This window comes from Pongo abelii, chromosome 18, assembly GCF_028885655.2.
Source record: "Pongo abelii isolate AG06213 chromosome 18, NHGRI_mPonAbe1-v2.0_pri, whole genome shotgun sequence".
NCBI classification, from domain to species: domain Eukaryota; kingdom Metazoa; phylum Chordata; class Mammalia; order Primates; family Hominidae; genus Pongo; species Pongo abelii.
This window is the reverse complement of record NC_072003.2, coordinates 74980181-75052269: the sequence shown is the minus strand read 5'-3', so window position 1 is coordinate 75052269 and position 72089 is coordinate 74980181. Positions and strand designations below refer to the sequence as shown.

The 72089-nt window shown below is 41.8% G+C and overlaps 2 protein-coding genes and 1 pseudogene across 2 annotated transcripts; all 3 read left to right on the top strand.

The window, feature by feature from the left end:
* Positions 1-31587: 31587 nt before the first annotated feature.
* Positions 31588-43527, top strand: CPHXL (cytoplasmic polyadenylated homeobox like). Its single transcript, XM_024233792.2, has 3 exons — positions 31588-31698; positions 39191-39384; positions 42406-43527. Exons 1-3 carry the CDS (start codon positions 31674-31676, stop codon positions 43387-43389), a joined length of 1203 nt encoding a protein of 400 aa, XP_024089560.1. The 5' UTR covers positions 31588-31673; the 3' UTR covers positions 43390-43527.
* Positions 43528-47711: 4184 nt separating this feature from the next.
* Positions 47712-48746, top strand: LOC100441625 (ATP synthase F(0) complex subunit B1, mitochondrial-like; annotated as a pseudogene).
* An 8853-nt stretch (positions 48747-57599) lies between these two features.
* DUXB (double homeobox B) lies at positions 57600-63817 on the top strand (the record flags this gene model as incomplete). Its single annotated transcript, XM_024233789.2, has 4 exons — positions 57600-57743; positions 60793-60898; positions 61629-61783; positions 63221-63817. Coding segments are annotated over 4 exons (1002 nt in total), but the record flags the coding sequence as incomplete, so codon positions are not given.
* Between the last annotated feature and the right edge of the window lie 8272 nt (positions 63818-72089).

Here is a 72089-nt window from a genome sequence, read left to right as displayed (position 1 = left end):
TTTTTAAATAATTTTATTTGTTTCTCTATTGGTTTTATTGCCATAATTTAATGTATTAATAATTACACATCTCGAATGAAGACCTGATAGGATTACAATGTTTAGGATTGCAGTTTTAAAATGTGCATGATGTAAATGCGAATCATATTTAACCCTGAGAGCACAAGCTTCCTTCGCACCCCAAACTCCCTCGGGGTGTCCACTGGGAAGCCACCTTAACCTTGAATCTGAAGGGTGTCTCAGGTGGGTTTACAGGTCAAACCCAACACTCTTCAGTGAGGACCAGCCCCAGACAAAATTATGTGAATGCTTTTTGAGGATCCCTGATTCTCTTCCCTGTTCTGTGTCCTCTCTGCCCCATCACAAGCCTGGACTGACAGTTGGAAGGACCACAAAGGCTAAGCAATCAACCCTTTCCCTATCTCCTCCCTGAACTGTCTCACCTTTACAACTGTGAGGCCAATGTCAGCATTTAAAAACCACAAATAAGACCATGGGCCAAGCTGCTCAAAGCCCTCCAGTGCCTCCAACTTACATTGAGACTCAAATCTATGCTCTCCTGGCCCATGAGGTTGTCCAGGCCCTGGTCCTTGCAAGTGTATACCTACCCAAGCACCTCCTGTGACTCCGTTGACCATGCTTTTGTCCAATTAGCATGGCAGGCTCACGAAGTCAGAGTTTTGCACTGAACATTTCCTCTGCTGAGAATACCTTTACCCCACATATGCGGTGGCTGCCTCCTTCATTTAGATACCAACTCTAATCGTGTCTTCTTCAAGTGTCCTTTACTGACCACTGTAGCTTACTGATGGTGCTTCCTCATCTCTCTCTGATATGGTTAGGCTCTGTGACCCCACCCAAATCTCATCGTGAATCCCCCTTATAATCCCCATAACCCCATATGTCAAGGGAGAGAGCAGGTGGAGGTCATTAAATCATGGGGGCAGTCTCCCCCATACTGTTCTCATGATAGTAAGTGAGTTCTCACGAGATCTGATGGTTTTATAGTGTTTGGTAGTTCTTCCTGTATTCACTATCCCTCCTGCCACCTTGTGAAGAAGGTGCCTTGCTTCCCGTTCACCTTCCGCCGTGATTGTAAGTTTCCTGAGGTCTTCCCAGCCATGCAGAACTCAGAGTCAATTAAACCTCTTTCTTTTATAAATTACTCAGTCTTGAGCAGTTCTTTATAGCAGTGTGAGAACGAACTAACACATTCTCTATTCCTCTGGCCCTATTTATTACCTCATAGCACTCATCCTTTCTGAATCATCTTATTTCTGTGTTTATTCCTTGTGTGTTTTCTGCATCATCCTCTGCACTGTATGGGCTGGTGCGGCAGAGAGATTATCTTACTCCCTTTGTGTAGCACAAGACAGCCACTCATTAATGCAGTTTATATAGAAGGCAGGGGAGGCTCAAGTTTGTGGGAAAAGAGGAAAGAGGTGTTAAGGAAAAAGACGTGGTAGGATAGCCACTGGCCTCCTGCACCACAGTGTTGAGCAGGGAAGAGCTTGGGTGTTTTGTGTTAATGAAAAAGCTACTGGTCCTCAGAGGCTGAGATTATTTCACTGACTTGGATTGTCCTTAACAATACAAAGGACCTGCAAGTGCCTAACAATCAGCTCTTCCCTGGGTGTCATTGATAATATTCCTGAGGCCCACAACTCACAAAACACAAGATTCCTCTCCCCATCCCATTTATAAACCTGAACTAGGGGTTGGAAAGGACCTCAGACACCAAGCTGCCAGCCTTCCTGCATTGCCCCCTCTGATATGGTTTGGCTTTGTGTCCCCACCCAGATCTCATCTCAAATTGTAATCCCCTTGTGTTGAGGGAGGTAAGTGATTGGATTATGGGGGCAGTTTTCCCCATGCTGTTCTTGTGATAGTGAATGGATTCTCACTAGATCTAATGGTTTTATAAATGGTAGTTTTTCCTACACTCATACATACTCTCTCGCCTGCCACCACGTAAGACGTGCCTGCTTCCCCTTCCACCATGATTGTAAGTTTCCTGAGACCTTCCCAGACATGCAGAACTGTAAGTCAATTACACCTCTTTCCTTTATGAATTACCCAGTCTCAAGTATGTCTTTATAGCAGCATAAGAACAGACTAATACACCCTTCTTCCTTCTGGATGACACCACCCAGTCAATCCACTAACAGATGGGTCTGATGACCATGGACTGACTAGACTGACTTCCTTCAGGGCAGGGCCAATATAGTTGGCCCAGAGGCACAGACCAGAGTTTAGGCCCAATTTCCCATGATTGACCCTATGAAACTGAGTTATGTTACCACTGCTGCATAACAGGGCTTCCATGAGACTTAAACACAGTGTTGGGTTTTCCAGGTGCCTTCAATTCAGATTCTGCAGCTGGAAATGAGCCAGACTTTCAAGAATCTGAGAGTTTTCAGGCAGAGACTCTCGCTCCTTCCTGTTCCCTCTCCTCATCAAGTGACACACTTGTCCCACTAGTATCGGTCAGGGTTTATTTTTCCCCATCCCAAACTACCTCCCCGCCCCATCTCACCTACATAACCATGCATCCAGCATAATTTTTCAATAAAATACATGAGATCATGAGACCACGGTTCTCAAAGCCCTCCCATACCTCCAACTTGACTGAAACTCAGATCTGTGCTCCTAACTCTCCTCAACGATACCTTACATGCCCTAGTTCTTGAGTGTGTCTGCCCAAGCCCATCCTATCTGACCACTGATCTTACCTCTGTTTCCCTAACATACCAAACTCCTTTTCATCTAAGGACCCTGCACTCACTATTTCCTCTGCCAAGAACACCTTTCCCAAATAGGCGAGTGGCTGCCTCTTTCATTTAGACACGAGCTCTGCTCCTATTTTCTGAAGTGCCCTTTCCTGGCAACCACAGACTAGTGATGTGCTTACTGTATCCCTCTTTATTCCCTCACCCTATTTATGCCTCGTAGTGCTCATCCTCTCTAAAATCATTTTGTTTCCATGGTTTTCCCTCATGTATTGTCTGCATTGCCCTCTCAACTGTAAAGGTTGTTAAGGCAGAAGGTTTATCTCAGTCACCACTGAGTCCTCTCTCCTGCCTTGCACATGGGAGGCACTCATTAAGGCTTTGGGAAAGTGAGCAAGAAATGGACAAGTGAATCCAGTGAGAAGACCTCTGAGATCTCAGACCTGCCCACACATCAGAGTAAGGCTGTTCTGGGCCTCCCAGGGCAGGACCCATACACCTGGGGGTACCTCCTTGGCACCTACCTAGGCTCCCAATTGCCTGAACATTCCCTGAGACACCCTGGCTTTTCCAGTCTGTACCACCCTCATATGTGGGTTTCTCACTGGCTCCTTTGTGTCCAGCCCCTGCCAGTTAGTCTTAAGATTCTATGTCAATGGGGATCACGGGGATGAATGGTAAGGCCAGTTGCAGGTAAAAGAGGAAGAAGATGCTTAAGAAAAGATAGATGGTTGGGTAGCAAATTGCTTACTGAACCACAGTTGAGCAGCAAAGAGCTTAAGGGTTTTTGTGTTTAAGAAAAGGCCTCTGAACCCCAGGGATCCAGGCCATTTGACTGGCTTGGGTAATTCCTAATGAGGAGGCCGCCATGCAGAGGCATTTATCAGCTCTTGCCCGATTGCGTTTGCAAATATTTGTGAGGCACCCAATGCCTGAAGCACAGAGTGTCATATAAATTTATGCAATGTTTTGTTTATCCCAGTTAACTTCCCATATGGCCAATCTCTACTACAGGAATTACATTCAAACATGAGGAAGCTGGCTTTCAAACAAGCTCCGAATCACACAACTTGGAGAAGTGGTTCACAGCTCAGGTGCAGAGCCAGATGCCTGGGAACTAGTCTTATTCTGCACCTTCCCTGCTGTGTACCTTGGACCTGCTACTTAATTAACATTTGGGTTCCTTGATTTTCTCATCTCTAAAATAAATGAAAGTTGTACAGGCTAAATAAAATGAATTAATTTTAAACTCTTAGCACATGTTAAACCCTGTGTGATTTGCTGTTTTTAGCATCATATTCTTTTTTATTGATTGATTGATACGGAGTTTCACTCTTGTTGCCCAGGTGAGAGTGCAATGGCGCAATCTCGGCTCACTGCAACCTTTGGCTCACTGCAACCTCCACCTCCCGGGTTCAAGCGATTCTCCTGCCTCAGCCTCCCAAGTAGCTGGAATTACAGGCATGCACCACCACACCTGGCTAATTTTGTATTTTTTTAGTGGAGACAGGGTTTCTCCAGGTTGGTCAGGCTGGTCTTGAACTCCCGACCTCAGGTGATCCTTCCACCTCGGCCTCCCAAAGTGTTGGGATTACAGGCATCAGCCACCGCGCCCAGCCAGCATCATATTCTAAGGTGATGATAAAGGTCATTGAATCCAGGACCTCTGCTCCCACATCTTTTTTACTTTCCATGATCTGAAAAATTGCTGTTCTTTAAGCTGTGTTCACCTGGTACACTGTTTGGAAGCATGGAGAGTATGAGGGCCTTTCATGGTGAGAAATTGTAAATATCATTCGCTTGAAGAATGGTCCCTAGTGATTGTGAATATGCATCTGCTTTGACCAGTTTTGTGCAGGTTGGAAGCATGGACCACACCTTTCAAGGGGCAGATCCAAGCCCCAGTGGGCACAGGGGAAGGGAAGGGCTCAGCAGGAAATCTTGAATACCAGATGGCAAAAACAACCCCCAGGGCTCTGGAAAATTAAGGGTAAAGGGACTTTTCGGGCTCACTGTGAGTGATAAAGAAATGCAGGCAAAGTCACTAATTCATACAACCCCAATTAGAACACCAAGGGCATACTTTCTGGGTATTGGCAAAACGTGGAGCTCACTGTCAGAATAAATGGGAGGGTATAATTAAGGGAAGTTGGAAGTAAAGAAACATTCAGGGCTTCTCTGGAATAACAGCTGAAACCCAGTGAGTGCTCAATTCCAGTAACTCATGTCACCACCGTCTGAGTATCATATAATGCCATCATTTGACTCTGAGCCTCTTTTAGTGTTCAGAATGGAGTGATTTTTCTGCCTCACAACTGGCCATTGGAATGCTGCAGAACTTTACAGAGACCACTCACTGCTCGGTGTGGGAACTTGATAGGATTATAATTTTCAGATGATGCTCTGTAACTGTAGATTATTTCGATGTGACTTATTTGTGCTTCCATATTATTACATTCGTAGAGAGTAGCAGAGTGACAGTATTTTGTGGTTGCTAGCAAGTCCATGAAAAGAGTCCAGAAACAGAATTTTATTTTGTCTTTCTTCTAAAATGATTTAGACTTTCTTCCCTCTTCTGCTATGTATCATGGCTAGTATTTCAGTAGGGATGGGATTTTGGTTGACTCCCTTTAACAAGGCCCTATAATAAGAACCTTAGAAAGAATTTTACATGAGTAGTTTCACAACTAGAAAGAATTGGAATGCATGGCTCTGTTCATTCATTGCAATTCACCTCAGGATTGAGGTGAAATTAGCACCTAGATTACAGTGGGATTGGAAGTCAAGAAAGGAAGCTTGTTCAGTGAAAACTACATACTATTGTAGCCATTCCTGGTGCATTTGGCTGCAATTCGAGGCTACGCAGCTGCAGCCTAGAGGTCACCTTGAACTTGCGCATAGCAGTGCTGAATCTGCAACTGCCCCAGTGTGTCCCGCCTGCACACACACGGTGCTCCTATGGACCTTACTCAGCAGTGGCTCTTGATCAGCATGTTATGGATCCATGCCCCACACACCATGAACACACCCCACAGTGCCATGTTTCCCATCTGGTTGGCCCTGAGGAGGGCTGCAGCCCCTGTTGTAGTTTGGAAAGGATCTTCCTTCTTGATGGTCCTCTAGTCAGTGTTGAAGTCCTCCAAGCTGCAGCTCCTAAGGGACAAGAGTGTAGATGAGCCATGTAGACACCTCTGAATGTTGAAACTCGGTGTATTAGTCAGGGTTCTTCAGAGAGACTGAACCAGTAGGGTGGATGGATGGATGCATTGATTGAGGAGAGAAAGGATATTTGTTAGGGCAATTGGGTAATATGATTATGGAGGCTGAGAAATCCCATGACAGGTCGTCTGTAAGCTGGGGACCCTGGGATACTCCAGGAAGCTCAGTCCAAGCCCAAAGGCCTCAGAACCAGGGAAGCCAATTGTGTAGCTCTCAGTCCAAAGCCAAAGACCTGAGAACCCAGGGCATCACTGGCATAAGTCCTGGAGTTCAAAGGCTGGGGAGCCTGGAGTTCAGATATCTGAGGCAGGAAAAGAAATAAAATAAGTGGAGAGAGAGATCAACTCTTCTTTTCTCTGTTTTTGGTCTATTGGGGTCCCCATCTTATTGGATGGTGCCTGCCTACACTGAGGGCAAGTCTTCCCCCACTTAATTCACTCAGACACATATGCTAATCTCTTCTGGAAACACCCTTACTTTAGGTATTCCTTCATCCAGTCAAGTTGACACCTAAAATTAACCATCACACACTAGGGATGGAGGACATGGCTTTGCAGCCTCACAGCCTTTTTTCTAAGGAGGCCTGGTCCCTTCTATTGGGAAATGAACTTTAGAAACCAAGATGTGAGTACCAGCTGTGCTCATTACTACTGAGGTGTCATTGTTTCCAGAACTTTTTAATAGACAAAGCTATTAAATAAACACCCACAGACACACACACACACACACACACACACACACATATACACACATTATGAATTCATACTAATAACCCTAATTCCAGTCAATACCCTGGAACTGGTCCTCTCTTCCCTCTTTCATATCTGTATCCTCTTTTTCCAATAATGGGGCCCTATTTCCCAACAACTGGAATATACTTAATCATGCACTAAGTTATATAATACATATAAAAGACACTTCAGTGGCTCACATCTGTAATACCAGTACTTTGGGAGGCCCAGGTGGGCAGATCACAAGGTCAGGAGTTTGAGACCAGCCCGGCCAACATGGTGAAACCCCGTCTCTACTAAAAATACAAAAATTAGCCAGGCATGGTGGCAGGCACCTGTAATCCCAGCTATTTGGGAGGCTGATGCAGGAGAATCGCTTGAACCCAAGAGGTGGAGGTTGCAGTGAGCCGAGATCGTGCCATTGTACTCCAGCCTGAGCAACAAGAGTAAGACTTCATCTCAAAAAACAAAAACAAAACAAAAAAAACACTTCAGAATTGCTACACTCATACCCCTTCAAAAAACACACCTATCAAGTGTCCTTAAGAATTCTTAAGGTTTTTTTTTTTTCATTCAAGAACATTAATGATTACCAAGAACCAGGCACTGTAAGAGGTGTTTGCACCTGTTTTATCTCATGACACTCAGGTAAACACTGAGGTCATTATTTTTATTGCACAGATAGGAAAGCAGGCTGGGAGAGGTGAAATTAAGTCCTGTGGCCCTGAGTAGGCAGTAACAGCGTTCATAGCGTCAGACTCAGGTCTCCTAACTGTAAATAGCATCCTCACCTCTCTTCCCTGGCTGCCCTCTCTGTTAGCTTCCCAGCAGTGGCTTCAGAAAGCTGAAGGAAAGCAGCCTCAAATTGGACTTCATAAAAGGCTGCATTGTGATGGTTTTCTTACAAGCCAGGGTTTGGCTTTACAGTGTTAGAAATTCAAAATACCTGACCATTCCACTTGTCCGGGGTGACCAAATGCTAGAAACAGTCATTCTTCCTCTGTTGTAGCCAGGTGCACGCCTATCAAAGATTAGGCACCAGAAAATGAACATTAATTACCAAAGTGTGGCTTGCAGGGCACAAGACAAGAACAAAAAAAGGTTGGTTGATCTTGAGGAATGTGGGATCTGGACTATTCTGGAGCCTGTTGGTTGATTCCTATTACCCAAGAAAAACCCTTTCCAATAACTTTTTAATACCTAGACACTTAAAGTGGTCAGGTTTCATCTCTGCCTGCCTGAGACAGCTCCAAAGGACACACCACATCAAATTCTGTTCTTTCTCTACTCCTCCTTTTATTACCAAGGCAGCCCTGGAGATATAGCTGAGAAAGCTTATTATTTTCTTAAACAATAGATAGCTAAGAAAGCTCATTATTTTTTCTTAAACATGTTTTTTTTTTTCTATTCTCTTTATTTATAGGTGTGTTTGCTTAAAAGAACTCCAGATGCCCCAGGGGGCTGCAGGAGCTTCAGGACCCTTCCCCAGTTACCAAAGGACAATAAATCAGCTGAAGGCTGGGGCAAACTGGAACCAGCAACTGCTTGTTACCTTTAGATCATTAACATGTCCTCATACTACTAAACTCCCCACCCATAGGAGAAAATCACCATCATTTTCTGAATGTACCTGGTATGAAAAGGCATGTTTATGAGCTGCACCTTCATGTCTGGGGTTCTTCTCTTCACATGATTACATACCTCCCCACCCCACATCTAACTCCTCACAATTCCCCAGCTTCCCATCTCTAGTGGAGAAGCTGTTTTTATTTTATTTATTTATTTATTTATTTATTTATTTATTTATTGAGACGGAGTCCCACTCTGTCACCTGGACTGGAGTATAGTGGCACACCTCAGCTCACTGCAACCTCCACCTCCCAGGTTCAAGCGATTCTCATGCCTCAGCCTCCCGAGTAGCTGGGATTACAGCTACCCGCCACCACACCTGGCTTGTTTTTCTTTATTTTTGGCAGAGACCGGGTTTTGCCATGTTGGCCAGGCTGGTCTCGAACTCCTGACCTCAGGTGATCCGCTCGCCTTGGCCTCCCAAAGTGCTTGGATTACAAGTGTGAGCCACTGCACCCAGCCGGAGAAGCTGTCTTTAGAGCAAAAGCTCTCTCCTTCTCCATTCTCCAGTAGGAATAAAATCTACTTGCCTTTACCCAACCTCTCCCGCAATTGAATGTTCTTTCTTTGCAACAGATGCTGAGTAGGGAAAGAACTCAGTTTATCAATGACACTTTCCCTTCCTCTTTTTCCTTTTTGGCCCTGCTTCCTCCTTCTCTTTCCTTTTTTTCCTCTTCCTCATTCTTTTTAGATTCCATGGTGGCTATGTCACTTCTGTTTGTATTTGTGCCTTCAGGATTTTTTAAAACATACTTTTTCCTAATCTTAAATTCTGGAGAGGCTCATTAACATACACTGACTTGTGACACCTGAGAAACATTCTAATTTATGTTAGTGATGAGCAGGGATTTCAAGAGAAGAGAGTGTAACTGCCCAACGGGTTCACCTTGCCTGCTGCCTAGACAGAGCCAATTTATCAAGACAGGGAAATTGCAATAGAGAACGAGTAATTCATGCACAACTGGCTGTGTGGGAGACTGGAGTTTTATTATTACTCAAATCAGTCTCTCTGAGCTTTGGGGATCAAAGTTTTTAAGGATAATTTGGTGGGGAGCGGGGCACCAGTGAGCTAGGAGTGCTGATTGGTCAGGTCAGAGATGGAATCATAGGAAGTCAAAGCTGTCTTGCACTGAATCAGTTCCTGGGTGGCGGCCACAAAATCAGATGAGCCTGTTTATCAATCTGGGTGATGCCAGCTGATCCATCAAGCACAGGGTCTGCAAAATATCTCAAGCACTGTTCTTGGCTGTACGATAGTGATGTTATTTCCAAAAGCAACTTGGGGAGGGTCAGAATCTTGTAGCCTCCAGGTGCATGACTCCTAAACCATAATTTCTAATATTGTGGCTGATTCGTTAGTCCTACAAAGGCAGTCTAGTCCTCAGGCAAGACAGAGATTTGTTTTGGGAAAGGACTGTTATCTTCTTTGTTTTAAACTAAGTTTCTCCCAACGTTAGTTTGGCCTATGCCCAGGAATGAACAAGGACAGCTTGGAGGTTACAAGCAAGATGGAGTTGGTTAGGTCACATGTCTTTCGCTGTCTTAGTTATAATTTTGCAATGGCTGTGTCAAGAGTAGTGTCTCTTGATTGGGTGTCCTCTACTTTTTCTGATCCATATTTCTTATCTTCAGTTAAATGATATCTTTTGTTATTCTTGAAGGATATATAATAATTTCTCAGGGAATTCAGGTAGGAGGGGTGAAATTGGTCACCTGTAATTAGAAGTAGTAGTGGGAGAAACAAGATTGACAGTGGAAGAGGCATGGTACAAATATCTCCTAAATTAGCTCTTGTGAATGGAGAAGGGAATATTTAAAATTTCTAGTAAGAGTGTAGCTGAACCCAGTTTTGGCCACCCGCTGCTGGAAAATTCAGATAACAAGCACCAGGGTGGTAAAAAGAATGTGACTTTTATTCCAAAGCCTAGCTGAACGGAAGCAGTACAGACTCCTGCCTTAAGGGAACAGCTTCAGCTTTCTGGACAGGAAGCAGGGGCTTTAAAGGGGGATTTGGTGTGAATAGCATGCAGCGTAGGGGACAAGGAGATGCGGGGTCTACATGACTTGCTTTAATGTCTTATCTATCAGATGGTCTGGCTGGTGCCATCGCGGGCAGAGCTAGGTTGTAAATTGACCATTGTCTCGAGGCAATCTGCTGGGGGCAGGGGAGAGTCACAGAGAGTGTCTGGTTTGGTTCAACATTTGGTCCTTAGAATTTCTAAGCAAACATATAGTTAGATAAACGTGCCATGCAGGGAGTGCCTGTTAGAGAGAAGGTAAAGGTTATAATTGCATCCCTAAAGAACTGACAGGTGAACACACAGGGAAAACGAGAAAACATAAAAATAATTTTTGGGAAAATGGAGGCCGGGCACAGTGGCTCACACCTGTAATCCCAGTACTTTGGGAGGCTGAGGTGGGGAAATCACCTGAGGTCAGGAGTTCGAAACCAGCCTCGCTAACATGACAAAACCCTGTCTCTACTAAAATACAAAAATTAGCCAGGCGTGGTGGCGGGTGCCTGTAATCCCAGCTACTTGAGAGGCTGAGGCAGGAGAATCGCTTGAACCTGGGAGGCAGAGGTTGCAGTGAGCCGAGATCACACCATTCCACTCCCGCCTGGATAACAGAGTGAGACTCTGTCTTAAAAAAAAAAAAAAAAAAAAAGAAAGAAAAGAAAAAAAAAACAGAAAAAGAAAAAGAAAGAAAGAAAAATGGGGTACTCGGTTACAACTCCTCACTGTCAAATTCCATTCAATTGCTATGGGATTTGGGTGTCATACTCATTTTGGCTACTTTCTGCTGAAAGGGGGCATAGCTATAGGCCATCGAAATGGAATCTGCTTGCCTGGAGTTGGAAATATTCTCTAGTTTACAGCAGAATCTTGCTGAAGCATTATGGTGAGGGGACCCAAGGGTTTCTATGGACTTTTGTCCTGCATCCCCATACAGAGTGTATGACAGCAATAAAAGCCACAGAAGCTGGAGAGGTCACTGTGCAGAATATAAATTATATAATAGATATGTCTTCCTTGCACTAGGAAACTGACTACATCATAGGGTCCTGATAGGGGGCATCTATAACAGAAATATAGAAATCTATTGCATGCATAGCTTGAGTTATAATGTGAGAATAATATGGTATTATCTATAATACTCAGCCTTAATTAATGCACAAGTACTGCCCTGGGTGGCAGTCAGGCTATCTAAAGCCCTATGACTTAACAACATTATGGGATTAGACATAGCATTAGTTTGCTTGCGCATGTCTTGTAGGACTGAGGATACGCTTCTGGAGTCATCTGGGAAGCACACACAGCATTTAGCCTTAATTATAGTGCACGGTCCCAACTGTAAATTGTACCCTGAGTTCCTGGGGGGATATGACAACAGGTTGATTAAATATACATATTTAACATGTTATAGGACGAGTTATAAATATTCATGAAGGTGGTCCTGACACATGTGTATTGAACAAATATAACATATGACTCATGTTTATTTTGGGATTGAGACTTACTATTTAAACATATTTCTATTAGGCCTTTTATGTCAAAAAGACTTTTCAGGACATAAAGGCATGCAGGTGTGACTTTTCTGTAAACTAGACAGAACTGGTCCGTGGTCTGTGGTCTTTTATCAGGAGAAAGTTACTGACATTAGTTCCTTGTCTAATTAAAGCTGTACTTATGACTGGAGGAACAGGGACTGAGAATTAGTTAGTCATCTTATTTTGAGGCCAGTACTTATTTGACTGCTAGAGAAGAGAAAGTTTGTGGCAACTGTAAACATAATTTACTTTTTTAAGGGTAGGAGTGTGTGACTTCCCCTTGCCTGACATGGTCTTAGGTCTTGTTTATAATGTGGTATTTTATTGTTATAAAGAGTCTATTTTGCAGCCTTATAGTTTTTATTTCAATATTAATGCTAATCAGCTGTGCCTGAATTCAAAAAAAGTGGGAGAAGGTTTAGCAAGGGGTGTCTGACCATCCCCCACACCACCATCACTTCTCATCATGGCCTGAACTAGTTTTTCAAGTTTTTTAGGTGGGGAGGGTCCCCTTTGGCCAAGAGGGAGTTAACGCAAACTAAAAATGGCCTGAGAAGGACTCCATACTTCTATATTTGAGTCCTTGTGAAGGAACTGTAACCTAACTTAATAGTTAGACAAGATTGAAAACCTAACTTAGGAGTATGCATCTGTAACAGTAGCTGAGTCTTGGCCAATCCCGGCAGCCATACTTCAACCACTCATACACTGCTGAGTGTTTAAACTGTGTTCAAATAGGGCAAATACCAACCTGTAACCAATCCAGCTGTTTCTGTATCTCACTTCCAATTTCTGTGTGTCACTTCCCTTTTTTTGTCTGTAAATTTGTTCTGACCATAAGGCATCCCTGGAGTCTCTCAGAATTTGCTATAATTGTAGGGCTGCCTGATTCACAAATCATTCATTGCTCAATTAAACTCCTTTAAATTTAAATCAGCTGAAGTTTTTCTTTTAACAAGGGAAAGTCCATTCAGTCAGCGGGAGTTTCAGATTTTTGTTTTGTTTTGTTTTGAGACAGGGTATCACTCTGTCATCCAGGCTGGAGTGTAGTGGCATGATCATGACTCACTGCAGCCTTGATCTCCTCAGCTCAAGCAATCCTCACATCTCAGTCTCCTGAGTAGCTGGGACCACAGGTGCACACCACTATGGCCAGCTCGTTTTTTTTTTTTTTTTTTTTTTTGGCAGAGACAGAGTCTCACTATGTGGCCTAGGCTGGTCTTGAACTCCTGGGTTCAAGTGATCCTCCTACCTCAGCCTCCCAAAGTGCTGAGATTACAGGCATAAGCCACCACACCCAGCCCAGCCCGAATTTTTTTTTCAGTTTATATTCCCCTCTTTTGTCAAGATATGCCAGAGGCAGTATCAATGGCCAAGCTTTTATTTTGTTTCATATTGATGCTGCAGTGGTGTGCTACCTTCCCTGGGTAGCATATCATGTCCCTCAGTGGGACCCCTGTGGCCAAGAGACTTAAGAGTCAAAAGACTTATCACCAGTTAAATGTTCTAGGCCAGATGGGAATGGAGGTGGGAAGGCACTCATTAACCTTAAAACCCCTTTTATGCAATGTAAGAGCCAAAAACTAAAAGCAAAAAGGCCAGGTTATAAAATTGACTTATCTGTGAATTTTATGCGTTGAAGTATTGTAATCTTGGCTTGTAACAAGTAGCTGTACAAAACATAAGTATTTTTGTTTAGCTATTTAGGTATCTGTGTGCCCATTCTTGATTTGGAGGGTTTGAATTAATTTTTTCCCTCAAGACCAGCCCTTACAATCTCACACATCCACCTTTTCCACAATACTCCCTGGGCTTGGAAGGATTGAATAGTTTCACATTTTGGAGGTAAGATAAAACCTTTAAAAAATTACGAACATTTTAAACAAAAAGGTCATAAATCTTGCCTAGTTCCAAGAATGACAGGAAAGGAAGCCCACAAGTAGCTAAATATTTAAATTATATTATTTCAGATACAGGCAAAATTATTAAGCAAATCTTAACGTTTTTGGATACAGACCTTTCCCTACATCTCATGAAAGCAGTTTACTTTGTCACCTTTGCCCAGGTTTAAAGACGAGGCTTAAGTTAACTTGAGTTTGGTGTCAGATACTGGCAGGAGTTGGTGCCTTCTTTAGAAATGATATGTGTATCCAGAAGTCAAAGCCTTTTAACTTAACAGCACAAGGATTAGCTGATAGCACCTGATGAGGACTTTCTCAAGGGGTTGGAGGTGGTGATACTGGAGTTCATGACCTTACTGGAAGCTGTAAAAATATTTTATAACCTTGCAGTGATTCATTGGTATAACTTTGCTAAACCCCAGCAATAAGTCAGAAATTTAATTTAGGATTCAATTTTGAAGACGTCTGTCAAAGATGTTAAAAAGCTTAAAACATGGATCAAAACAGAACCACAGGTTCTTGTAAAAAAATAGTTATTCATTTATCCGAAGTGATAATTAAAAGACTTTAAAGACAATACAGAAGGTTACATGGCTATAAAAACTAATTCTTTCAAATCTCAGGGGATTTTTAAGCAATTAAAAACTTAAAGACAACATATGAGGCCAGGCGTGGTGGCTCATGCCTGTAATCCCAGCACTTTGGGAGGCCAAGGCAGGTGTATTACGAGGTCAGGAGATCAAGACCATCCTGGCTAACACGGTGAAACCCCATCTCTACTAAAACTACAAAAAATTAGCCAGGCGTGTTGGCACATGCCTGTAGTCCCAGCTACTCAAGAGGCTGAGGAGAATCACTTGAACTCAGGAGGGAGAGGTTGCAGTGAGCTGAGATCACAACACTGCACTCCAGCCTGGGTGACAGAGTGAGACTCTGTCTCAAAAAAAAAAAAAAAAAAGACCATGTGAACTATCTTGATAAAATGTAAAATCTTGTTTTTAAGCTGGTTACCAAAAAGGCAAATAAAAACCTTCTTTAGTGTGACTGCTTCTCCTCATGGGAAGCCAGTTTAGATAATCTGGAAGACAAACTTGATTTAAAAAGTACTTGGATTTAATTGGACACAGAAAGAATGTGTTCGAGTTTATGAATATAGCAGGGAAATACATGACTCTTAGTAATTGCATGGGGAGTTTCCTGATTATATTGAAAATTGAGACACATCAAGAAAAGCCAAGTGTATAGAATCAAGTTATACTAGAGGAAAACATTGATTTTATGGACCTCTAAGATAAAAATATTTCAGCATCAGGCCACAACAACAGTTGGAACCAGAGGAGAAAATTTACAGGAGCTGATGAAAAAGCTGAAGGAGACAGTTATCAACTCAGACCATTTTAAGGGGCAAAAAAAGCTGAAAGCAGTGAAACAACAGTTGAACTTTTAAGATACTAATCTGAGAAGTTTTTTAAAAAAAAATAGGTTATAGAATAGAAACACAAAATTTCTCGTAATCTTATTAAAGGCAAATCAATGTCTCAAGAAAATGTTGTTTTAACATAGGGAACCATTCTTTAGAAAGATTATTATAAATAATTCCCTGTTAATTAGAGCTAAATTAATCACATGCAAAATTCCTTTTATAAACTCCCCTTCATGAACTTTATCACAACTTACACAGACCATCTATGACATGCTTGGACTTTCTGACTTGCCCTGTGCTACCTCTTTCTTAAATAACCAGTCATTTTACTTTAGGACAAGAATTTACCATACAAGATTATTTCTCAGATAAAAGTACTCTTTTTTCTTTATAATCTTCCTTATCAAAAAGACATCTTCATATCCATATCTTTCTTCACATCTCTCTCCCCTACTTACTGGTAACTTTCTACCTTGTTTCATAAATAACCTTTTCAAATCCATAATTCAAATCAACTCTTAAATAAGTTTTAAATTAGACAAAATTATTCTTTTTCTCAATAAGAACACAATAGCACCTACGAATGAAGAGAATTAATGCAGAATGAGCCTGCATTGTGGCATGGAAAGCACACTGGACTAGAAGTCAAGAGTCATAGTAGGCACAGTCCATTGGTTATTCAAGAGCTTCTGTACACCTTGGACTCTGGAGCCAGACTGCCTTGGTTAGAATCCCAGCTTCATCATTTCCTGTGTTAAGTGGCTGGAATTTTACAAGTTACATGAAATTTAAAGTTACTTGAACATTCCATGTCTTGGTTCCTCTCTCTGTAAAATGACAACGATAATCGTCCTTAATTCATAGGGTTGTTGTGAAGATTAAATGAGTTTAGTAAATGTGAAACACTTAGAATAGTGTATAACATATTGTTTGCACTCAATAAAGATTTGCTTTTATCATTATAAAAAAAAGAACACATCTTCTTTGACATATTTTACATAAATCTAGGAGGCAAGAAACCCTGAACTCCCTATTGGATATTAACATATTCTAGATGAGAACTTTTTCACATATAATAACCCTTTCTTAATTGGAAATGACCCAGATATCCAATAAGCATCCTAAATGCTTTTAAGATTTTAAACTATATAAAAAGTTCATTTACAAGCATTTATCTAATTCACATATACTCAATTCTTCCATTTTTAATAGCATATCTAGATTACTTCTGAAAACTGAGCTATTACACAAAGGTAATTATATTCATATGTTCTCTTGTTGTAAAGAAATACCTGAGACTGGGTAATTTCTAAAGAAAAGAGATTGAATTGGCTCATGGCTCTGCAGGCTGTACAGGAAGCATGATGCTGGCATCTGCTTGGCTTCTAGGGAGGCCTCAGGAAATTTATAATCATGGCAGAAGGGCAAAGGGGGAGCAGGCACATTACATGGCCAGAGCAGAAGCAAGAGAGAGAGCGAGGAGAAGCCACACACTTTTAAATGACCAGATCTCATGAGAACTAACTGTCATAAGGACAGAACAAAGCAGATGGTGCTAAACCATTTATGAGAAACCTACCCCCATGATCAAATCACCTCTTACCCAGCTCTACCTCCAATACTGGGGATTACATTTCAACATGAGATTTGGGTGGGGACACATATCCAAACTATATCAGTAGTCATTATTTAAAGTTGTTTCTCTGTTCACCATTTTTAAAGCCTGTGAACATAAGATGTTTATCTAAGAACAATAAGTTAAACATTCAGGCATTTTGTCAATAACTAAGAAGATTTAACTGTTTTCATTGAACAAATAATACTAAATTAGTCTTATTCATCAAAAAAATCACATAAAGATTATTCTGGTTTTGGCTGGGTTTATAGTCTTATAACATTTATATATCAAACCCTGACATCTTAATATATGACAATACAAAACAATTTGGTCAATAAAATCAGACAAAAATATGTGTTGACAATTATGAAGACATATCTATTTTTATCTCACCAATATTCTTAAAACTAAGTTTTATTTATCAAGGATTACTAAATTCACATGAACTTGAAAAGCATTTGGACTTAATTTATGAGTACCCACTCACTTATAAGCCAATTTAGTAGCATGCTAAACACAAAATATAATATATGTACATACACATAAATATATCTAAACACATATATACACACACAAAGGTTCAATACCTTTTATTTTGGAATTCTAGCTAAAAATACAAACTCGCCATTTTATAAAAGATAGCTAGATCCACATTTCTCTTTGATAAAATTGAAACCTGTTTACATGGCTGAACTTTGTTTGCCACAATATATAATCCAATGAAAACTGTGAACCAGGGGGTGGAGCCAAGATGGCCAAATAGGAACAGCTCCAGTCTACAGCTCCCAGCGTGAGCAATGCAGAAGATGAATGATTTCTGCATTTCCAACTGAGGCACCGGGTGCATCTCACTGGGGATTGTTGGACAGTGGGTGCAGGAGAGTGGTTGCAGTGCACCGAGCCTGAGCCAAAGCAGGGCAAGGCATTGCCTCACCCGAGAAGCACAAGGTGTCAGGGAATTCCCTTTCCTAGGGGTGACGGACGGCACCTGGAAAATCGAGTCACTCCCACCCTAATACTGCGCTTTGCCAATGGTCTTAGCAAATGGCACACCAGGAGATTATATCCCGCGCCTGGCCCACGGAGCCTCGCTCATTGCTAGCACAGCAGTCTGAGATCAAACTGCATGGTGGCAGTGAGGCTGGGTGAGGGGAACACGCCATTGCTGAGGCTTCAGTAGGTAAACAAAGCAGCCAGGAAGCTCCAAGTAGGTGGAGCCCACCGCAGCTCAAGGAGGCCTGCCTGACTCTCTAGACTCCACCTCTGGGGGCAGGGCATAGCCAAACAAAAGTCAGCAGAAACCTCTGCAGGCTTAAACGTCCCTGTCTGACAGCTTTGAAGAGAGTAGTGGTTCTCCCAGCATGCAGCTGGAGATCTGAGAACGGACAGACTGCCTCCTCAAGTGGGTCCCTGATCCCTGAGTAGCCTAACTGGGAGACACCCCCCAGTAGGGGCAGAATGACACCTCACACGGCCAGGTACTCCTCCGAGACAAAACTTCCAGAGGAATGATCAGGCAGCAACATTTGCTGCTCACCAATATCCGCTGTTCTGCAGCCACCGCTGCTGATACCCAAGCAAACAGAGTCTGGAGTGGACCTCCAGCAAACTCCAACAGACCTGCAGCTGAGGGTCCTGACTGGTAGAAGGAAAACAAACAAACAGAAAGGACATCCACACCAAAACCCCATCTGTACGTCACCATCATCAAAGACCAAAGGTAGATAAAACCACAAAGATGGGGAAAAAACAGAGCAGAAAAACTGGAAGATCTAAAAATCAGAGCACCTTTCCTCTTCCAAAGGAACGCAGCTCCTCACTAGCAGTGGAACAAAGCTGCATGGAGAACGACTTTGACAAGTTGAGAGAAGAAGGCTTCAGATGATCAAACTACTCCAAGCTAAAGGAGGAAGTTCGAACCCATGGCAAAGAAGCTAAAAACCTTGAAAAAAGATTAGATGAATGGCTAATTAGAATAACGAATGCAGAGGAGTCCTTAAAGGACCTGATGGAGCTGAAAACCAAGGCATGAGAACTACGTGACGAATGCACAAGCCTCAGTACCGATTCGATCAACTGGAAGAAAGGGCATCAGTGATGGAAGATCAAACGAATGAAATGAAGCAAGAAGAGAAGTTTAGAGAAAAAAGAATAAAAAGAAATGAACAAAGCCTCCAAGAAATATGGGACTATGTGGAAAGACCAAATCTACGTCGGATTGGTGTATCTGAAAGTGACAGGGAGAATGGAACCAAGTTGGAAAACACTCTGCAGGATATTATCCAGGAGAACTTCCCCAATCTAGCAAGGCAGGCCAACATTCAAATCCAGGAAATACAGAGAACGCCACAAAGATAATCCTCGAGAAGAGCAACACCAAGACACATAATTGTCAGATTCACCAAAGTTGAAATGAAGGAAAAAAATGTTAAGGGCAGCCAGAGAGAAAGGTCGGGTTACCCACAAAGGGAAGCCCATCAGACTAACAGCTGATCTCTCGGCGGATACTCTACAAGCCAGAAGAGACTGGGGGCCAATATTCAACATTCTTAAAGAAAAGAATTTTCAACCCAGAATTTCATATCCAGCCAAACTAAGCTTCATAAGTGAAGGAGAAATAAAATCCTTTACAGACAAGCAAATGCTGAGAGATTTTGTCACCACCAGGCCTGCCCTAAAAGAGCTCTTGAAGGGAGCGCTAAACATGGAAAGGAACAACTGCTACCAGCCACTGCAAAAACATGCCAAATTGTAAAGACCATTGAGGCTAGGAAGAAACTGCATCAACTAACATCATAATGACAGGATCAAATTCACACATAACAATATTAACCTCAAATGTAAATGGGCTAAATGCTGCAATTAAAAAACACACACTGGCAAATTGGATAAAGAGTCAAGACCCATCAGTGTGCTGTATTCAGGAAACACATCTCACATGCAAAGACACACATAGTCTCAAAATAAAGGGATGGAGGAAGATCTACCAAGCAAATGGAAAACAAAAAAAGGCAGGGGTTGCAATCCTGGTCTCTGATAAAACAGACTTTAAACCAACAAAGATCAAAAGAGACAAAGAAGGCCATTACATAATGGTAAAGGGATCAATTCAACAAGAAGAGCTAACTATCCTAAATATATATGCACCCAATACAGGAGCACCCAGATTCATAAAGCAAGTACTTAGTGACCTACAAAGAGATTTAGACTCCCACACAATAATAATGGGAGATTTTAACACCCCACTGTCAACATTAGACAGAACGAGACTGAAAGTTAACAAGGATATCCAGGAATTGAACTCAGCTCTTCATCAAGCGGACCTAATAGACATCTACAGAACTCTCCACCCCAAATCAACAGAATATACATTCTTCTCAGCACCACACCTATTCCAAAATTGACCACATAGTTGGAAGTAAAGCACTCCTCAGCAAATGTAAAAGAACAGAAATTATAACAAACTGTCTCTCAGACCACAGTGCAATCAAACTAGAACTCAGGATTAAGAAACTCACTCAAAACCGCTCAACTACATGGAAACTGAACAACCTGCTCCTGAATGACTACTGGGTACATAACAAAATAAAGGCAGAAATGAAGATGTTCTTTGAAACCAATGAAAACAAAGACACAACATACCAGAATCTCTGGGACACATTCAAAGCAGTGTGTAGAGGGAAATTTATAGCACTAAATGCCCACAAGAGAAAGCAGGAAAGATCTAAAATTGACACCCTAACATCACAATGAAGAGAACTAGAGAAGCAAGAGCAAACACATTCAAAAGCTAGCAGAAGGCAAGAAATAACTAAGATCAGAGCAGAACTGAAGGAAATAGAGACACAAAAAACCCTTCAAAAAAATCAATGAAACCAGGAGCTGGTTTTTTGAAAAGATCAACAAAATTGATAGACCACTAGCAAGACTAATAAAGAAGAAAAGAGAGAAGAATCAAATAGATGCAATAAAAAATGATAACGGGGATATCACCACCGATCCCACAGAAATACAAACTACCATCAGAGAATACTATAAACACCTCTATGCAAATAAACTAGAAAATCTAGAAGAAATGGATAAATTCCTGGACACATACACCCTCCAAAGACTAAACCAGGAAGAAGTTGCATCTCTGAATAAACCAATAACAGGCTCTGAAATTGAGGCAATAATTAATAGCTTACCAACCAAAAAAAGTCCAGGACCAGACAGATTCACAGCCAAATTCTACCAGAGGTACAAGGAGGAGCTGGTACCATTGCTTCTGAAACCATTCCAATCAATAGAAAAAGAGGGAATCCTCCCTAACTCATTTTATGAGGCCAGCATCATCCTGATTCCAAAGCCTGGCAGAGACACAACAACAAAAAAAAAAGTATTTTAGACCAATATCCCTGATGAACATCGATGCAAAAATCCTCAGTAAAATACTGGCAAACCGAATCCAGCAGCACATCAAAAAGCTCCTCCACCACGATCAAGTGGCCTTCATCCCTGGGATGCAAGGCTGGTTCAACATACACAAATCAATAAACATAATCCAGCATATAAACAGAATCAATGACAAAAACCATGTGACTATCTCAATAGATGCAGAAAAGGCCTTTGACAAACTTCAACAGCCCTTCATGCTAAAAACTCTCAATAAATTAGGTATTGATGGAACGTATCTCAAAATAATAAGAGCTATTTATGACAAACCCACAGCCAATATCATACTGAATGGGCAAAAACTGGAAGCATTCCCTTTGAAAACTGGCACAAGACAGGGATGCCCTCTCTCACCACTCCTATTCAACATAGTGTTGGAAGTTCTGGCCAGGGCAATCAGGCAGGAGAACGAAATAAAGGGTATTCAATTAGGAAAAGAGGAAGTCAAACTGTCCCTGTTTGCAGATGACATGATTGTATATCTAGAAAACCCCATCGTCTCAGCCCAAAATCTCCTTAAGCTGATAAGCAACTTCAGCAAAGTCTCAGGATACAAAATCAGTGTGCAAAAATCACAAGCATTCTTATACACCAATAACAGACAAACAGAGAGCCAAATCATGAGTGAACTCCCATCCACAATTGCTTCAAAGAAAATAAAATACCTAGAAATCCAACTTACAAGGTATGTGAAAGACCTCTTCAAGGAGAACTACAAACAACTGCTCAATGAAATAAAAGAGGATACAAACAAATGGAAGAACATTCCATGCTCATGGGTAGGAAGAATCAATATGGTGAAAACGACCATACTGCCCAAGGTAATTTATAGATTCAATGCCATCCCCATCAAGCTACCAATGACTTTCCACACAGAATTGGAAAAAACTACTTTAAAGTTCATATGGAACCAAAAAAGAGCCCGCATTGCCAAGTCAATCCTAAACCAAAAGAACAAAGCTGGAGGCATCACGCTACCTGACTTCAAACTATACTACAAGGTTACAGTAACCAAAACAGCATGGTACTGGTACCAAAACAGAGGTATAGACCAATGGAACAGAACAGAGCCCTCAGAAATAATGCCACATATCTACAACCATCTAATCTTTGACAAACTTGACAAAAACAAGAAATGGGGAAAGGATTCCCTATTTAATAAATGGTGCTGGGAAAACTGGCTAGCCATATATAGAAAGCTGAAACTGGATCCCTTCCTTACACCTTATACAAAAATTAATTCAAGATGGATTAAAGATTGAAATGATAGACCTAAAACCATAAAAACCCTAGAAGAAAACCTAGGCAATACCATTCAGGACATAGGCATGGGCAAGGACTTCATGTCTAAAACAACAAAAGCCAAAATTGACAAATGGGATCTAATTAAACTAAGGAGCTTCTGCACACCAAAAGAAACTACCATCAGAGTGAACAGGCAACCTACAGAATGGGAGAAAATTTTTGCAATCTATCCGTCTGACAAACGGCTAATATCCAGAATCTACAATGAACTCAAACAAATTTACAAGAAAAAAACAAACAACCCCATCAACAAGTGGGCGAAGGATATGAACAGACACTTCTCAAAAGAAGACATTTATGCAGCCAAAAGACACATGAAAAAATGCTCATCATCACTGGCCATCATAGAAATGCAAATCAAAACCACAATGAGATACCATCTCACACCAGTTAGAATGGCAATCATTAAAAAGTCAGGAAACAATAGGTTCTGGAGAGGATGTGGAGAAATAGGAACACTTTTACACTGTTGGTGGGACTGTAAACTAGTTCAACCATTGTGGAAGTCAGTGTGGCGATTCCTCAGGGATCTAGAACTAGAAATACCATTTGACCCAGCCATCCCGTTACTGGGTATATACCCAAAGGACTATAAATCATGCTGCTATAAATACACATGCACACATATGTTTATTGCAGCACTATTCACAATAGCAAAGACTTGGAACCAAGCCAGATGTCCAACGATGATAGACTGGATTAAGAAAATGTGGCACATATACACCATGGAATACTGTGCAGCCATAAAAAATGATGAGTTCATGTCCTTTGTAGGGACACGGATGAAGCTGGAAACCATCATTCTCAGCAAACTATCGCAAGGACAAAAAACCAAACACCGCATGTTCTCACTCATAGGTGGGAATTGAACAATGAGAACACATGGACACAGGAAAGGGAACATCACACACCGGGGCCTGTTGTAGGGTGGGGGGAGGGGGAGGGATAGCATTAGGAGATATACCTAATGTTAAATGACGAGTTAATGGGTGCAGCACACCAACATGGCACATGTATATATATGTAACAAACCTGCACGTTGTGCACATGTACCCTAAAACTTAAAGTATAATTAAAAAAAAAAAAAGAAAACTGTGAACCAAAATTTGGGTAAGGCCAAGGCAGGAGGATTACTTGAGACAGGAGTTCAAGACTGGCCTGAGCAACACAGCAAGAACCCCATCTCTACGAACAATTTTTTAAAAGTAGCTGAGCATGGTGGCACACATCTGTAGTCCTAGCTACTTGGAGGGTTGAGGCAGAAGGACTGCTTGAGCCCAGGAGATGGAGGCTGGAGTGAGCTATGGCCATGCCACTGCACTCTAGCCTGGGCAATGAAGTGATACCCTGTCTCAATAAATAAATAAATAAATAAAACAAAATTTGAGTAAAGCAGTCTCTATGGCAGTTTTTTTTTTTTTTTTGGTCTCTTTTATTCTTTTATTTTTCCTTCCATTTAAAACAAATTTCCCATGTTTACATTCCATTTAGAGCACAAATAATGAGATAAGGCTCATTATTTGTGCTCTAAATGTTATCTCAGCACCAGCAACTCAGTAACAGCAGATTCAAAGCAGACAGGAAAGAAAAGAGAGGTAGAGAGCTTTAGAAGACTCTGTTTAACTCTACAGTTAGTTGCGGGCTAACCATTTGAGCTCTGAATTTTTCTTGCTATAATTTGCCCATAAATCGGTCATAATATGTAACTAGCTGGAATCCCAAAGAGGATGAAAGTTATGAAGTTCCTGGCAGGCCTCAGCAAAGGAGTCAGGCTTTAAAGGAAGGGAAAAGAAGAGAAAGAAAGAAAAGGAGATTTATGAGCCTTAAAGCCACTACGTGGTGTGTGGTCGGTACCTTCACCACTCCCATTTACCTCCCATCAGGAAAAGCCACAGTACCCTAGACCTGCACGGTGTGGGATGAATCCCTCCCGCCTCCGTAAATCACTGGTCAAGGTAAACAGAGCTAACGGTGCCTTTGGCCAAGAAGATTAAGGCTGTAGGTGGCTCTCTGAGATAATCAGGAAGATGAAGTTAAAAGTGAAAAGGAAAGGAAGCAATCAGGGCCTATACACAAAGGTGATACACTCACACGAACAAATGGAGTGCTTCCAAACAGATCCCCAGTTAAGAGGCTGGGTTTAGTCCTAAATCTCCTGCCTCAGTTCCAAATAGCTCTTCCAGATGACTGAGTCCAAACCAAGCAATGCCTCAAGGGTGCTGCAAATACAAACACAAATGCATAAAAAGCTCAAATGTTGTTTCTGGCAGCCAAATCTAAATAGAACAGAGCCGCAGCAACACTCCAAAACAGGCAGGGGGTGGTCAGGTACACTCCAGCTTGCTCACCCAGTTCCAAAGGTTGTCTTCTTCAGAGTTCATTTTCTTTGTACCAACGAAGCATTGAAAGTCACAGGCATCATGCCAGGAAGTGAAAGACAGTTTCCCAAAAACAAAAGCATCTTGGCAGCTTCAGAGAAATTCCTAATGTTCCAGCCATGGGGTCAGCTAGCCATAAGCAGCTGGTGTTCACAGGCAGCCATATGCCCTCTCCAGTAGAAACCAGACCAACAAGCTCAGGCCCCTGGAACACACAACAGTCCCTGTATGGGCCACCAAAATTGTAACTAAATGCACGTTCAGCCTCTTGCAAATTTAGATAACAAGCATGCGGTGGTAAAAGAAAGTGACTTCTATTCCAGAGCTTAGCTGAGGGGAAACAGTACAGGCTCCTCCCTTAAGGAAACCACTTCAACTTTTGGGGCAAAAAGCAGGGGCTTTAAAGGGGGACATGTCATGAATGGCATGCAGAGGAGGGGCACGAGGAGGTGCAGGGTCTATGTGACTTGCTTCTATTCTTAGCTAGGGGATGGTCTGCCTGGCACCATCTGGCCAGAACTAGGTTGTAAATTGACCATTGTCTCTAGGCATTCTCCTGGTTGGGAGGAGTTCCAGAGGGTGCCTGGTTCGGTTCAACATTTGGTCATTAGAATTTCTAAGCAAACATTTAGTAAGATAAACTTGCCATGCAGGAAGTGCCTGGTGGAGAGAAGGTAAAAGTTATAATTGCATCCCTAAGGAGCTTAAGTAAGAGGTGAACACACAGGAAAAAAAGAAATGGTAAAGGTATTTTTTTAAGAAAGTAGGGTACTTGGTTACAAGAGTAAAACATATATATGAGTAAATAGTTGAACTCAATGAAAATATCTTCCTACATCTAAAAATCTTTTATCCATGGAGGCCCTTTAAGAACAAAGATTCCACGTTGTCATGGTATCTTGTATTTATTGGAATCCTGTGTTGCCTTCGTTTCGTATTCTTTGAATTCTGCCTTCAAAGTGATGGTCTCTGGGCACTATAAGTTTTTTATTTCTTTAACTACTGGATTTTTTTTCATAGAAATTTCTCTAAAATGGGAACTTCTTGCTCAAAGTTACAGCCAAGTATTTCCTGAGTAATTTTCTTGATCCTAGTCTTTTAACTGTCATGCCATTGTAATCCTGGTTTTGTTGGCAGGGTTACTTTTGTAATTGTTATCTCATTTGCTACTTTACATCGCAATTGCACTTGGGTTTCTGATTAAAAATATATATTGTCACATAAATATTACATTTATTAGAAGACAAAACTGCCCTGACAGCCAATAAATAGTAATCACTTTAATGGTACTTTTAAGATAAAATGGGAAATGTTCAGCTATATCTTCTTAGGTCTCCTTAATGGTATTTAAAAAATAAAATAATAATAATAATAATAAAAACCATCCAACTATGAATTGCGTTAATTTTTGTTTTTTTGTTTTTTGTTTTTTTTTTTGAGACAGAGTCTTGCTCTATCTCCCAGGGTGGAGTACAATGGCATGGTCTCGGCTCTGCCTCCCAGGTTCAAGCGATTCTCCTGCCTCAGCCTCCCAAGTAGCTGGGATTACAGGCACCCGCCACTACGCCAGGCTAATTTTTTGTGTTTTTAGTAGAGATGGGGTTTCACCATGTTGGCCAGTGTGGTCTCGAACTCCTGACGTCAGGTGATCCACCCGCCTCAGCCTCCCAAAGTGCTGGGATTACAGGCGTGAGCCACCATGCCTGGCATAAAAAAATTTTATGATAAACAGAAAAATAAATTTTTGGTAAGTCAGTGAAGTTTGTAAACGGGGACTTTGACTTGTGACAAATTTATTTTGAACAAATAGATTTAAGACAATATATTGATTCAGCAATTATGACAGAAGCGGTTTTCTAGTGCAGATGACTAGGCTGATACAATACACTTCTCTGTATGATTCAGTTATTTTATTTATTTTTATTTTTTGTTTTTATTTTTTGAGATGAAGTCTTGCTTTTGTACCCCAGGCTGGAGCGCAATGGCGTGATCTCGGCTCACTGCAACCTCCAGCTCCCAGGTTCAAGCGATTCTCCTGCCTCAGCTTCCTGAGTAGCAGGGATTATTACAGGTGCCTGCCGCCACGCCCGGCTAATTTTTGTATTTTTAGTAGAGAGGGGGTTTCATCATGTTGGCCAGGATGGTGTTGAACGCCTGACCTCAGGTGATCCTCCCACCTCGGCCTTCCAAAGTGATGGGATTACAGGCGTGAGCCACCACGCCCGGCCATGATTCAATTATAAGGACCACAACATTTTATCTTATTATCACAATCATCATCTGCAAAATCAAAACCAAATTCATATAGATCTACTTCAATCTGAGAAAGCTGATTGAAAAATTAAATGCAATTAAAAATAATATCGAGCTAGCAATGTTCGATTTGATTTATCTGCTTTTGCTGACTTTAAGTTGTCTTAAGATGTTAGGTTCTGTGACCACTTTTTAAATTAAAAAAAAATTGTATTGTTGTAATAAATTCCATATAGCAGAATTTTAAGTGATATTGATCCCTGTATCATTTTCCTCCGCGGATAGTGTTAGCCACACAAAAAATAATAATATATGTAATAATATATGTATATGATCTTGTAAGTATATCAATGCAGGATGACCTGGCTCTAGGCGCAGTTCTGCTGCATACTTAGAACTGGGATCTGGGAGTAAACCATGAGCCTCTCTGTGGGTTTGTTTATTCGCCTGACACAGAAAGAAAGGAGAGAAATCATTGGCTTTAAACTTCCTATAATAAAAGAAAATTGTGGGGGGATGCAGTGGCTCACACCTGTAATCCCAACACTTTGGGAGGCCAAGGCGGGCGGATCACCTGAGGTCAGGAGTTCAAGACCAGCCTGGCCAACATGGCAAAATCCCGTCTCTATTAAAAATACAAAAATTAGCAGGGCCTGGTGGTACATGCCTGTAATCCCAGCTACTCGGGAAGCTGAGGCAGGAGAATCGCTTGAACCCAGGAGGCCGAGATTGCAGTGAGCTGAGATCATGCCACTGCATTCCAGCCTAGGTGCAGAGTGAGACTCCGTCTCAAAAATAAAATAAAATACAATTGTGCCCTTTAAACAACAATCAAAATTCCATATTTTAAGAGGATGGCCAAGTGTGGTGGTGCACACCTCTAGTCCCAGCTACTGAAGCAGGGGGATCACTGTTTGTGCTTGTGAATAGCCACTGTACTCCAGCCCGGGCAATATAGCAAGACCCCCATCTCAAAAAAACAAAGAAAAAACTTAAAAGAATAAAGAAGCAGGGAGTAGAATAGTGGTTGCCAGGGGCTGGGTTGTGGGAGGAATGGGGAGATGTTAGTCAGAAGGTATAAAGTTTCAGTTAGATGAATAAATTCTGGAGACCTATTGTACCACATGGTTAATGATAATATATTGTATTCTTAAAAATTGCTCCTGTAATCCCAGCACGTTGGGAGGCCGAGGCGGGCGGATCACAAGGTCAGGAGATCGAGACCATCCTGGCCAACATGGTGAAGCTCCATCTCTACTAAAAATACAAAAATTAGCAGGGTTTAGTGGCACACAACTGTTGTCCCAGCTACTCAGGAGGCTGAGGCAGGAGAATCACTTGAACCTGGGAGACAGAAGTTGCAATGAGAAGAGATCAAGCCACTGCACTCCAGCCTGGTGACAGAGACAGACTCCATCTCAAAAAAAAAAAAAAAAAAAAAAAAAATTGCTAAGAGACTAGATCTTAAATGTTCTCACCACACACAAAAATAATGACAAGTATGTGAGATGACAATATGTTAGTTGGCTTGATTGAAATCATTTCACAATACACACATATATCAAAACATCATGTATGCCATATACATATACAATTTTGTTTATCAATTATGCCTTAATCTGGGAGTAAAAATGATAAAGGCATGGCCCGGCGTGATGGCTCACATCTGTAATCCTGGCACTTGGGGAGGCTGAGGTGGGCAGATTATTTGAGGCCAGGAGTTCAAGACCAGCCTGGCCAACACAGAGAAACCCTGTCTCTACTACAAATACAAAAAAAAAAATTAGCTGGGTATGGTGGCACATGCCTGTAGTCCCACCTACTTGGGAGGCTGATCTGTCCTTGCCTTTTTTGACAGTAAAATAATATGTGTCATTGTTAAGAAGTAGAATGGCATGTAGTGTCCCCAAGTTCTACGCTTCACTTATAAAGCAATGCATTTCTAAACCATGATTGCGCTTTAAAGATTCCCTGTTGTGCAAAAAGTAACACAAATGATGATTTTTCTTTTTTTAGGCTCTCATGATTTGGGGAAGAAAAAGTGAAATTTCCTAGAGAAGGTTAAAAACTAGTAGATAAATTTGATTATAATTTCAATTATTTTATTCCCATAGCATATATATAACAGTATAAATTGAAGTATACTATTAATATTTGATTAATTGTGATCATGGGCTGTCACTTAAATGCATGGATATACAGATAATATTAGTTGAATAGGTAGCTTCACTGGCTGGGTGATTAAGCCCTTGAAAATCTTTTCTCCTAATTATAGCTGTTGCTTTAGATATTTAACAATTGAACGGCTGAGTAAAGATTATGAGTCTTTACCACTTTTTTTTTTTTTTTTTTTTGAGACGGAGTCTCACTCTGTCACCCAGGCTGGAGTGCAATGGTGCTGTCTTAGCTCACTGCAACCTCTGCCTCCCTGGTTCAAGCGATTCTCCTGCCTCAGCCTCCTGAGTAGCTAGGATTACAGGCACCTGCTACCACGCCTCGCTAATTTTTGTATTTTTAGTAGAGATGGGGTTTCACCAGGTTGGCCAGGCTGGTCTCAAACTCCTGGCCATAGGTGATCCACCCGCCTTGGCCTCCCAAAGTGCTGGGATTACAGGCATGAGCCACCGCTCCTAACCATTACCACACTTTATTTGCTGTGGAGTGAGTTCCTTTATCAAAGTCAAGGTTATGAGGATAAATAAGACATTCCTAAGTCCACAATAGTAATTCTGATGAAGTGATACATGCAGGAAAGGTAAATCTGTCTCCAGATTATCTATTCCAATAAGAACAATGCAGTGACCCTTCCACAAAGGAAGTGGTCCAGCGTAATTCATCTGTCCCTATGTTAGCACTCTAAGTGGGTCACTCAGTGTCGCTCGCTGCTGCGGGTTAAGTTTGGCACTCAGCTGGGGCTGTCCAATGGCAACGTTTGCCACATCGCACCATGGACTACCAGTGCCCTCTTTACCACTGGAACTGGAGTCCTTATATAAATAGAAGATATATATAACTTTAAATATACGTATTTTTAGTTGTATATTTATGAACTTATATATCTCTGTAAGGTTCTGTTCTTACAGAACCACCTCCAATACCAAGGTCTTTATCATTCAGGGTTCAATCAGAGAAACAATCAGTAGTGTTCTGAAGTCAAATCCCATAGTGAACTAGTGAGCTACATAAAATGTATGTGCGTGTGTTTATGCTATAAATATATAAATACATATACATACTCGTACATATATAGAGGGACATATATGTGCCTTAGTCCATTTAGGCTGCTATAACAAAATATTATAGACCAGCTACTTTATAAACAACAGAAATTTATTTCTCACAGTTCTGGAGATTGGGAAGTACAATCAGGTTTGGTGTCTGGTGAGGGCCCATTTCCTCCTAGACAGCTGTCTTCTCACTCTAACCTCACATGGCAGAAGGATCACAGAGGTCTCCCCCCTCCCTCCCCCTCTCTGCTCTCTTTGATAAAGGCACTAATACCTTTCAAGAGGACTTCGCCCCTGTGACTCAATCACTTCCTAAAGGCCCCACCTCCTAATACCATTACCTTGGTTGGGAGGATATTGACCTATGAATTTTGAGGCTACATAAACATTCATATCATAGCAATATAGAACTCACTTCTATAATTGTAGGGGCTGGATAGACAAGAATAAAGTCTGTAGGGCAAGCCCTTTGGAAAAGCAGTCAGAAACGCCTGAGGCAGCAGCTGAGCATGGGTGGGAATTTTTTTAATTTTCATATAAATAAGATAGGGTCTCACTGTGTTGCCCAGGCTGGTCTTGAACTCCAAGACTCAAGTGATTCTCCTGCCTCAGCCTCCCAAAGTGTGGGGATTACAGGCACAAGACACCACGCCCATCCAGATGTGCTTTCCCGCTTCCCTCCAGAAAAACCTCAGCTTTGCTCTTAGCCCTTTCACTGATTGAATTGAACCCACTCAGTTTATCCAAAATATTCTCATTTACTGAAAGTCAACTGATTATATAACCTAATCACATCTACAAAATACCTTCACAGCAACGCCTAGATACATGTTTTATTGAAAAAATAGGGAGTGTAAAGGAGCCAAGTTGACACACAGATAGCACCATCGCAATGATGAAAAGACGTGGGTTTCAGAAAAGCCGAGGAAAACAAAATATACAAAGTAAGGTAAGGACATTCTTATAATGTAGAAACTAATGTAGCCAAATCAAAATAATTAAACAAGAGTCATATTTGAAAAGGTATTATTAAAGAGACAAAATCACCTAGTACAATCTGTACTTCCACTTAATCTAATTACTTCAAGTTTCTTTCTACAGGTGTTAAATATTTAATGAGGGGATTAAATTGAAAGCTATTTAAGAAAGGGGCGGGTCATCTTGACCCTATATAAAGCCTGTGTCTTTAGGAGCTGCTCAGTTACTCGCTGATCTCAGTTGCTTGCTGGTCTCAGTTGCTTGCTGATCTCGGTGAAGTCCAGGTCTTCTGCCCAAGATGAATTTGGATGGCACTTCAGGTGGTAAGTTCCCGTCAGCTTTTTCTCTGATAATGCTACTTGCCTTGCTTTTTCTCAAGAGTGTGTCAAAGTTTAAAGCACAAACACAGAGGTACAGATTGTTGGAGCAGCAGCTGTTTTTCACTGGTAAATTGTGTTAGGGCATTCATGGGTACTTTGAAGTTGGACTCTTGAATTTCAAATGTAAAATGGCAGCCGTGAGTCCCATACAAGGGTCATCTACCTAAAGTCGACACTTTAAGTGGAGAAAAGAATGTATGAACTACCTAGTGCATCCTATAGAATTTTATTAAGATGTATTACTTTCCATTACAAAGTACCAGTTCTTATGTATCTTTCTTAACCTTCTCAATTGTTCCATGAGTTTTACCTCTTTCATTAATTTTCATTAATTTTCCTCCTCCCTACTGCTTCCTCTTTTGGTAATTTTGTACATTTTCAGTAAATTCTTTCTTTGGAAACTTAGGTCATTGATTATAATTTTCTAATATGTACATTTAAGTGTTTGTCCAATTTAGTATGACTGGCTGTATGCCTAAAGTAAAAATACAGAGTAATAATAAAACAAGGAGGCCAAAGCAGGGGGATCAATTGAACCCAGGAGTTTGAAACCAGCCTAGGCAACATAGTAAGGCATTATCTCTACAAAAAAAAAAAAAAAAAGACGCCGGGCACGGTGGCTGACCCCTGTAATCCCAGCACTTTGGGAGGCCGAGGCGGGTGGATCACGAGGTCAGGATACTGAGACCATCCTGGCTAACACGGTGAAACCCCGTCTCTACTAAAAATACAAAAAATTAGCAGGACGTGGTGGCGGGCGCCTGTAGTCCCAGCTACTTGGGAGGCTGACGCAGGAGAATGGCGTGAACCCGGGAGGCGGAGCTTGCAGTGAGCCGAGATCGCACCACTGCACTCAAGCCTAGGCGACAGAGCGAGACTCCGTCTCAAAAAAAAAAAAAAAAGGAAGGCACAGTGGTGCATATGTGTAGTCCCAGCTACTCCAAAGATTGAGGTGCAAGAATAGCTTGAACCCAGTAGGCGGAGATTGCAGTGAGCTGAGACCACGCCACGCCACTGCATTCCAGCCTAGGCTACAGAGGGAGACTCTGTCTCAAAAATAAAGAAAAAAAGAAAGTTTTTTTTATTATTTTACTTCAAGTTTTAGGGTACATGTGCACAAAGTGCAGGTTAGTTACATATGTATACATGTGCCATGTTGGTGTGCTGCACCCATTAACTCATCATTTAACATTAGGTATATCTCCTAATGCTATCCCTCCCCCCTCCCCTGACCCCACAATAGGCCCCAGAGTGTGATGTTCCCCTTCCTGTGTCCATGTGTTCTCATTGTTCAATTTCCATCTGTGAGTGAGAACATGCGGTGTTTGGTTTTTTGTCCTTGCGATAGTTTGCTGAGAATGATGGTTTCCAGCTTCATCTATGTCCCTATAAAGGACATGAACTCATCATTTTTTATGGCTGCACAGTATTCCATGGTGTATATGTGCCACATTTTCTTAATCCAGTCTATCATTGTTGGACATCTGGCTTGGTTCCAAGTCTTTGCTATTGTGAATAGTGCCGAAATAAACATACGTGTGCATGTGTCTTTATAGCAGCATGATTTATAGTCCTTTGGGTATATACCCAGTAACGGGATGGCTGGGTCAAATGGTATTTCTAGTTCTAGATCCCTGAGGAATCGCCACACTGACTTCCACAATGGTTGAACTAGTTTACAGTCCCACCAACGGTGTAAAAGTGTTCCTATTTCTCCACATCCTCTCCAGCACTGGTTGTTTCCTGACTTTTTAATGATTGCCATTCTAACTGGTGTGAGATGGTATCTCACTGTAGTTTTGATTTGCATTTCTCTGATGGCCAGTGATGATGAGCATTTTTTCATGTGTCTTTTGGCTACATAAATGTCTTCTTTTGAGAAGTGTCTGTTCATATCCCTCGCCCACTTGTTGATGGGGTTGTTTGTATTTTTCTTGTAAATTTGTTTGAGTTCATTGTAGATTCTGGATATTAGCCGTTTGTCAGATGGATAGATTGCAAAAATTTTCTCCCATTCTGTAGGTTGCCTGTTCACTCTGATGGTAGTTTCTTTTGGTGTGCAGAAGCTCTTTAGTTTAATTAGATCCCATTTGTCAATTTTGGCTTTTGTTGTTTTAGACATGAAGTCCTTGCCCATGCCTATGTCCTGAATGGTATTGCCTAGGTTTTCTTCTAGGGTTTTTATGGTTTTAGGTCTAACATGTCAATCTTTAATCCATCTTGAATTAATTTTTGTATAAGGTGTAAGGAAGGGATCCAGTTTCAGCTTTCTATATATGGCTAGCCAGTTTTCCCAGCACCATTTATTAAATAGGGAATCCTTTCCCCATTTCTTGTTTTTGTCAAGTTTGTCAAAGATCAGATGGTTGTAGATATGTGGCATTATTTCTGAGGGCTCTGTTCTGTTCCATTGGTCTATACCTCTGTTTTGGTACCAGTACCATGCTGTTTTGGTTACTGTAACCTTGTAGTATAGTTTGAAGTCAGGTAGCGTGATGCCTCCAGCTTTGTTCTTTTGGCTTAGGATTGACTTGGCAATGTGGGCTCTTTTTTGGTTCCATATGAACTTTAAAGTAGTTTTTTCCAATTCTGTGAAGAAAGTCATTGGTAGCTTGATGGGGATGGCATTGAATCTATAAATTACCTTGGGCAGTATGGCCGTTTTCACCATATTGATTCTTCCTACCCAGGAGCATGGAATGTTCTTCCATTTGTTTTTGTCCTCTTTTATTTCATTGAGCAGTTGTTTGTAGTTCTCCTGGAAGAGGTCCTTCACATACCTTGTAAATTGGATTCCTAGGTATTTTATTCTCTTTGAAGCAACTGTGAATGGGAGTTCACTCATGATTTGGCTCTCTGTTTGTCTGTTATTGGGGTATAAGAATGCTTGTGATTTTTGCACATTGATTTTGTATCCTGAGACTTTGCTGAAGTTGCTTATCAGCTTAAGGAGATTTTGGGCTGAGACGATGGGGTTTTCTAGATATACAATCATGTCATCTGCAAACAGGGACAGTTTGACTTCCTCTTTTCCTAATTGAATACCCTTTATTTCGTTCTCCTGCCTGATTGCCCTGGCCAGAACTTCCAACACTATGTTGAATAGGAGTGGTGAAAGAGGGCATCCCTGTCTTGTGCCAGTTTTCAAAGGGAATGCTTCCAGTTTTTGCCCATTCAGTATGATATTGGCTGTGGGTTTGTCATAGATAGCTCTTATTATTTTGAGATACGTCCCATCGAAACCTAATTTATTGAGAGTTTTTAGCATGAAGGGCTGTTGAAGTTTGTCAAAGGCCTTTTCTGCATCTATTGAGATAATCATGTGGTTTTTGTCGTTTCTTCCTGGTTTAGTCTTGGGAGGGTGTATGTGTCGAGGAATTTATCCATTTCTTCTAGATTTTCTAGTTTATTTGCATAGAGGTGTATATAGTATTCTCTGATAGTAGTTTGTATTTCTGTGGGATCAGTGGTGATTTCCCCTTTATCACTTTTTATTGCATCTATTTGATTCTTCTCTCTTTTCTTCTTTATTAGTCTTGCTAGCAGTCTATCAATTTTGTTGATCTTTTCAAAAAACCAGCTCCTGGATTCATTGATTTTTTTGAAGGGTTTTTTGTGTCTCTATTTCCTTCAGTTCTGTTCTGATCTTAGTTATTTCTTGCCTTCTGCTAGCTTTTGAATGTGTTTGTTCTTGCTTCTCTAGTTCTTTTCATTGTGATGTTAGGGTGTCAATTTTAGATCTCTCCTGCTTCCTCTTGTGGGCATTTAGTGCTATAAATTTCCCTCTACACACTGCTTTGAATGTGTCCCAGAGATTCTGGTATATTGGGTCTTTGTTCTCATTGGTTTCAAAGAACATCTTTAGTTCTGCCTTCATTTCGTTTTGTACCCAGTAGTCATTCAGGAGCAGGTGGTTCAGTTTCCATGCAGTTGAGCAGTTTTGAGTGAGTTTCTTAAGCCTGAGTTCTAGTTTGATTGCACTGTGGTCTGAGAGACAGATTGTTATAATTTCTGTTCTTTTACATTTGCTGAGGAGTGCTTTACTTCCAACTATGTGGTCAGTTTTGGAATAGGTGTGGTATGGTGCTGAGAAGAATGTATATTCTGTTGATTTGGGGTGGAGAGTTCTGTAGATATCTATTAGGTCCGCTTAATGAAGACCTGAGTTCAATTCCTGGATATCCTTGTTAACTTTCTGTCTCATTGATCTGTCTAATGTTGACAGTGGGGTGTTAAAATCTCCCATTATTATTGTGTGGGAGTCTAAGTCTCTTTGTAGGTCTCTAAGGATTTGCTTTATGAATCTGAGTGCTCCTGTAATGGGTGCATATATATTTAGGATAGTTAGCTCTTCTTGTTGAATTGATCCCTTTACCATTATGTAATGGCCTTCTTTGTCTCTTTTGATCTTTGTTGGTTTAAAGTCTGTTTTATCAGAGACTAGGATTGCAACCCCTGCCTTTTTTTGTTTTCCATTTGCTTGGTAGATCTTCCTCCATCCCTTTAATTTGAGCCTATGTGTGTCTCTGCACGTGAGATGGGTTTCCCGAATACAGCACACTGATGGGTCTTGAGTCTTTATCCAATTTGCCAGTCTGTGTCTTTTAATTGGAGCATTTAGCCCATTTACATTTAAGGTTAATATTGTTATGTGTGAATTTGATCCTGTCATTATGATGTTAGCCGGTTATTTTGCTCGTTAGCTGATGCAGTTTCTTCCTAGCCTTGACGGTCTTAACAATTGAGCATGTTTTTGCAGTGGCTGGTACCAGTTGTTCCTTTCCATGTTTAGTGCTTCCTTCAGGAGCTCTTTTAGGTCAGGCCTGGTGGTGACAAAATCTCTCAGCATTTGCTTGTCTGTAAAGGATTTTATTTCTCCTTCACTTATGAAGCTTAGTTTGGCTGCATATGAAATTCTGGGTTGAAAATTCTTTTCTTTAAGAATATTGAATATTGGCCCCCACTCTCTTCTGGCCTGTAGATTTCTGCCGAGAGATCCGCTCTTAGTCTGATGGCCTTCCCTTTATGGGTAACCCGACCTTTCTCTCTGGCTGCCCTTAACATTTTTTGCTTCATTTCAACTTTGGTGAATCTGAAAATTATGTGTCTTGGAGTTGCTCTTCTCGAGGAGTATCTTTGTGGCGTTCTCTGTATTTCCTGAATGTGAATGTTGGCCTGCCTTACTAGATTGGGGAAGTTCTCCTGGATAATATCCTGCAGAGTGTTTTCCAACTTGGTTCCATTCTCCCTGTCACTTTCAGGTACACCAATCCAACGTAGATTTGGTCTTTTCACATAGTCCCATATTTCTTGGAGGCTTTGTTTGTTTCTCTTTATTCTTTTTTCTCTAAACTTCTCTTCTCGCTTCATTTCATTTGTTTGATCTTCCATCACTGATGCCCTTTCTTCCAGTTGATCAAATCAGCTACTGAGGCTTGTGCATTTGTCACGTAGTTCTTGTGCCGTGGTTTTCAGCTCCATCAGGTCCTTTAAGGACTTCCCTGCATTGGTTATTCTGGTTAGCCATTCATCTAATTTTTTTTCAAGGTTTTTAGCTTCTTTGCCATGGGTTCGAACTTCCTCCTTTAGCTTGGAGTAGTTTGATCGTCTGAAGCCTTCTTCTCAACTCATCAAAGTCATTCTCTGTCCAGCTTTGTTCTGTTGCTGGTGAGGAGCTGCATTCCTCTGGAGGAGGAGAGGCACTCTGATTTTTAGAGTTTCCGGTTTTTCTGCTCTGTTTTTTCCCCATCTTTGTGGTTTTATCTACCTTTGGTCTTTGATGATGGTGACGTACAGATGGGGTTTTGGTGTGGATGTCCTTTCTGTTTGTTAGTTTTTCTTCTACCAGTCAGGACCCTCAGCTGCAGGTCTGTTGGAGTTTGCAGGAGGTCCATTCCAGACCCTGTTTGCCTGGGTATCAGCAGCAGAGGCTGCAGAACAGCGGATATTGGTGAGCAGCAAATGTTGCTGCCTGATCATTCCTCTGGAAGTTTTGTCTCAGAGGAGTACCCGGCCATGTGAGGTGTCAGTCTGCCTCTACTGGGGGGTGTCTCCCAGTTAGGCTACTCAGGGGTCAGGGACCCACTTGAGGAGGCAGTCTGTCCATTCTCAGATCTCCAGCTGCATGCTGAGAGAACCACTACTCTCTTCAAAGCTGTCAGACAGGGACATTAAAGTCTGCAGAGGATTCTGCTGCCTTTTATTTGGCTGTGCCCTGCCCCCAGAGGTGGAGTCTAGAGAGTCAGGCAGGCCTCCTTGAGCTGCGGTGGGCTCCACCTAGTTTGAGCTTCCAGGCAGCTTTTTTTACCTACTCAAGCCTGGGCAATGGTGGGCGCCCCTCCCCCAGCCTCGCTGCTGCCTTGCAGTTTGATCTCAGACTGCTGTGCTAGCAATGAGCGAGGCTCCGTGGGCGTAGGACCCTCTGAGCCAGGCGCGGGATATAATCTCCTGGTATGCCCTTTGCTAAGACCGTTGGAAAAGCACAGTATTAGGGTGGGAGTGACCCGATTTTCCAGGTGCCGTCTGTCACCCCTGTCTTTGACTAGGAAAGGGAATTCCCTGACCCCTTGCACTTCCCGGGTGAGGCAATGCCTTGCCCTGCCTCGGCTCACGCTCAGTGCACTGCACCCACTGTCCTGTACCCACTTTCCAACACTCCCCAGTGAGATGAACCCGGTACCTCAGTTGGAAATGCAGAAATCACCCGTCTTCTGTGTCGCTCACACTGGGAGCTGTAGACTGGAGCTGTTCCTATTTGGCCATCTTGGCTCGAAAGAAAGATTTAATTGAAATATAGCATGCATGCCAAAAATAGCAAATATTTATACATGTTTAATTTAATGAATATTCACAAACCAACTAACTCATGGAACTCAGCACTCAGATAAAGAGAACTTAGTGGCACCCAGAGGCCTCTGTTCACTCCCTTTCAGGCTCAGATTCCCTTCCCTCAGTAGCCCATATCCTGCCTTCTAATCAATATAGATCAGTTTTTCCTGTTGTACATTACGGTGATGAAATAATAAAATATTCTTCTGCAATTAGTTCTAATTTAAAATATAAATTCTTGAATCCAGATAGTAAATATGTTAGGCTGTGTGGACCCTAGACACATTGGAGCCTCAACTACTAAGCCTGCTGTTGTGGCTTGAAAACAGCCATAGACAATGCATAAGTGAATGAATGTGACTGGTGTTTTGATAAAACTCTATTTACAAAAACAGGCAACTGGCTGGATCTGGCCCATAGGCCTAGAGTTAGCCAATTCCTGCTTTCATTTGTAATTTTATTATTGTGAGTAGCTATGAGGTCACACCTGGATTTCATCTTGGGAAGGGGAGGGAATCTATGGTGCTAACACTGTTGGGAACTCTTCTTTGGTCTGGTTATTACCAATATTCTCTAATGCTCTTCTTGCTACTTATACTTTTGTCAGGTTTCCCAGCTGAAGAGGATCATCATAATGAAGAAACACAAACAAAGAAAAAAAGAAAAACAAAACACCGACATAAATTTTCTGAAGAATTATTGCAGGAACTTAAGGAAATATTTGGAGAGAACTGTTATCCTGATTACACAACTAGGAAAACACTGGCCATCAGATTTAATTGTCCGATAAATGTAATAGATGTAAGTTCAAGTCCTCATATGTATATTTCCTAGATTTTTTTTTTTTTAGACAAGGTCTCACTCCTATCACACAGGCAGATTTACAGTGGCACAATCACGGCTCACCGCAGCCTCCACTTCCCAGGCTCAGGTGATTCCCCTACCTCAGTCCCCTGAGTAGCTGGGACTACAGGCACACACCACACCGCCATGCTTTGTATGTTTTGTAAAAAATGGAGTCTCACCATGTTTCCCAGACTGGTCTTGAACTCCTGGGGTCAAGAGATCCACCTGCCTCAGCATCCCAAAGTCCTGGGGTTACAAGCGTGAGTCAACACATCCAGCTGTTCCCTATAAAATTAAAGGGCAGTAAGTACAGATGGAGGTAGAATGCAGGGGATTGGATAGGAAGGTACAGAATTCAAAGAAATGGGAGAGAGCAATGAAAATACAAATGTATATACAGTTAATCCTCCATATCCACTGGGTCTACATGCACAGATTTAACTAACCACAAATGAAAAATATTTGGAAAGTTAAAAAATGAAAATAGGATGGGTGCTGTGGCTCACACTTCCAGCCCTGATCATACCACTGCATTCCAGCCTGTGTGACAGAGTGAGACCCTGTTTCAAAAAAAAAGCGAGGGGAGGTCGCGGGGGTGGGGGTGGGGGGAAAATAACAGTACAAAAATTTTAAAAAGATACAAATGTTAAAACAATACAGAATAAGAAATATTTATGTAGCATTTGTGTTATATTAGGTATCAGGTATTGTAAGTCATCTAGAGATGGTTTAAAGCATATGAGAGAACGTGCATAGTATATATGCAAATACTACACCGTTTTATATATATGAGGGCCTGAGACATCCTCAAACATTGGTATCCATAACCAATTTGAGAGAAAATTGTACACATGCACATAATAATATGAAAAATATAAAGAATTAAGCAGTATATAGCATTTCATCGCATAGAAAATAGTATTATGTATTTGTGAAAATACAGTGAGTATGTATTGTAAAAACTAGACTGCAGTGAGGCAAATTTGGAAGCAGTGGATGAGTTGATGCTACTGTAGTTAGTGGTGGTGACGGTGGTTTGGGCCAGCTTGCTAGCTGTGCAGGTGGATAGGACTAATGAGACTGTAGATGTTTGAGATGGAGCTGACAAAGTTTACTATGTGTGGGTTATGCTGTGAAAGGTAAGGTGGACTCAAAGGTTACTTGGACGTTTGACTTAAGTCTATGGAAGATGAAAGTTGCCTTTTACTAAGGAGGGGACCTAGGGAGGGACAGGTGTGTCAGAGAAATCAAAGTTTACATTTTGGACACATGAAGTTTCATATGTTAGATAAACATACAAGTGGAAACACTAAGTGAACAGTTGAATATGCAATTCTGAAGGGTTGGGAGAGCACTTAGCTAAGATATAAATCTGAGAGTTGTCTACTAATGAGCTGACTGATGGGTGGTAGCCCCTAGTAGCTTCAGGATGAGAGCTGGAAAGATCCAAGCAGGATTAGAAAATTGAGACTTTCAGCCCCACCCTCCAATTTCTGGAGAGGAGGTGGAGCTGAAGGTTAAGTTGATCACCAATGGCTTAATCAATCATGACCATACAATAAAGCCTCCAGAAAAAAACAAAGACACTGAGTTTGAAGAAGGTCCAGATACTTGAACATGTGGAAGTTCCTGGAGGTGGCTTATCCAGAGAGGGCAGGAAAGCTCTGCATCCCTTCCCCCATATCTCACCCTATGCATCTCTTCATCTATATCCTTTGTAATATCCTTTCTAATCAACTGGTAAACCTAAGTGTTTCACTTAGTTCTGTGAGCCACTCTGGCAAGTTAATCAAACCCAGAGAGGAGGCCAACAGGAGCCCTGACCCGAAGCCAGTCAGTCAAAAGTTGTAAAAGCCCAGACTTGTAACTGGCATCTGAAGGAAGGGCAGTCTTGCAGGACTGAGCCCTCGACCTGTGGGATCTGACAGTGTTTCCAGGTACATAGTGTCAGAATTGAATTGAAGGACACCCACCTGGTGTGCACTGCAGAACTGACTGTTTGCCTGGTGTGTGGAAAAACACATTTGTTCACACAAGCCTTTCTCTGTTGATTGTTGTGGTATGAGAGCAGAGGAAAAATGTTTTTTTTTCCCCTCAGAGAGCAATACAACAAATAGATGGTCAAGAAGTTATTCAAACAATTGCACTCTTTAGTTGTAACCCGTGAACCAATGCATGTAAGAATTATGTACATATAAGAAACAGAAATGTGGGCCAGATGTGGTGGCTCATGCCTGTAATCCCAGCACTTTGGGAGGCTGAGGTGGGCAGATCACCTGAGGTCAGGAGTTCGAGACCAGCCTGGCCAACATAGCGAAACCCCGTCTATACTAAAAATACAAAAAAAATTAGCCGGGCATGGTGGTGCACCTGTAATTCCAGCTACCCGAGGAGAATCACTTGAATCCAGGAGGCGGAGGTTGCAGTGAGCCGAGATCCCACCATTGCACTCCAGCCTGGGCAACAAGAGCAAAACTCTGTCCAAAAAAAAAAAAAGTGAAGAAAAGGAACAGAAATGTGGATGTCAGAAAATACACCACTAATTCTCCTTAGCGGGAGAGTATGAGTAAAGTAGCAGGGTTGTGTGAACAATGCATGACTAGGTGGGACAGCTGGGAGCCTCTTCTGTAGCACAGAGTGGGTCTCTTAGTGAACAAGCAGGAGAACATTGCAAATGGGTCACAAACAGGTTGGGGAGAGATTCTGGGAAGCCAAGGTTCACATGTAAACCATGGTGTCACTGTCTCCAGTGAAGGAGGTTATGGTTCTAGAAATGCACAATGCATGACCTGTGTTATCACATGTACCTCTAGGACAGATTGCCTTTATTATTTATATGCTTTGATGTCAGCAGGCAAGTCAGGGACTCTGCTTGGAAGAGGCTTAAATAGAAAAATCCTCCTACATTAAGGAATGCATATAAGAATATATTCAGATAAGTAGAGTCGATAAAACAATATTATCTTTTCTCTCTAGAATTGGTTCCAGAACAAAAGAGCCAGACTTCCACCTGCAGAAAGACGCAGAATATTTGTTCTTCAGAAAAAGCATGATTTTCCAGTCCAAGCCCATCCATTTTTAAGCTGCCAGGAGACCCAGGCTGCAGCTCACAACTATGCCACCAAGCAGAGCCTCTCTGGTGCCCAGAGGGCTCTGATGAGAAGAGCTGGTTGCTCCCCTCTGGAGAAACAGAGGATTCCCAGTCAAGAGATGGGCTACAATTGCTTCTTTTTGGAGAACCAAGAGACTCCCAGTCAACATGTGGGCCCCCAGTGCTCTTATCTGGAGAAACCAGGGATTCCCAGTCAACAGGTGGGTTCCCAGTGCTCCTATCTGGAGAAACAAGGGATTCCCAGTCAACAGGTGGCCTCCCAGAGCTCCTATCTGGTCGCAGGTACTGAAAAGCATCCAGGCTGTGCTATGGGGTATGGAGGTGACACAGGAAGTGAGCATTCTACTGCCTATCATTTTCTTAGCTACAACTCTGCAGAATGCCTTCATCCTCCCCCATCTTCTGTGCCATATTTTCATGGAGAAAGGACTGAAACCAGGGAAAGCCAGCATGCAAGTCCCTTCCTTTTGGATTACACTCAAGGTGCATATGGAGTGAAGAAAGACCATTGTCGTTGCTCATTCTGTCTCTCACTGCTGCGAGAACAGCAGCAGAATGATTGGCAGTATCACCCGCAGCAGCACCAACAGCCTCAGAATTACTCAGAGGGGATGATGTTGCAGGAACAGCTGCCGATGGACTCGGGTCCTTGGGATCTAGACAAGCAGTGGCCCTCGGCTCAGTCACAGCTGCAGAGTCAACTGCCTCAGAATAATGGAAAGCCGTTGTGCTCTCAACTGCAGCACGTGCCTCCCCAAATAGCTGCCGACTCACCCCTGCTGCCTCTGGGGCAAGATATGCAGGAAAGGGCTTCAGAGCAACCCAGGACCCAAATGCAGCAACTTTAAGTTGAGGAGTGGACCAGGGTCTGCAGCAGGGAACCAAGGATGCAGCTCTGCAAAGTAGTGCTAAGTGTCAGAGAACCACAGTCGCAGGTCAGGCCCACAGTCACCCACACAGTAGCGCAAGGCAGAGCCCTTACCAGAAGCCTCCACATTAAGAAAAGAAAGAAAGAAAAAAAAAAAGCCAGGTGACATTGTTTGAGCCCAGGAGTTCAAGAAAAGCCTGGGCAACATGGTGAGTCCCTATCTCTATAAAAAAACTTTTAAAAAATTAGCTGGGCATGATGGTGTGCTCCCGTGGTCCCAGCTACTCAGGAGGCTGAGGCGGGAGGATCACTTGAGCCCAGCAGTTTGAGACCAGCCAGGGCAATATTGGAAGATCCCAACTCTACAAAAAAAAAAAAAAAAATTCAGCCAGGCATAGTGGCTTGTGCCTATGGTCCCAGCTACTTCAGAGGCTGAAGTGAAAGGATCACTTGAGCCTCAGAGGTGGAGGCTGCAGTGAGCCGTGATCATTCCAATACACTCCAGCCTGGGTGACAGAGTGAGACCCTGTCTATGAAAAATTAAAAAGAAGAAGAAAAATAAGACTGTCTACAGGAAGGCTCCATGAGCTGTTGGTCCCTTCTCATACAGAAGCAGTGTCCATATGTGTTATAGCTCCTGAGCTCCTGACCATATAGTTTATGGTGGCCTTGAAAAGACTGACTCCATAGAATATGGATTGAAAAACCAACAAGCACAAAGATTGCAGGAGCACTGCTCAAATCACATCATGCAAAGTCTAACGACATTTTGCCTTCAGAAGAAGGAGGCTCTTGCCCAGCCCTTCAGGCATTGTTCCCCTGAGAGGCAATATAGCCAACAAGAACAGAGTAACCACAAAGCCCCACAGCAGTGACAATTGGATGGGGGTTTCTAAAGGCTACTCTTGCAAAACTCTCTCCTCCATGGACCAGAGCAGTATCTCCAGGTTGTGAAGCATGGCCTACCAAGACCCAGCTGTGTCTCCTCAGCAGCCAGCCCCACCGAAGAAGTTCTGCCTGTGAAGGGCGTTGCAGCAACATCAGCCTGGCCTTTGTACATCTCAAAGGCAGCCCAGTATAAAGGCAGGAGCTTTTAATTGAAAGGCATTTAAAGACGCAGTACATAAAGCCAGGCACAATGGCTCACACCTGTAATCTTAGCACTTTGGAAAGCCAGGGCAGGAAGATCTCTCTGAGCCCAGGGATTCAAGACCAGCCTGGGTACCATGGCAAGATCTTGTCTCTAGAAAAAGGAAGAAAAAAAAAACTGTGCAAGAGGACCCTGAAAAGCCTCACGAAGATGCTGTGCTGAAGCAGCCCCCACCAGCCCTCTTAGCTGACAGCTGCTGCCCAGGAATCCAGAGTGTTGTGACCAAGTCATCTAGGGATGTGACGCCAAGGCCAACAAACATCTGAAATACCCAGGTGAGTCTCTGAATGCTAGGTGCTGACCTGATTTTTTTTTTAGAAAAGATCAAGTGTCTTTGAACCTCTAGGTCTTTTTAATAGTTTTGAGCTTTGACATGTAGAATTATTTCTCAAAGATTCCAGAGTTTTGTCAAATAAAGCATATATTGTAATATTAATTAGGCAACTTGCTTTAAAAGCTGAAATTTCCCACCAATTCTCTATTAGATGTGTCCTACATAGAAATTCTTCCAAGTGTTCCAAAGAAGACACAGGTATAGAAACACAGTATATCAAGTTGACTGATGAAGAATCAAAATAAAGTATAAAGTAATAAGCTAGCACAGTTAATAAGAATGAACTAGATCTATAGATACATGTGAGATTTATGAGGCACAATGTTTCCTTTTTTTTTTCCAGAGCAGGAGTGGATATTTATTTAAAAGGGCTTTAGAACAGGAAAGAAAGGAAAGTAAGTTTGGAAGAAGCCTAAGTTGGGACATGAAGGTTAAGTGTGGTCTTTAACCTTGATCTTAGGACTTTATAGGCTGACCCCTTTTCCATGATTCTTCTCTTAGGGGCAGTCTGTCCACACGTGCAGTGCCTTCCTTCTGCTTGAAAAAATAAGCACACAAAGTGTGTTTAGGAAGTTGCATATGTACCCATCTGAGGTTTTTCTTCCCCTTTCTGTTGGAGTGTCCCCAGGACATATTCCACCATTTTGTCTCTTGATACACATGCCCTGGAAGTTGCTTCTCGCTGGCATCTGCATTCAATTAACACTTTAATGTAACAGGTATGGACCATCAGAAAATGGCCTCTCCCTGGCCCTGGCAGCCAGTTTATCACCTTTACAGAGGAAATGTGATACTTGCTGAACCATCACTTGACTTTCCTAGGGGGTGGGGGAGAGCCCTCTCCTGTCTGACTCATGCCTGTCTAACTACCTGTAAAATTTTCCCCCTCAAGAGCCCAAGACCTCAAATCTTTGAAGGAAATTAGACAAAGGTCAGTCTTCTGTAACTGCTTCCCACTGACAAAGGGGCTGTGGTGGTTCTGCAGGTCTTGGCCTCTTGCTAGCTGTCAGGGCAGCAGGGTGACTCTGTGGGTTGGTGAAAGTGGTATCTAGCAAGGTCTAAGGGAGACAGGGGCAGGAGTTTGCCTTCCTGTCCCACTGATGGGCAGTCTAGGGGTCCCATGTAGAGGGGTGCCTCTTGAATATTGAGAGGACAGTATCCCACACTGAGGATCATCTGAAGCTTGATGGCCTGAAGGCAACAGGAGACAAATCATGTTACTAGATTTAGAAGACATGGACCAAAGTAAAATAAGGGAATGAGGACAGCTTCAAAAAATTGAGGCTACCAACACACCCAGGTAACTGGTGGCCATGGTCATGCCTGCTAAGACTTGGGCTGCCAACTTATTTCAGTGTACCCAGAACTCAAATATTGGTCCAGATTTTTAAATAACCCATCTCCTTTGTTTCTTTTGAGCTGCAGCGAGAGATCACTGGTTGGTTCACAGAAATAAGCAGGGTTAGGCTAAAATGCGGACAAAAAACTTAAAAACAACTGATGACGTTAGAATGTAATAGTAGGTGTACCATAAATTGTGAAACATAGTTTTTCTCTTTACAATCCTCCTTTTTATTAAAATCAGGATAGGAATGATTTGTTTGCAAAATAAACTTTAGTCTTATTATATTTGGCCTGATTGTTTGCATAAAATGCAGCAAGGATAATTATTTTTACATAGGCTTTTAAAATTGGCTTTGATGGAACTCTGTTCCATAAGAAATCTCAGATAAGACATTTTAAAAGCCAAGCACAGCCATGGGTTTGTACCCTCAAATACCTATAAGGAGGGTAGATTTCTCTCCTCTGAGGTCTCTAGGTAACTTGGGGCACCTGGGCCTGTTAGACAGTGACATTCTTTACTCACCACAGGTTAGGTCCCTGTACAGGGACTGTGTAGACAAGGTATGAGGCCAGACTCCCCAAGGGACTTTTATTGGCACTATAAGTCAAGCTTGATTCCTTAAAGGAAAGCATGCCATTCCAGTCAAAGCCCTGGTAAAACAGCCAGTTTCTCCCATGGTGTACTGTTGCAAAAGAAAACATTCTAATTGCACTTATGCAAATAACTATTGCCACGCATTAAGAATACTCACAAATAGTTTCCAAATTCTGGAGAAATCAGGTAGAGAGAAACAAATATGCTCCAAATTTTGTTCACAGGAGTATACTCAGTTGTGAAAAGCTGTACTAAATAGCTCAAAAGAAAAGTTTTCTTGGCTCTGAAAAACAAAGGATTTTGCAAAAAGTCAAAAAGATTACTTCACTCTTCTATTAGTTCAGACCATTCAGTTAACTCTCATTCTGCTTGATATTCATGAACATTTAAACTGTAATATATGTATCTGCTTGGCTATCTGCTTTTAATTAAGCTGACTTTTAACCATAGCGCTCTTAAAAAAAATGCTCTTACATCTCTTATTACCCTACTTTATCCAGGCCAAACGAACAATATTTCTGGCCTTTGAACATTACCAAAAGTAACCTCACAGGTGAAACCAGTAAGTCTTAACTAAGGTTATGACTTAACCATGAGCATATGAGGTATTTTTAAAGAGGTGGTAAGGAGTTTTTAAAACATTTAAAGTCTCCAGAGGTAGCTCAAAGAAAGGAAAATTCAAGAAGGGAAGTCAGAAGTCATTCATGGAGGGGCAGAGAATACAGTGATTTTTACCATTCCTACAACTGGTTTGCATATAGAGAGAGAGGCCTGAAGTCTGACTGGTAAAAAATTTTTACGCTTTTGCCGGCACGCCAGGCTTCTGGGTTCCCTTTCCCTGATGAGCCCTAGTGACCCTGGAGTCCTGTGAAGGGGGCACAGATAAAGAGGTTATCTGCATACTGCAGAAGTTATCTCCCCTCTTACAGGGATGCTAAGATTGCTGCCTGGACCTTCACTAACCATGCTGTCCTGGGTGGCACTTTTTGCTGCCACCACAGTGGCCCTCTCTCTGAAGAATGCAGCCTTCCTAGGTCCAGGGGTACTGCAGGCAACAAGGACCTTACACACAGTGCAGCCACACCTTGCCCTTCTGCCACCTCTTCCTGAATATGGAGGAAAAGTTCATCTTGGACTGATCCCTGAGGAATTTTTCCTGTTTCTTTATCCTAACTGGTGTAACAGGACCCTGTGTGCTCGGAATTGGGCTTATCTTATATGCTTTATCCAAAGAAATATATGTGATTACCACAGAGACCTTCTCTACCATATCAGTAGTAGGGTTACTTGTCTATGCAATTAAAAAATATGGTGCTTCTCTTGCAGAATTTGCTGATAAACTCAATGAGAAAAAACTTGTCCAACTAGAAGAGGCAAAGCAGGCTTCCATCAAACAAATCCAGGATGCAACTGATTTGGAGAAGTCACAGCAGGTACTGCCATTACTTTTTGATGTGCAGAGGAATAACATTCCTATGGCTTCGGAGTTTACTTACCAGGAACGACTGTATAGAGTACATAAGGAAGTAAAGAATTGCCTGGACTATCATATATCCGATGCAACTGATTTGGAGAAGTCACAGCAGGTACTGCCATTACTTTTTGATGTGCAGAGGAATAACATTCCTATGGCTTCGGAGTTTACTTACCAGGAACGACTGTATAGAGTACATAAGGAAGTAAAGAATTGCCTGGACTATCATATATCCGTGCAGAACATGATGCATCAAAAGGAACAAGAGCACATTATAAATTGGGTGGAGAAGCATGTGGTGCAGAGCATCTCTGCACAGTAGGAAAAGGAGACAATTGCCAAGTGCATTACAGACCTAAAGCTGCTGGCAAAGAAAGCTCAAGCACAGCCAGTTATGTAAATGTATCTATCCCAATTGAGACAGCTAGAAACAGTTGACTGACTAAGTGGAAGCTAGTCTATGTGACAAAATATTTCTGTATTGGTGTCTACTGAAGTTATAGTTTACCTCTCCTAAAAATGAAAAGTTTATTTCATACAGTGAGAGAATGAAATATATCAGCCAGTTAGATGTTTCTCATCCTTGTTACTCTGCATTTGAGTTGTTCTCTGATCACTTCTGAATAAGCAGTTTGCCTTTATTAAAACTTGCTGCCTGACTAAAGATTACCAGGTTATAGTTTAAATTTGTAATTCTGCCATCTTGCAATAAAGTGACAATTGAATGAAAAAAAAAAGTTATCCCCCCTGAAGAGATTGCTCAGTTAGATTTTTTTTGCTAGGGCTTTTCTGAATAAGTGTGGGATATTTCTAAACCTCTGAGGTAAGACTGTCTAGGTTGAAGCTATTGGTTAATGATTTAGGTAGCTTTCCTGGGAGAAATAGGGCTATTAGAAAGATGTATTCAGAGGACAGGTAAATATTAAGTGAGCACTGATCTTGGAGATTATATGTTTGCCCCAAAGAGGTGTGAGGTATTTAGACATTACCAAGGACCAGTGGGAGAATGGTAATTGGTCCCTTAAGTAATAAAAAGGGGTGTTAATCTTTTATTTGAGGGAAAGGGATGCCATTTGCCCTACCCAACAGGCTTAGCCCTGTTCTTCCTCCTCTGCTCTCAGTTATGAAAGACTGAAGAGGCTAATCTGAGGACTTCCTGCACAGGGGAACTGGGTTCCAAGGCTGACTTTTCTAATTTTCTCCTAGTTCATTTATAAGCCAAACAGTTTAAGGTTTGAGGAAATTAAACTTTTCCCACTTTTAGGGGATGCATCCAAGTGGTGTGTCCTGTGGTATAAAGACATAACTACCCATCTGGGAAGAGAGAAGAGAGGAGGAAGAAAGGAAAAAGAAAAAAGAAAGCATCCCCCCTTTCTTCTATTATCCTGAAGGGGGTGTTTCCCATCAACCTGGGTTCCGGACTTAACCAGTCTTTACTGTCTACCCTTAGTAACCATCTCATCACAATTACCCACTTGAGAATAGTGGGCCCCTGTCCATCCCTGGGGTTCTGGAATTAACTAGTCCTTACCAGAGACACAGTGTTTAATTTTAAAGCAAGTTGCCTAATTAATAGTGTGGTACAATAATTATCAAAATGAAACAAAGTAAAGCTTGCTATTAATTATTCTTGAATACACATAAATATATGCATACACACATAGTAAAAAATATTTCTAAAAATATAGTTAGATATTGTGTTGATATTCTTTAAATTACTGAAAATTTAATTTGGACAAGATAAGAAAGAATAGCTTTTCTCCTCTGTTATGAAACTGAGAAATAAAAATAAAATTTTAAGGGCCCAACCTACCGAACAGACCACATCTTAACCAAAGGGACCTAAGAATTAACCTAGAAAACTGAGTTCTCAGCCATGACAGGATGGGAAGTCAGACATAGCTCGTTAATACCTGCTCTTTCACCGCCCATCATTAAGCTTTCTTCTGTAAGAGCTAAACAGAAACCAGCCCTTTCAAAAGATTCCACCATTGTATCAACTGCTTGACTGCTCTCCCTTCTTTTAGCAGTTTCAACATAACAACTGATGAGCTTTTCTTCCTGATGAGAGACCACCAACCATGGAATGATTCTGGCCAGTCTATGACAAATGCCCAGTGAGGGTTTTTGTGTCTTCTACTTCACCTTCGGATGTCAAAGAGCACAACACTCCACCCTGGGATCACGCTGATGCCGCCGTTTTTTGAACGTGGATGCTACGGAGAGGCATGAAGCTCAATTGCATATATATTTATGTTTCTCCTTTCATAAATATGCATTATTTTTCTATAGCTCATTGAATATGTATATCTGGCCACCCCATTCAGCATAAATTCCTGTCTTATTCTTTGGACCCTTGAAGCGTCTATTCCTAGTTTCTGGCTGGGGAGCTATGCTTCCCAGCCTGTCAGAATGGCCACCCTGCAGGCTATAATCCTTTATGAAAAACAAAGCTCTCCTTTCCATATTTATGAACCTTATTCTTCAGTTGACAAAACATAGCATATATCAACAGAAATTTGAATAAAAGTGTACTAGCATCTGTGGATTCACTGGATTTTGTATGCACACAATCACACCATCTGCCAACAAAAGTGTTCTTATTTATTTCCAATACTTCTACTTTCATTTTCTTCCTTACTATTTGGCTGAGAACTGCAGTAAAATACTAAATTGGGGTAGAAACAACATCATTGCCACATCTCCAAGCTTCACATTAGGTATATCTCCAAACATGTATTACCAAATAGGGGCTTAAGGGGTTCCCTTTTATTTCTATTGTTCTCAGCTTCTTCCCTCAAAAATCCAAAGTCTGTCTGAATTTTTAAGTTTTTAAATGTTTTCCTTCATCTGTTGTGATGATGGTATTATTTTTCTTCCATAATCTGTTCATGTGATTATTTTAAAACATTGCGATTTTAGAAAAATCCAACTAGCTTATGACATACCCTTTTTATGTATTTCTAGATTAGAGGTGCCAGTAGTTTAAGATTTTGGTATCTATGTTCATGAGTGATATTGGCTTCATTTATTCCTTTATTAAATGCTTGAAATTTAAAGTGACTCTGCCTGGCTCTGACATTATTTTCATGGAAACATTGTTGACTACTGATTCTATACTTTAAACAATTAGAAGACAACCATTTATCTTTAGCTCAGTTTTGGGAAGTTGAAATTTTCTAAGAATATATCCATTTCATCTAAATCTTCAAATGTATTATAAAATCACTCCAACATCCTCTTAACTTTTTCATTCCTAGGGCATATGTAGCAGTGTACTGTTTGTAATGTTTCATATTTGGACTTTCTATGTCTGTTCTTGATCGTTTGCCAGATATTTGTCCTCTCAAACAACCAATGTCTGCAGGAAAGACCACAATGACCTCAAGGCTCCTTGTGGGCATGACTTTCTGAGGCAGTGGGGGCTGTTGAGGGCCAGGGGGCCTGTCTGGTTAGGGTCCTGGGCCTCTCCCAGGTGGCTCAGGTGTCCCAGCTCCTGTCAGGCCTCTGAGCCCGAGCTAAGCCATCATATCCCCTGTGACCTGCACATATACATCCAGATGGCCTGAGGCAACTGAAGATCCACAAAAGAAGTGAAAATAGCCTTAACTGATGATATTCCACCCTTGTGATTTGTTTCTGCCCCACCCTAACTGATCAATGTACTTTGTAATCTCTCCCACCCTTAAGAAGGTTCTTTGTAATCTCCCCCATCCTTAAGAAGGTTCTTTGTAATTCTCCCCACCCTTGAGAATGTACTTGGTGAGATCCACCCCCTGCCCACAAAACATTGCTCCTAACTCCACCGCCTATCCCAAAACCTATAAGAACTAATGATAATCCCACCACCCTTTGCTGACTCTCTTTTTGGACTCAGCCCGCCTGCACCCAGGTGAAATAAACAGCCTTGTTGTTCACACAAAGCCTGTTTGGTGGTCTCTTCATACAGACGTGCGTGACAGCTCCCGCCAGTGGGTGCCCACATCCCCTTAGCCACTGAGGGCCTCTGTGAAAAGGTGTCTGCACGTTTCAGGGAGGCCCTGACACTGCACAAAGGATACCTGAGGCCCTGGGACTCAGGCTAAGCAAGGACTTAGTTAAGAGTGGGTCACGTCACAGGCTTGCGTGCAGCAAGATCCCAGTTTCCTCCACAAAGACAACCGCTGACGGGAATGCCCAGAGGCCCCAACAAGCCCCTTTCGCTTGTGTCCTCCTCAGACTTCTAGTGCCTAAAAACCCAGGGAGGGGAAGCCTCAAGGTTGAGGTCCCGGATCCAGCAAGGCATGTTCCAGTCCTGGTCATGTGGACACTAAAGCCTTAGGAGACAGAAACAGGGACTCAACCTCAGGGGTCAAAATCAGGATTTAACCCTTGGAGGGCTGTCATGGCCTGAATTCTGCCCAACCTCCCATTCATATGATTCATATGTTGAAGTCCAAACCCCTAGTACCTTCAAATGTGAGGGTGTTTGGACATAGGGCCTTCAAAGAGGTAATTAAGGTAAAATTGTAATAACCAGTTGGGTTTATCTTGTCTGCTGCCCAGAAAGCCAGATGCCCTGAGAACAACAGGTATTACAGCAAAGAAAGAGGTTAATTATCACAGGGCCAGCCAGGTGAGAACAAGGAGAAAGTTCTCAAACCCATCTCCCTGATAATTCTGAGGCCAGGGCTTTTTTAGGATATTTTGGCAGGCAGGGTGCTGAGAAACAATTGATGAAATCACAGGGGTGTGTAAAACTGTCTTTATGCAGCTGAGTTAGTTTCTGGGAGGGGGGTCTCACAGACCAGAAGGGGCTTTTGATCTGCTAAAGTGCCAAATCTGAAAAATATCTCACACACTCATTCTTTGAGTTTTACATTTGCGATGTTATTTATAGGGGTAGCTGGGGAAGGTATAAATTTTGTAACCCCTGGCTACGTGACTCCAGAGCACTCAACACCTATAGAAAAACAAGCTGACTGATGGCAGGTTATTGGTTAACTATGCCTATTTTTTAGAAAAGTAGGCCGGGCATGGTGGCTCACGCCTGTAATCCCAGCACTTTGGGAGGCCAAGGCAGGCGGATCACGAGGTCAGGAGATTGAGACCATCCTGGCAAACATGGTGAAACCCCGTCTCTACTAAAAATACAAAAAAATTAGCCAGGCGTGGTGGCGGACGCCTGTAGTCCCAGCTACTCAGGAGGCTGAGCCAGGAGAATGGTGTGAACCCAGGAGGCAGCAGAGCTTTCAGTGAGTGGAGATCGCCCCACTGCACTCCAGCCTGGGCGACAGAGCAAGACTCTGTCTCAAAAAAAAAAAAAAAAAAAAAAAAAGAAAAGAGAAGTTTAAGTCCCTGCCATAATTTTAACCTTGTCTTATGAATGTTGCTTTAACCTCCGAATTGGTGGGGACAAGGAGTGGAAGGGCTTAGTTTTTCTTGCTTCATGTTTAATTATAAACTAAATATTTCCCATAGTTATCTATGAGAACTCTGTGTTAGAAAAAAAAAAAAAAGTGGTGGGGGGGCCTGTCAGGTTAGAAGCAAGTTGAAGTCTGTCATATTAGATTATTCTTATTATAATTCTGCAAAAGGCTGGGCACAGTGGCTCAGGCCTTTAATCCCTGTACCTTGGCCTGGCCAAAACCACCTCAAACTCTACAGCAAAAAATCATTAATAAAAATGTTGACCAGGCGGGGCACGGTGGCTCATGCCTGTAATCCCAACACTTTGGGAGGCCAAAGCAGATGTATCATCTGAGGCCAGGAGTTTGAGACCAGCCTGGCCATCATGGTGAAACCCCGTCTCTACTGAAAATACAAAAATTAGCCTGGTGTGGTGGCACAAGTCCGTAATCCCAACTACTCGGAATTCTGAGGCTGGAAAGTCGCTTGAACCTGGCAGATGGAGATTGCAGTGGGCAGAGACTGAGCCACTGCACTCCAGCCTGAGTCACAGAGCCATACTTCATCTCGAAAAAAAAAAAGAAAACAAAAAGAAAATGTTGGCCAGACATAGTGGCTAATGCCTATAATCCCAGCACTTTCAGAGGCCAAGGCAGGTGGATCACTTTAGCCCAGGAGTTTGAGGCTCCAGTGACAGAGCCAGTCCCTGTCTCTAAAAAAAGAAAAATAATGCTATATTAGAAACTATTCATTTAATGCAAAAGAAAGCAGTAAATGTCAGGCCTCTGAGCCCAAGCTAAGCCATCATATCCCCTGTGACCTGCACGTACACATCCAGATGGCCAGAAGCAACTGAAGATCCACAAAAGAAGTGAAAATAGCCTTAACTGATGACATTCCACCATTGTGATTTGTTTCTGTCCCACCCTAACTGATCAATGTACTTTGTAATCTCTCCCATCCTTAAGAAGGTTCTTTGTAATTCTCCCCACCCTTGAGAATGTACTTGGTGAGATCCACCCCCTGCCCACAAAACATTGCTCCTAATCCACCGCCTATCCCAAAACCTATAAGAACTAACGATAATCCCACCACCCTTTGCTGACTCTCTTTTCAGACTCAGCCCACCTGCACCCAGGTGAAATAAACAGCCTTGTTGCTCACACAAAGCCTGCTTGGTGGTCTCTTCACACGGACGCGCATGACAGTAATTATGATTTTGGGCACATCAACATCTGTATCATTCAGGGTTCCATCAGAGAAAGAATCAGTAGTGTTCCGAGGTCAACTATTAACTATTAACTAGTGAACTATATATAATATATGTGTGTGTGCTTGTGTGTGTTTATATTATAAATATATAGGTATCTATACACATACACACTTGTACATATATATATAAAGACATATATATGCCTTAGTCCATTCAGGCTGCTATAACAAAATACCATAGACTGGCTAGCTTATCAACAACAGAAATTTATTTCTCACAGTTCTGGAGACTGGGAAGTACCATCAGGTTAGGTGTCTGGTGAGGACCCACTTCCTAGTGGACAGTCATTTTCTCACTCTAACCTCATGTGGCAGAAGGATCACAGGGATCTCCCTCTCTCCCTCCCCGTCTGCTCTCTTTGATAAAGACACTAATCCCCTTCATGAGGACTCCACCCTCAAGACTTGGTCACTATCCAAAGGCCCCACCTCCTAATACCATTACCTTGGTGGTGAAGATTTCCACATATGAATTTTGAGGCTACATAAACATTCAGGCCATAGCAATACAAAACTCACTTCTATAATTGTAGGGGCTGGGTAGGCAGGAATAAATTCTGTAGGGTAGGCCCTTCAGAAAAGCAGGTGGAAACTCCTAAAACAGCAGATGGAGCAGCTGAGCACTTACAGAATTTTTTTAATTTTTACATAAATAAGATAAGGTCTTCCTGTGTTTCCCAGGCTGAAATTTAACTCCTGGGCTCAAGCAATCCTGCTGCCTCAGCCTCCCAAAGTGCTGGGATTCCAGGCTTGAGTCACCACACCCAGCCAGATGTGATTTCCACCACCCCCACCCTCCAGGGCAACCTCAGCTTTGCTCTTTAACTGATTGACCTTTAACTGATAGAAAATAACCCACCCAGATTATCCAGGATAATCTCATTTACTGAAAGCCAACTGATTATATAACCCAATCACGTCTACAAAATACCTTCATAGCAACGCTTAGATTCGTGTTTTATTGAAAAAATAGGGAGCGTAGAGCAGCCAAGTTGACACACAGATAGCACCATCACAATGATGAAAAGACATGAGTTTCAGAAGAGCCAAGGAAAACAAAAAATGCAAAGTAAGGTAAGGACATTCTTATAATGTAGAAACTAATATGGCCAAACTGAAATAATTAAACAAGAGTCATATTTAGAAAGGTATTATGAAGAAGACAAAATCACCAAGTAGAATCTGTACTTCCACTTAATCTAATTACTTCAAGTTTCTTTCTACAGGTGTTAAATATTTAATGAGGGGATTAAATTGAAAGCTATTTAAGAAAGGGGTGGGTCACCTTGACCCTATATAAAGCCTGTGTCGTTGGGAGCTGCTCAGTTACTCGCTGATCTCTGTGGAGTCCAGGTCTTCTATCCAAGATGAATTTGGACGGCACTTTAGGTGGTAAGTTTCCATCAGCAAATTTTTCTCTGTTCTTTGGGATTGCTACATGCCTTGCTTATTTTTCAGAGTTTGTCAAAGTTTATAGCACAAACATGATTAGAGGTACAGACTGGTAGAGCAGCAGTTGTTTTTCGCTGATAAATTGTGTCAGAACAGCCATGGGTGCTTTGAAGTTGGACCCTTGAATCTGAAATGTAAGATGGCAGACATGAGTCCCATACAAGGGTTATCTACCTAAAGTTTTAAAGTTGACAGTTTATGTGGAGAGGAGAATGTATGAACTGTCTAATGCAGCCTACTGAATTTTATTGAGATATATTCTTTTTCATTAGAAGTACCAGTTCCTGTGTGTCCTATTTCACCCGTTCAATTGTTCCATGAATTTCACTTTTTTCATTGATTTTTATTAATTTTCCTCCTCCCTACTGCTTCCTCTTTTGGTAATTTTGTACATTTTCTGTAAGTTCTCTCTTTGGAAACTTAGGTCATTGTTTATCGTTTTCTAATATATATATTTAAATGTTTATATATCCAATTTTGCATGACTTTAGCTATATGCCTAAAGTAAAAATACAGAGTAATAATTAACAGGACGGGCGCGGTGGCTCACACCTGTAATCCCAGCACTTTGGGAGGCCGAGGCGGGCAGATCACGAGGTCAGGAGATCGAGACCATCCTGGCTAACACAGTGAAACCCTGTCTCTACTAAAAAATACAAAAAATTAGCCGGGTGTGGTGGCACCCCAGCTACTAAGGAGGCTGAGGCGAGAGAATGGCGTGAACCCGGGAGGTGGAGCTTGCAGTGAGCTGAGATGGTACCACTGCACTCCAGCCTGGGCGACAGATCGAGACTCCATCTCAAAAAATAGTAACAATAATAATAATAATAATAATAATTAACAAAATGGGGATGCCAGGACAGGAGGATCAATTGAACCCAGGAATTCGAGGCCAGCCTGGGCAAGATAATGAGACCTCATCTCTACAAAGAAAAAAAAATAGCCAGGCACAGTGGTGCATACCTGTAGTCCCAGCTACTCCAGAGGCTGAGGCCTAAGAATCGCTTGAACCCAGGAGCGGAGGTTGCATTGACCCGAGACTGCACCACTGCACTCCAATCTGGGCGACAGAGTGAGACTCTGTCTCAAAATAAATTAATTTAATTAAACCACAGATTTAAACCCATAAATATATTATTCACGCTGTTCTCCCCCTTTTCTGTTCATCAGGCATACTTCAAAAAGAATTCTGGAGAAACAGAATTCAGTATAACCACAGTCAAAAGGATATCCTCCAGTCATGGTTTCAACATGACCCTTTCCCTGATAAAGCTGCCAGAGAACAACTGGCCAAAGAAATTGGGGTTCCAGAATCTAATATTCAGGTAGGCATTAGATTTCTACTTCATTGTCTGTCAGAACCATGGTAAAGAGAAAGACTAGGCCCAGCGCTTTTGCCAGTTCTCTTATATCAGGTTATATCAGGTATTTAGCTAAGAAACGTTTTCCTGTTATACAATTAGAAAACAAATAAAAAGGCTGGGCGCGGTGGCTTACACCTGTAATCCCAGCACTTTGGGAGGCTGAGGCGGGCGGATCACGAGGTCAGGGGATAGAGACCATCCTGGCTAACATGGTGAAACCCCATCTCTACTAAAAATACAAAAAAAATTAGCTGGGCGTGATGGCAGGTGCCTGTAGTCCCAGCTACTCTGGAGGCTGAGGTAGGAGAATGGCATGAACCTGGGAGGGGAGCTTGCAGTGAGCAGAGATCACGCCACTGCATTCCAGCATGGAAGACAAAGCGAGACTCCGTCTCAAAAAAAAAAAAAAGAAAACAAAAAAACAAGGATACAGTTTATGTATTTTACCAAAGGTGGAAATATCATTTGTATTCACTAATGGGGAAGGAGAATATACTGGCTCAGTCTCTCCCAATAGGTAATTAAGTCGTATTTTGAGATTTAGAGAATATAGGAAATGAAATCACCATGATAATTATGTCCTATATTTTAGTATTAGACTATTCAGATAGATTATTAATATGTAATTACAAGGAAACTGGGGTAAGAATGCATGTGCATTCCCAAGTCTCATGCTATTTCTTAACTGAATGTCTCAAATGTGATTCATACACATAGTGTTTGAAATAAAATTCCATACTGAATTATTTTAAATAGAACAACTGATATAAAATGAAACTAAGTTAAATCTCTTCAGTTATCAAAAAGATACCTGGACTGGGTAGGGTGACCCACACCTGTAATCCCAACATTTTCAGAGGCTGAGAGTGGAAGATCACTTGAGGCCAAGAGTTCAAGACCAGCCTGGACAACACAGTAAAACCCCATCTCTCCAAAAAATGTATTTTAATTTGCTGGGTGTGTTGGTCCACACCTACAGTCCCAGCTACTCGGGGGCTTAGGTGGAGGGATCATTTGAGCCCAGGAGGTCGAGGTTGCAGTAAGCCGTGATTGCACCACTGCACTTCAGCCTGGCAGACAGAGCGAGACCATGTCTACCAAAAAAAAGAAGGTATCTGTGATTCCTTAGCATGGTGGTGTGCACCTGTACTCCCAGCTACTTAGGAGGTTGAGGCAGGAGAATCGTTTCAGCCCAGGCATTCTGTGCTATACAGTGCTTGTGTTATGCGGATTGAGTGCCTGCAGTAAGTCTGGCATCAATACAGTGACATCCCAAGAGCTGGGGACCGCCAGGGTGCCTAAGGAGGAGTGAGCCAGCTCAGGTCAGAAACAAAGCAGATCAAAACTCTCATGCCTACCAGTAATGGGATCATGCCTGTGAATAGCCACTGCACTCCAACCTGGACAACATAGCAAGACTTTGTCTCAAATAAAGAAAGAAAAACAGATACCTGTAAAGAATATAATTCTATCAGAGAAAATAGTAATTAAACCAATCAAGACCAAGTGAAAATGTGTTTTTAAAGGAAAATAATGAGTTCTGGGTTTTGCATCATATGTATAGTCTCCAACAAGCCATTGGCTATAAGGATCTCAGTCTGAGAGGATATAGGAGAGAAGAAATTTTACTTGTCTCTTCATGTATCTATACTGGATGTGAGAGGCAAGGATTACTCAAGTCCCAGTAACAAAAGTACATTCTATGGGAATACTGGTAATTGGCTTTGAGAGAGGTACTGGTCCCACTTGGAATCATGGTGAAAATGGCAAGTTCAGGAAATGATGTAGATGGAGGTTACCTCTGCCATAGTGTTTATACTTTATTCACTTGTTTCCAGTTTCCATCTATACTTAAGATTTCTTAACTAAAACTATTCTGATTCATTAATTTAGAGAAGAGATATAACCTTTTAGCATAGCAGTCTCCAACTTTTTTGGTACCAGAGACCAGTTTTGTGGAAGACAATATTTCCACAGACAAGGGGGGGTGGGTAATGGTTTCAGGATAAAACTATTCCACCACTGGTCATCAGGCATTAGCTATTAGTTAGATTCTCATAAAGAGCTCACAACCTGGATCCCTCAACTGCACAGTTCACAGTAGGGTTTGTGCTCCTATGACAATCTAACACAGCAGCTGATCTGACAGGAGGCGAAGCTCAGGCAGGTAATGCTCGCTGGCCCTTCACTCACCTCCTGCTGTGCAGCCCAGTTCCTAACAGGCCACGGACTGTCTGTGGCCTGGGGGTTGAGGACGCCAGCTTTAGCACAATGCCTATGATATAAGTGGTTTATTGGACATTCGTTGTCATTAAGATGCTAAATGTTCTTAAGAATGATCTAATTATCAAAATAATAACACTTAGAAATCATTAGAAAATACATTGCAATTCTGACTCTAGTAATGAGGAAACAAGCAAAGAGTTCAATTGGTTTTGTTAGGGACAACAGTGACAAAATGAGGTGTGTGGCTCACTAGGAGTCTCCTCATCTATTGTTAACCCTGGGATAAAAATGACTAAGAGGAAATACTGATCAGTGTTAGCCCAGCTCTTTACTGTGGCTAATTCTGCTCTCCTATTTAAAGAAATTTTTGTGCAATTAATTCCATATGTATTGCATATTATGAAACCTGATATTTCCTACGAAGAAGTGTTGAGAATCAAGAAAAGATATTCAGAAACTGAAGTCCTGCTAGGAGGGAGAGAGAGAGAGAGAGACAGGGCGATCCTTTGAGAGACCTCATAGGGTCTCCTAAATCAAACAAATTTACTCTGGATGCCACAAAAAATGACCATGAAAGAAAGGCTCCTTTGATTTGAAGGGAGATGCGTGTGTGGTCTTAAATCGTATGCCAATAGTAGCATCATTCCTAGGATAATGCATTGCCTTTCTCTTGTGGGTATTATTCCAGCCACAGGTAGTCAAATCAGTTTTGTTCAATTGAATTGATATTTGGCAATACTGACATAGACTGAGTTGCATGACTATCACATCTTCTCCTACTTAGGTTTGGTTTAAAAACTACAGAGTAAAACAGCGGAAACTGGATTATAACTGCTTCTCAGAAAAAGATCAAACCCAGGGGCATGACCAGTCCCAGCATCTGACTGAAGGTAAGAGTGCTCAATGGGTCCCATTGAGAGTACGTTGTGCCCAAATTCTCCATCAACATCTCTTAGCTCAGAAGCCAGGGATAGCTGGTTCTGGCATCCTAGTGACCAGAGATAGAAACATTATCCTACAACTTTTTTAGGTGAAAGCAAGTTTATTAGAGAAGTAAATAAACAAAAGAATGGCTACTCCATAGGCAGAGCGGCCTCCCACAATTGAATGAGATAGGCAGGTTCTTAACAAGCAAGCTCGGGGCTTTTTATTTTTTTATTTTTTATTTTTGTATTTTGTTTTGAGATGGAGTCTCACCCTGTTGCCTGAAGTGCAGTGGTATGATCTCAGCTCACTGCAACCTCTGCCTCCTGGATTCAAGTGATTCTCCTGCCTCAGCCTCCCAAGTAGCTGGAACTACAGAGGTGCACCACCACGCCCGGCTAATTTTTTGTATTTTTAGTAGAGACGGGATTTCACCAGTTGGCCAGGCTGGCCTCGAACTCCTAATCTCAAGTGATCCACTCACCTTGGCCTCGTCCCGAAGTGCTGGGACTACAGGCGTAAGCCACTGGGCCCAGCCTAGCTCTGGGCTTTTTGGTCCTGCTGCAGAGCAATGACCTCCTCTTCTGCCACCTCGGGGATTCAGAGAGAGCAAATATGGCCAGCATTATCTTCATGGGTTTGTTTTTCTGGTTTGAATATGAAAATTCCCCTAACAGCTTCTGTGTTCTCCTTTAGAATACTTACCAAAAGAAGCCCGACAAAAACAGACATTCATCACATGGACTCAAAAAAACAAACTAGTGCAAGCCTTTGAGAGGAACCCGTTCCCTGATATTGCTACCAGGAAAAAACTGGCTGAACAAACAGGCCTGCAGGAATCAAGAATTCAAGTAAGTTCTATGTCTGTGACCCCAACTATGTCCTGCCTGTGATACTGCCCCCTGGAGGTGTTACTGAAAAACTTCCAGCTGACTTGGGTTATCAAAGTCATCAAGGGCGGTAACGGGGGATGGTAAACGCCTGGCATTGAAAGTCCCATTTTTGTCAAGGAAGAATTTTCAAATCAAATTGCTGTGCATGGATTTGGAATCACTGGCAGAAACTACCCATTTTGAGAACATTGTTAGATTTTCTACAACCTTGGGAGTGTTGTCATTTTGGCTCAGATAATTCTTTCTTGTGAGGGGCCACCCTGTGCATGGCAGGATATTGGTCAGCATTCCCGGCCTCTACCATCTAGATACCAGTAAAGCACCTGCCCACGTTCTCTCCCCCTATTTGTGATAACCAAATAAATCACAGACATAGTGAAATGTTCTCCCATTGAGGGACAAAACTGGCCCCCACGGAGTACTTTCTTTTACCTAAGTTATGGGGATAGTGATTTAGCGTATGTTAAGTGCTCATGACTGAGGAGGCACAGTCATCGGCTTATGACACACAAACTCTCAAATACATTTATTTGTGTTTGTTAGTCATTAATCAGATGAATACACATGTACACAAACTATGAATGCTTATACACACATCCATGAAGAGGAAAAAAATGTCAGCCTGGCCAAGAGATCTTTTTTGCTGATCCTTTGTTGCAATTAGAGGGAGAATTCGAGAACACGTGCCTTTCCAGTCAGAGATTCAACTCACCTATACTTAATTGCTAACTGTGTTATAACCTCAATGTATGTATTTGTGTGTTTATGTATATATACAAACATACACATTACACACACATATATACACACATGAACACATGGACTGGAGTTAATTTCACATACAAAATGTATAAGATTTATTTTCCTCAAACTCACATAAAAAAGAAAAATAAAAGTAATAAAAATAAATAATAACAAACATATGTATAATATGATTTCATATACAGTCATCCCTCAGTATCCATGAGGGATTGGTTCCAGGACCTTCTCCCGAATACCAAACTCCAAGGATGCTCAAGTTCCTGATATAAAATGATGCAGCATTTGAATATAACCTGTGCACATCTCATGTATTTTAAAGCCTCTCTAAATTACTTGTACTACCTAATACAATGTAAATGCTACGTGAATAGTTGTTAAACTGTATTTTTCTTTGTATTATTTTTATTGTTGCATTGTTTTTTTATTTGGGTTTTCTTCTAAATATTTTCAATCCATGGTTGTTTGAATCAGGATATACAGACAGAACCCATGGATTCAGAGAGCCAACTCTCTCTATAAAATCACCCTGTGATTTGTCCTTAGGTTAATAGCTCCTTTGTTTTATAGATTATCTGATGCAGAGTTAAAATTGCTTATGTCTTATGATGTCATGTCGCCCTTTTTCTCACTTAGATGTGGTTTCAGAAACAAAGATCTCTGTACCTCAAGAAGAGCAGAATGGAGCCCGTGAATTTATTGGTAGACAACCCAAATGAGAGACCAGATGCAACTGTTGGGTGGCATCCAATCAACCTGTTCCTCCTCACAGACAGCTCTCATTATTTTTCTTCCTCAAATTCTTCCAGCAGGCACCAAACTCTTCCACCTGTTCTTCCTTCAACCGAGGCTCCTTGGGATCCCTTCGGGTTCCATGTGAGCCAAGGACCAAATGTCATGATCATGCAGCCCACACAGGCTGTGCAGGAAGGAGAGAACTCTGATCAGCCTCTGATAATTCCAAATCACCTCCTGACACTGCCAATTCTGATAAAGGACTTAGATACTCCGACTCCCTTCTGGCTCCAATACCAAGAAGAACACCAAAATCACAAAGAACACGCTGGCTCGGGAGTACCACAGGTCAAGAGCCATTCTCAGCCTGAACCTGAGCACAGGGAGCAACAACCTCTAAATCTGGGTCAGTTTGACATATCAAACATTTTGCAAAGGTGGGACGAGATCTGCCAGGCTCTGCTTGCAGAATGGGACCCTCTCAAAGGGACACACTGAGACAGACTTGTGGCAGCAGTAGGCACACTCAGCTGAAAACCATGTCATCCACTTGGCCAATTGCCCCAGCAATATGTAGAAACCTCAAGCCTTTAGGTCAACTCCTGTGATGCAGAGTTCTTCAGTAAAAGGTACAACTTGGCCAGGCGCAGTGGCTCACGCCTGTAATCCCAGCACTTTGGGAGGCCAAGGCGGGCAGATCACGAGGTCGGGAGATTGAGACCAGCCTGGCCAACATGGTGAAACCCTGCCTCTACTAAAAATACAAACATTGGCTGGGCGTGGTGGCGCACGCCTGTAGTCCCAGTTACTCTGGAGGCTGAGGCAGGAGAATCGCTTGAACCTGGGAGGCGGAAGTTGCAGTGAGCCGAGATCACACCACTGCACTCCAGCCTGGTGACAGAGTGAGACTCTGTCTCAAAAAAATAAATAAATAAAAAAGTACGACTTGGCAATTTCTGACATACAGAAATTGGAAGTGAGGTACAGATGGCTGGATTGGTTACAGCTTGGTGTATGCCTTATTTGAACACAGTTTGAACACTCAGCAGTGTATGAGTGGTTGAAGTATGGCCAACTGGAATTGTCCAAGACTTAGCTACCATTACACATACATACTACTAAGTTAGGTTTTCAATTTTGTCTATTAAGCTAGGTTACAGTTCATCCACAAGTACTCAAATATAGAAGTACAGAGTCCTTCTCAGGCCACATTTACTTTGCTATCACATGGGTTAGCATCCAAGATAGAGTGATTTTAGCTTCCACAAGATGTATGTGGGGTTTACTTTGATACAACAAAAATATCTTTGAAAAATATTCTTTTTTTTTTTTTTGAGATGGAGTCTCGCTCTATCGCCCAGGCTAGAGTGCAATGGTGCAATCTCGGCCCACTGCAACCTCTGCCTCCTGGATTCAAGCGATTCTCCTGCCTCATCCTCCTGAGTTGCTGAGATTATAGGCGTGTGCCACCATGCCTGGCTAATTTTTGTATTTTTAGTAGAGATGGGGTTTCACCATGTTGGTCAGGCTGGTCTCGAACTCCTGACCTCGTGATCCACCCACCTCAGCCTCCCAAAGTGCTGGGATTACAGGTGTGAGCCACCATGACCAGCCTTGAAAAATATTACTTGTTTATCTTATCCTTTTGAATTCTGTTCCATTATACAATACTTTCAATTCCATATAAAGGTGTGGAAACAAGGTCAGTACATACAGATCTAGTTTTACAAAGATACCAGTTTGCACTACTACAAACAGTTGTGCAGTGAACATCCCTACCAGTGTCTGTGTCCATTATGTGAAGGGGTTCTCTAGGGTTTACATGCTGAAGCACAAGTGCCAGAATATTTTGACATCAGTATTTATTGCTAAATTGGCCTCAGCTGAATTTGTTTCTCCTAATATGAGCTGCACCTTCATTAATCTAGGGAATAAAAACACATGCACATGCACACACGTTAGTGGAGCAAGCCTACCTGAAAAGATTCTGATAGAATTATTTAACAGTGTTGATACCAAAGTGGTGTCATCATCTGGAGTAACATCTGAGGTTCACTGTCCCATGGCCACGGAAAACTAGGATACAGACACACCAGAGTGAGGTTAAGAATGGAAGTTTAATAAGCCAAAGAAAGAAAAGAGCTCTCTGTGCAGAGAGGGGTCCTGGAGAAAATGGACTGCCACTTCCACAGTGAAATGCAGAAGGTTTTATGGATGAGCTTGAGGGGGTGGTGTCTGATTTACATAGGGCACCAAAGATTGGTTAGACCAGATGTGCCATTTGCATAGCACATAAAGAAGCTGGCTCCCCCATCCAAATCTTATTATGCGGATGTGTTCTCTACCTGGCCGCCACCATGTTGCCTGCTTTCTTACTGTACATGTAGTGACAAAGAAAAAAGAAAAGAAAGCCTCCATGTTGAACATACCTGGTCTCCAGGTAGCCCTTTTCTATTAGCACAGCTGCTGGCATTTACTCATGCGAGCTCCCAGCTTGCTTATCTATGTCTACAGTTCCATTTTTCAGGCTGCTTTTTGTTAGAAAAGATTTGGGGCTGCTTTTGTTAAAAGAAAAGTCTTGTTGGGGGCTCCTTTTACCCTCCCTATCTGCCTAAATAATTTCTGTCTACCTCCTGTATCAATACAACACCTAGTTTTATTTTTAAATTGTTCCCCTGGATAAATCTTGTTTGCAGGCAAAGATCAGAGCTCTTAGTATAAATAGTCTCTCCTCCCTACTTCCAACACATATGTGGAAGGAGTTCCCCAGGTTACAAAAACAAGTTTTATATTTGGTTTTGTTTTTTTTTTTTCTGTTTTGTTTGTCAGTGTGTTTTTTGGTTTTTTGTTTTGTTTTGAGATAGGGTCTCACTCTGTCACCCAGGCTGGAGTGGAGTGGCACCATCTTGGCTGACTGCAGCCTCAACCTCCTGGGCTCAAGCAATTCTCCCATCTCAGCCTCAACCTCCCAGGCTCAAGTGATCATCCCACCCTAGTCTCCTGAGTAGCTGGGACTACTGGCACATGTGCCATCACACTGAGCTAATTTTTGTATTTTGGGTAGAAACGGGTTTCTGCCATGTTGCCCCAGGCTGGTCTCGAACTCCTGAGCTCAAGCAAGCAACCCACCTCAGCCTCCCAAAGTGCTGGGATTACAGGTGTGAACCACCACACCTGGCTGAAGACAGGTCTTTTGAAATACCTTAGTCAGATGAAAAGCAAAGAATAAAAGAATGAAGAAAGCCTACATGACATATGGGATATCATTAAATGAACAAATATTGAAATTTTGAGAGTTTCAGAAGAAGAGATGGGAAAAGGCATAGAAAAGCCTTTTTGTTAGAAAAGAAATGATTTGGGGGCTGCTTTTTGTTAAAAGGGAAGCCTTGCTGAAGACTCTTTTTACCTTAATTATCTGCCTCCAAAACTAGCCAGGACCACTTTATATTCATGTTACCAAAATGCCAGGGGTTCAGTCTAGGTCCTGCTGCTGACCACATGGAAAGCCAATCACTGAGACAATGATTATTGCCAAAGAAGAAGGCTTTAATCGGGCACTGCAGCTGAGGAGACAGGAGATCAGTCTCAAATCCATCACTCTTACTGATTAAATTAGGGGGTTATATAGCAGGGAAGAAACGTAACTACGCATGGGACAACAGGAACTTGGAAAGGGTAAGGAATCAGTCATGATGAATGAAGGGCCTGGCATCCAATCATTTGGATGTGGCTATCTGGTGACTCTCAGTTCTTTGATACTTTTTGAGAGGCCTGGGGGCTTCTTTCCTGCAGAAGGAACTCAGATAAAACAAATGTTAAGTTTCAACCTTTAAGACCAGAAGGGTTGATTTCTATGTTTATTAAAAAAAAACTGTCTATAAGACTATTGGGTCAATTTCAGTCCAGTCCCCTTTTTCTATTTATTGATTCCTCAATCATGAGGAATCTGATCGCCAGCCTTACTGGCTCCTTCATGCTGAGGAAGAACGTTGTCGGCAGCTCCACACTATGGGTGACCATGTGGCCACCCAGGAATCAAAGGTTAATCTAATACTGTAGTTTTCTTCAGAAACACAGTCTTTCTCTCTCCAGTCCCCAGTTTCCTCCAAAGACAAATAACAGCAGAACCAACCTACCTGCAAAATAAGCTTCAGTCCCATATACTTGGCCTGATTACCCACACAAAGTGCAGCAAGAATCATTGTCCACATAGCCTCTCCTAAAATGGCCTTGCTAGAGCCTCTCACAAAGGCATTTCAGTCAAAGCCCTGGGGCAATAACCAGTTCCTCAAACTGTGTCCCATTATAAAAGAAAACAGATTTTTTTTTTTTTTTTCGAGACACAGTTTTGCTCTGTCGCCCAGGCTAGAGTGCAGTGGGTGCGATCTCAGCTCACTTCAAGCTCTGCCTCCCGGGTTCACACCATTCTCCCGAGTAGCTAGGACTACAGGCGCCCACCACCGTGCCCAGCTTATTTTTTGTATTTTTAGTAGAGACGGGGTTTCACCATGTTAGCCAGGATGGTCTCAATCTCCTGACCTTGTGATCCACCCGCCTCAGCCTCCCAAAGTGCTGGGATTACAGGGGTGAGCCACCGTGCCAGGACAGAAAACAGATTCTTATTGCACTTATGCAAACTTGTTGCCAGGAATGAAGAACATTCGCAACTAATTTACAAGTTCTTGAGCAACTAGGCAGAGAGAGAAATATGCCTCAAATTCTGTTTACAAGAGTATATTCTACTCAATTGTTAAAGGGTATAAATAACTCAAAAAAAAAAAAAGCTCTCCAGACTGAAGAATCAGCAATGTTTGTAACAAACAACATCAACAAAAAGCAATAAAAATTTCAGTCCTTCATTAGTCCAATCCATGCAATCAACTCCCTGCTCTGCTTCAAAACAGGTCAGCAATATTTATGAACATGTCAGCCTTTCCATTCATGCCCTGGAAATTTTCTCTCTAATCCAATGGCACAATCTCCAAAGTTATCAGAAACCTGCCTTTAAGAGTCCTTTTTGGCTGGGAACGGTGGCTCACACCTATAATCTCAGCACTTTGGGAAGCCGATGTGGGCAGATCACTTGAGGTCAGGAGCCCCAGACTAGCCTGGCCAACATGGCAAACCCTGTTTCTATCAAAAATACAAAAATTAGCCAGTCATGGTGACACACACCTGTAATCCCAGCCACTCACGTGGCTGTGGCAAGAGAATCGTTTGAACCTAGGAGACGGAGGTTGCAGTGAGCCAAGCTTGTGCCACTGCATTCCAACCTGGGTAACAAAGTGAGACCCTGAGGCCAGGCGTGGTGGCTCACGCCTGTAATCCCAGCACTTTGGGAGGCCGAGGCGGGCAGATCATGAGGTCAGGAGATCGAGACCATCTTGGCTAACACAGTGAAACCCCGTCTCTACTAAAAATATTTTAAAAAATTAGTTGGGCGTGGTGGCGGGCGCCTGTAATCTCAGCTACTCAGGAGGCTGAGGCAGGAGAATGGCATGAACCCAGGAGGCGGAGCTTGCAGTGAGCCGAGATAGTGCCACTGCAGTCCGGCCTGGGTGAAAGAGCAAGACTCTATCTCAAAAAAAAAAAAAAAAAAAAAAAAGTGAGACTCTGTCTGAAAAAAAAAAAAAAAAAAGATTTTTTTTTAATGAACTCTCCCAAAGAAGCAAGCCCTGGACTGTAGTTATAAGTCATTTTTTGGAGAAGAATGAAAGCAAAAAAACAATAATAGGTGACAAAATCTTAAGACAGCCATAGTTAAAGACACAGTCAACAAGGAAATTTGCTTATTTCTGTGGCATACAACAATTATAATAATCATAGTTACTACTAACAATATATATTAAGACATGAGAATTTTTTAAATCTCATAGTCTTTTATTAACATTAACAACACATCTATATAAATACAACCCAAAGGAAGCTAAACACCACCTCAGATTTGACAATGCTTCCTACATAGCTCTAACATAACAAATAAGCCTAATATGTCTCTCTTGGACTTCAGGAAACTAATTTTAATTAAATTAAAATTGAATTAATTTTGTGATTAATTTTAACTATTAAAATTTTAATCAGTTCCACCATAAGGAAAGATTTCCATCAATGTTTTATAACCTTTTATATTTTTTTATTAAAGAGTAGATCTATGTTCCAAGAAAACTCTGTTTTTCCAACACAGGGGATCAGATGCTGGCCATGCATCAGTGTGCTTTTGATATTAATGTTTGATTTATAGAGAAACTCCAGGCCCAGAGTGGTGGCTCACACCTGTAATCCCAGCACCCTGGGAGGCCAAGGCAGGCATGGTGGTGTGTGTCTGTGGTCTCAGCTATCCAGGATGTGGAGGTAAGAAGAGTGCTTGAGCCTGGGAGGCAGAGGTTGTGGTGAGCCATGATGGCGCCACTGCACTGGGTGACAGAGGGAGACCTTGTCTCAAAAGAAACAAATAGAAAGAAAAACTGAACTAATCTTATCCCTCAGAATCAGCCCTTACAGTCTCAGGCAACCACCTCTTCTTCGATAGTCCCTGGGCCTAGAGGGATTGAGTGGTTTTTATTCCTGGACCCGTGTCTCATGAAAACAGTTCATTTTGATTGTCATCTTCTACTGAGTCTGAAGATGAGACTTCAACTGGTGTTAATGCTTAATATTTAGCAGGGGGTGGTGGCTTTTTCAGACTCAGGAGTCAAAGCCCTGAAACTTAACGGAACTAGGATTAGGTAATGGGATATTTATACCACAGAAAGGACTGTCATTCTCTCTAGCATGTCACAAATTAAAACACTGTGATTTGGTGTCCAAGAGTTACTGTCTGCAGCACTTCAAGACATTTTATTAATGTAATTAAGTTATTCATTGCATATATCTAATTGCTAGCATTCTAGTGACAACTGTCACCAAAAGCTTCAAAAAGTGATAGATCCTATGTCAAACTTATCAAAGTAAGATAACTAACTTTTCTCTCCATCATTAAAAAATGGCAAACACAAATATCAGTTTTGGAAATTCAATATGAGGCTAAATAATCTCCCTTCACTTAAATATTATAGGACAAAACAAGGACAAAGTAAAAGCAGGCACAGAATAATTTCTTTTCAGCTATTTTGAAAAAGCATCATCACACGTTTCTAAGATTGGTTTCTAGATAACATACTGACAACCGATTAGGTAACTTTTCATTACTAGAATCTTCAAACCAGGGCAACATTTGTATATATTTTGTTTTCAAGTACATACATGAAGGCTCATCAGTGATAGATAAATGGCTTAGGATTAAAAATAACTAGAAGATGGCTGGGGGTGGTAGCTCGCATCTGTAATCCCAGCACTTTGGGAGGCTGAGGTGGGCGGATCACTTGAAGTTAGAAGTTTGAGACCAGCCCAGCCAACATGGTGAAACCCCGTCTCTACTAAAAACACAAAAATTAGCCGGGTGTGGTGGCAAGTGCCTGTGATTCCAGCTACTTGGGAGGCCAGTGCATGAGAATTGCTCAAACCCAGGAGGCAGAGGTTGCAATGAGCCAAGATTGAGACACTGCACTCCATCCTGGGCAACAGAATGAGACTCTGTCTCAATAAAAAAAATCACTAGAAAGCCTCACATTTTAAAATTACTACTTAATCCAAATGAATGTCACTTAATTTTAATAATGGTCAACACAACTAAATTAGTTTGAAAGAAATCCCAATCCATGTAATTTCCTTATGGAAAGGCCAATTGTTTCTGAACATTAAAAATGTGTACCCATAACAGAGTGTTTTCTCATTACCTGAAGGAAAAGATCTGAAACCAATTCAAATTATTGATTGAATTGAATTACCTTGGAAATAAACACTATTTAAACATTTTTATTCTCACCTACCTTTTCAAAAAACAAATGTACTATTTCTGCTCAGAACTTTTAAAATAAGTCTTTTAATTATTTTGGCCAGAAACCTTAAATCTTTTATAGCTCTCTAGATTACTAGAGGTAAGCAAAACCAATCAAATTTTAAATAGCCAGTGTCCTTTATCAGTTTTTAGAGGCTTGACAAAGGTAGCTTAAGAACTTTAGATAAATAGAGCAAACAATGAATTATTAGAAACTCATAGAAAACATAATGACTATTCATAGGACCAAATAAAAGCCTTTCTTGGGAAACCTAAAATACATCAATTGTTTTTACACGTATATATAAGTAAAACCCAAAAGAGAAAAGCAAATAAATGAAAATTAGAAGCAAAAATAAATAAACAGGAAATCAATCCCCAATTTTTCTCCTACTCAGTTTACCTTAGAGGTTAAAGTGTTACCAGAACCTAAAAAAAATATATATGGATATTTTGTTCCTGATACACAATTTAATGTCTTTAAGTTCACCATTAACAGTATACATTTTGTGCAATTAAGAAATTCACTTTAGGTACATGACCAGCAAGCACTTTACTGATAGTACTATCCATACAGAATTGCAAATATAGTGTGAAGCAGTGCAAGCATGTGTGAAATATGGCTGCAAGCTACATCTGGCTTCATGCTTAACTGTATTAAAAAATAATTGCCGCCAGGCGCAGTGGCTCATGCCTGTAATCCCACCACTTTGGGAGGCCGAGGCAGGTGGTTTACGAGGTCAGGAGTTCAAGACCAGCCTGACCAATACGGTGAAACCTCGTCTCTACTAAAAATACAAAAATTAGCTGGGCATGGTGGCATGTGCCTGTAGTCCCAGCTACTCAGGAGGCTGAGGCAGGAGAATCATTTGAACCCAGGAGGAGGAGGTTGCA

What these genes read in the sequence shown, in the direction of transcription:
- CPHXL (XM_024233792.2), top strand. Translation starts at nt 31,674, where the DNA reads ATGAATTTGGATGGCACTTCAGGTG. An exon ending in TTTGGATGGCACTTCAGGTG is followed by an intron (nt 31,699 to 39,190) that starts GTAAGTTCCCGT and finishes TACTTTTGTCAG; the next exon opens with GTTTCCCAGCTGAAGAGGAT. An exon ending in GTCCGATAAATGTAATAGAT is followed by an intron (nt 39,385 to 42,405) that starts GTAAGTTCAAGT and finishes TTTTCTCTCTAG; the next exon opens with AATTGGTTCCAGAACAAAAG.